The 61,287-nt window shown below is 35.1% G+C and overlaps 5 protein-coding genes and 1 long non-coding RNA gene across 12 annotated transcripts; 3 read left to right on the forward strand and 3 right to left on the reverse strand.

Annotated features, from left to right (window-relative positions):
- The first annotated feature begins 4,346 nt into the window (after positions 1-4,346).
- On the forward strand, positions 4,347-13,967 carry LOC140972694 (histone-lysine N-methyltransferase ATX3-like). Its single transcript, XM_073435058.1, has 23 exons — positions 4,347-5,889; positions 6,213-6,268; positions 6,345-6,543; positions 6,940-7,068; positions 7,161-7,229; positions 7,326-7,394; positions 7,502-7,593; positions 7,700-7,792; positions 9,028-9,163; positions 9,840-9,912; positions 10,042-10,141; positions 10,463-10,587; positions 10,692-10,837; positions 11,058-11,162; positions 11,369-11,433; positions 11,620-11,839; positions 11,977-12,063; positions 12,181-12,237; positions 12,621-12,710; positions 12,781-12,867; positions 13,207-13,281; positions 13,489-13,589; positions 13,701-13,967. Exons 1-23 carry the CDS (start codon positions 5,089-5,091, stop codon positions 13,789-13,791), a joined length of 3,066 nt encoding a protein of 1,021 aa, XP_073291159.1. The 5' UTR covers positions 4,347-5,088; the 3' UTR covers positions 13,792-13,967.
- A 1,116-nt stretch (positions 13,968-15,083) lies between these two features.
- LOC140972697 (uncharacterized) lies at positions 15,084-17,462 on the reverse strand. The gene is made up of 2 exons (XR_012174525.1): positions 17,324-17,462; positions 15,084-17,037 (listed from the first exon to the last, which is right to left on the reverse strand). It is a non-coding gene; the product is annotated as an uncharacterized lncRNA (long non-coding RNA).
- Positions 16,373-17,625, forward strand: LOC140972695 (putative RING-H2 finger protein ATL21A). The gene is made up of 2 exons (XM_073435059.1): positions 16,373-17,063; positions 17,186-17,625. Exons 1-2 carry the CDS (start codon positions 16,373-16,375, stop codon positions 17,623-17,625), a joined length of 1,131 nt encoding a protein of 376 aa, XP_073291160.1.
- Positions 17,626-24,331: 6,706 nt separating this feature from the next.
- LOC140972698 (long chain acyl-CoA synthetase 4-like) lies at positions 24,332-29,793 on the forward strand. The gene is made up of 19 exons (XM_073435060.1): positions 24,332-24,668; positions 25,078-25,141; positions 25,260-25,349; positions 25,702-25,758; positions 25,989-26,037; positions 26,179-26,255; positions 26,373-26,412; positions 26,489-26,583; positions 26,765-26,932; positions 27,054-27,164; positions 27,246-27,333; positions 27,602-27,668; positions 28,024-28,099; positions 28,205-28,322; positions 28,411-28,656; positions 28,740-28,879; positions 28,961-29,143; positions 29,286-29,405; positions 29,495-29,793. The coding sequence occupies exons 1-19, from the start codon at positions 24,514-24,516 to the stop codon at positions 29,522-29,524; spliced, it is 1,974 nt and encodes a 657-aa protein (XP_073291161.1). The 5' UTR covers positions 24,332-24,513; the 3' UTR covers positions 29,525-29,793.
- Positions 29,794-30,418: 625 nt separating this feature from the next.
- On the reverse strand, positions 30,419-41,066 carry LOC140972699 (ATP-dependent DNA helicase At3g02060, chloroplastic). 3 transcript variants are annotated; one of them, XM_073435061.1, is made up of 16 exons: positions 40,797-41,066; positions 40,245-40,641; positions 39,723-39,948; positions 39,169-39,414; positions 38,786-38,920; positions 36,958-37,082; positions 36,467-36,606; positions 36,305-36,375; positions 35,172-35,333; positions 34,619-34,705; positions 34,312-34,485; positions 34,141-34,185; positions 32,432-32,788; positions 31,690-32,056; positions 31,251-31,455; positions 30,419-30,781 (listed from the first exon to the last, which is right to left on the reverse strand). In XM_073435061.1, exons 1-14 carry the CDS (start codon positions 41,014-41,016, stop codon positions 31,955-31,957), a joined length of 2,487 nt encoding a protein of 828 aa, XP_073291162.1. In that variant the 5' UTR covers positions 41,017-41,066; the 3' UTR covers positions 30,419-30,781; positions 31,251-31,455; positions 31,690-31,954. The 3 variants fall into 3 exon arrangements, with proteins under 3 accessions (XP_073291162.1, XP_073291164.1, XP_073291165.1); XM_073435063.1 differs by having other exon boundaries at positions 31,224-31,455; XM_073435064.1 differs by having other exon boundaries at positions 31,251-31,479.
- A 1,466-nt stretch (positions 41,067-42,532) lies between these two features.
- LOC140972700 (uncharacterized) lies at positions 42,533-47,788 on the reverse strand. Of its 5 annotated transcripts, none has more exons than XM_073435065.1 (9): positions 47,156-47,788; positions 45,698-45,809; positions 44,884-45,045; positions 44,685-44,790; positions 44,360-44,542; positions 43,914-44,079; positions 43,189-43,514; positions 42,924-43,013; positions 42,533-42,833 (listed from the first exon to the last, which is right to left on the reverse strand). In XM_073435065.1, the coding sequence occupies exons 2-9, from the start codon at positions 45,710-45,712 to the stop codon at positions 42,763-42,765; spliced, it is 1,119 nt and encodes a 372-aa protein (XP_073291166.1). In that variant the 5' UTR covers positions 45,713-45,809; positions 47,156-47,788; the 3' UTR covers positions 42,533-42,762. The 5 variants fall into 5 exon arrangements, with proteins under 5 accessions (XP_073291166.1, XP_073291167.1, XP_073291170.1 ...); XM_073435066.1 differs by lacking the exon at positions 47,156-47,788 and adding an exon at positions 46,948-47,063; XM_073435069.1 differs by lacking the exon at positions 47,156-47,788 and adding an exon at positions 45,174-45,262.
- Positions 47,789-61,287: the final 13,499 nt, after the last annotated feature.

Raw genomic sequence — 61,287 nt, forward strand, 5'->3', positions numbered from 1 at the left:
CTTATGCATTCCAAGCTAGATACACTTGGTATGATTTGGATTTTTCTTGCCATGATTGACACTCAGTTTTCTACCAAAGTTAAAATAATTAGAACAGACAATGCAACAGATTTCTTCAATTCTGGTTGCAATAATCTTTTTCAATCTCTTGGCATAATCCATCAAAGTTCCTGCCCATATACTCCCCAACAAAACGGGCTAGTTGAAAGAAAACATAGACACATCCTTAATTTAGCTAGATCGTTGAGATTTCAGTCCTCTGTCCCGGTGAGATACTGGGGGGATTGTGTGTTAACAGCATTGTATCTTATTAATAGAACTCCTTCGCCCGTTTTGACAAATAAGACTCCTTTTGAGGATTTTTTCCATAAAACTCTTTTTTTTTATCATCTTCGAACATTTGGTTGCTTTTGTTATACCTCTATTCTACCAGTTGGGCACAAATTTTCTCCTAGAGCTACTCGTTGTGCTTTCTTGGGATATTCTACTGTCCAAAAAGGGTATAAGGTCTTAGATTTGCATTCGAAACGGGTATTTTTTTCTAGAGACGTAACCTTCCATGAGAACATATTTCCCTTTATGTCTGAACCTTGTCAAGTTTCTGATAATATTCCATGCACTACTCATTTCATAAAAAACTCTTCTCAATTCATTGACATTGAAGCTGTTGGGTCAAACCCCAACACTCATTCTAAGGCTTCAGTTAATCCACCACTGCGAAGGTCTTCTAGAACCATTGTTCCTCCCATTTGGTTAAAGGATTTCTCTTGTTCTAATCCATCCAAAACCAATTCGGCCATTTGTTCTTACCCTATATCTAAGTACCTCACATATTCGAATTTTTCTTCATCATACCAAGACTACCTTGCTGCTATGTCTTCTGTTACAGAGCCAAGTTCTTACCATGACGCTATCACAGATTCTAGATGGAAAAATGCTATGAACTTGTAATTGGCAGCATTGGAGAGTAATCATACTTGGGACGTGGTTGACTTACCACCAACTGTCAAGCCTATTGGATGTCGATGGGTTTACAAGATTAAGCTTAAGTCTGATGGGACAGTGGATCGATTTAAGGCAAGACTTGTGGCTAAGGGTTATACACAACAGCCAGGGATCGACTTTCATGATACATTTTCACCAACGGCAAAGATTGTGACTATTAGATGTCTATTGAAAGTTGCAGCGGTCAATCGCTGGCCCCTGTTGCAAATGGATGTCACTAATGCCTTCTTGCAAGGGGATTTAGATGAGGATATATATATGAGCCTTCCAGAAGGCTATAAGATAAAAGGGGAGCGTAAAGTCTGCAAGTTAAGGAAGTCCTTGTACGGTTTACGTCAAGCCTCACGACAGTGGAACAATAAGTTTGCTGCTGTTATGTTTGAGGCAGGCTTTCGTCAATCACAACATGATTACTCATTATTTGTTAAGCATGAACCAGATTGTGTTACTCTCCTTGTTGTTTACGTGGATGATATTGTTATCACGGAGAGTAGTGCGAAATGCATTCAGACACTTCAGAGTTTTTTACACTCTAAGTTGCAGATTAAAGACCTTGGAAGTCTAAGATATTTTTTATGGATTGAAGTTGCGAGATCTAAAGAGGGAATTTACTTGAATCAGCGCAAATATGCGCTGGAACTCATTGCAGAGACTGGAGTAGCAGGAGCTCGGCCATTTGACACGCCAATGGAACAAAATAAGAAACTCACAACCCATGAACTAGATGTTATCATGCATAAGTCTGATCATTGTGGCTCTAAAGATGATCTGTTGGAAGATGCGAGTGTTTATAAATGATTAGTGGGTCGTTTGTTGTATTTAACAATTACGCGACCCGACATCTGTTATGCAGTACAACACTTGACTCAGTTTATGCATTCACCAAAGCAGTCGCACATGGATGCAGCCATTCGTGTAGTTCGATACCTCAAGGGATCACCTGGTTTGGGTATCATGTTGTCTGTGAACAAGTTTTCTTCTCTCTCTGCCTATTGTGACTCGGATTGGGCCTCATGCCCAATGACTCGTCGTTCTCTCACAGGATATTGTGTTAAATTAGGAGACTCCCTATTGTCTTGGAAAACCAAGAAACAAAACACTGTCTCCAGGTCTTCTGCAGAGGCCGAGTATCGTGCGATGGCTTCTACGACCTGTGAAGTAGTATGGATTTCTGGCCTCTTGGCAGATATGGGTCTCAAGTTGACAGCTCCTACGACTCTGTTTTGTGATAACACNCCAGGATATTGTGTTAAATTAGGAGACTCTCTATTGTCTTGGAAAACCAAGAAACAAAACACTGTCTGCTGGTCCTCTGCAGAGGCCGAGTATCGTGCGATGGCTTCTACGACCTGTGAAGTAGTATGGATTTCTGGCCTCTTGGCAGATATGGGTCTCAAGTTGACAGCTCCTACGACTCTGTTTTGTGATAACACTGCTGCTATACAAATTGCAGCTAATCCCATGTATCATGAACGCACGAAACACATTGAAATTGATTGCCATTTGGTGCGTGAGCGGGTTAAAGATGGAACTATAACTACTGCACATATTCCAACCACTGAACAGTTGGGTGATATTTTTACTAAAGCTTTAGGGAGTTCTCAACATACATATCTGATCTCCAAATTGGTGTTCGTAATTTACATCAACCCTGTAGCAACTATTAAAATGCTTTCTGTATGTTTTACTCTCAAGGTTGCTGAGTTATTTTGGGTTGCAACTTTGAGGGGGAAGTGTTGAGTATAATAAAACATATTAGTAATCGTGTTTGTAGACTTAGCGTTTCTTCCATTTATAGTAAATCTATAAATAGTGTTTGTACAGTAGTCCAATGTGATTTGATCCTTTCTGATTCAATAAAGAGAAATTCACATTTTGGCTCCAACGCACAGCTTCAACAATAGGGGATAAAAACACTCATTTCTTTCATACATCGTAACGGCGAGGAAACAAGTCAATAATCTCACCCGTCTTAAAGTTGCCAATGGGAACTAACACGAAGAAAATGATAAATTTGTGAAGTCGTTTTTAAATATATCTAGAATCTATTCTATGCCGAAAATAACACAATCAGTGCTTAGCGAGTTCTGACCATGTCTGACCAATCAACAGAACGAGGAACCATTTACATCACAAGAATTTAAATAAACTATATTTGATATGAAACCAAAGAAATCTCCAAGACCAGACGTTTTTACCCAACGTTCTATCAACGGTTTTGGAGCTTAATTGGTAGAGACATAGTTGCATGTTGTATATAATGGATAAATGGCTTGGCTTTCCCTTATAATCTTAATGCCACCAATGTAGTGCTCAACCCGAAATGCAAGATCCCACAATCTATGATGGATCTACGTCTCATATCTCTTTGCAACATGCCATACAAAATTGCCTCCAAAGCCCAAGCAAATCGACTCAAAAAGGTATTGCCCCATATTATTTCTCTTTACTTTGTACCTGGGAGATCAATAATGAATAATGTTCAAATTTCTTTTGAAATCATTCATCACATGAAAAGGCATACTAAATGAAGACTAAGAAATGTTCCCTTAAAATTGATATCTCAAAAGCTTATGATCGCATCGATTGCGATTATCTCGTGAATATTCTTGAGAAACTCATTTTTACTCAGAAATGGATTCAATACATGAAGATGTGTGTAACCTCAGTCAAGTACTCATTCCTTGTTAATGGACAAAGTGTTGGACCTATAACACCACAAAGATCGGCGTTGATCCGAAAAGCTAAGAGCTCAATGCACCTGCATGGGATCAAAATGTGTCATTGATAAAGGTATATCTTTGCACGTATATTACCCAGATAATAAGCATGAATTGTGTTAGTTTCGAATGGAATTAAGCGTTTTTGGGTTGTTTTAAAGAGAAAAAGGTGTACATGAAGCCTTTGATGCAAGGAAAAACAGAAGAGCGTGTGCGACCGCACCATATCACGCGTAGCCGCGCGCACAGAAAAGCACCACGCAGATATAGCTGCGCGCGCACCCGCGCAGACAGAGTTGCATCAGAAAGGCAGAAGGGCGCACGCGGTTGTACCAGATCACGCACAGCCGCGCGCACAAGGCAGATGCACAACTCCAAAAGCATGCGCGCTGTAGCTAATCATTCTCGTTTTTACGCGAATCTTTTTGTTGCGTTGGAAACACCAATATATATTGATGATTTTTTGAGTTTATACTCATTTACTAATTATTATGAATGGATGAATATTTTATGTTTAAAAAAAAAGAAGTAAAAAAATCCAATACCTTTAGAAAATTTTATAAATCATAACCCATTTATTCTCTTGCCTGATTTTCTCAAGCCCAAAATCAGACTGGTTTCTTAAACATTCCTAGTTTCGGGCCAATCAACATAGGACACACACTTATTGTCCCACCTGTAACAGATCTTCTCTGTGGCTCCAAGAATTTCGGCCCGCCGGGTTCCCTGCAAAATATTGGAGCCAAGGTTACCAAAAATTGAAATCTCTATTAAATTGTGAATTATTTACTTTGAATTTGAAACTTATAAAATATTCTCTTGCCATCTGCACGTCCATTGTTTTTCATTAATTCACACCCAATCTACGTTGCGGCATCACTTTGTTCTGAATTCAGACTGGAAAATTAAAGCGAATTTTTCATCTCTTCTCAGAAGTTAATCGAATCGCTTTCTCCGCCTTACGCTTCTTTAAATCCGTGTTTGTTTTTTCTTCGAGATTTTCATACTATTTCAAAAAGAATTTGATTTTCTTGCAAAATTTCGTTGAGATTTCCTGTGTCCAATTTCAGATTAGAGTGAGAATTATTTTAAAACTTGGTATCTGGATTCGTGGGTTCGAGTGGAAAACATAGGGTCCTTTCAGATGTTTCCGTGGCTAAATGTTGTTTTGATAAACGAGATTTGATTGGAGGGTATTTGGATAATTGTTCTACCTTTTTGTTAAAAGAATTAGGGTTTTTTTGGCTCGTCGACTTTTTCCCCCGATGGGCGAAGTTGGTTGATTACAAAGAAAATAATTGTGACGCTGCCGACCAAAATCGGGAGGCCGAAACTCAAACAGTGCACGCCGGAGAAGGGAGCAATGGGCGATGGAAGCCATGCCGGAGAATCATGCACCGCTGACGTGGGTTCTGAAAAGATGAAGAAAACCTCCGGTCTATTGTTTACGGTTCCTGTAAATCAAATTGAAGGTTACAACTTCGAGTTTTCAAATTATTGGTCCACAAGTGGAGGTTCGTTCTACAGTCAAGAAGCAAATTCAGTTTCTCAGAAAGTTGTTAAGAATAAGCCTCCATTGTTGAAGTCTTCAAGAGGGCGTCCGCTGGCGCTCCCAATGAAATTGAATGACTCGGTTTTGATTTCCAGGAAGAAAGAAAAATCAGATTGTCGTGATGATCTGGATAACGGTTTGGCTGACAGAAGCGAGCATAATGACGACAATAATTGCAATAAAAAATTAAAGCGTGGAGAGTTTTATGATGACGTTTATTTAGTAAAAAAAAGACGAATTGAAAATCGTTCAATTCTCAAATTGCAGAACGTGATTCTAGAACCTAATTCTATTTCACGAAGTTCAGTTACATCTGTAACTGAAGGGACTCTTTGCGTTTCTCCGGCAGTGGAAAATGGTGGAGCGCTGAATGAATATTTGAGTGCTAGGAAATCAGTGAAGGAGAAAAAGGTTAAAAAGGAGGCTGATTTTTATGAACCTGGTGATTTTGTCATAGGAGATATAGTTTGGGCTAAATGTGGGAAGAAATTTCCTGCTTGGCCGGCAACTGTAATTGATCCCCTCTGGCAAGCTCCTGAAGGTGTGCTGAGGGCTTGTGTTCCTGACACTCTTTGTGTTATGTTCTATGGATACTCGAGGACTGGACTAAGGGTAAATCTCTGTTTAATATTATTTCGTTTCATACATTTTCTTATATTTTTTTGGGAATCTGATTAGGCCTGCATAGTTTTAGATTTAAGTATTTAATAGGAGAAATGTTATGAGCAATTATCCTCTTTGGCTTTTCACGGGAAATATTGCAGTTCTTGGTCAATGAAGGGTTAACAATCATGCCACTCGTATTAGTGCATTTCTAGACAAAATATGTGTGTCATGAAGATTGTGAGTGTTGTAATTCTTTGATACGGACTAGCATGAGGAAACTGTTTCTCTTTCTTTGGGTAATATACGGTATCTTTACCTTTATTTTGCAGGATTATGCATGGATAAAAGCTGGAATGGTCTTTCCATTTCATGAGTATTTGGACAGGTAAATATTAGCTCACTTGCGTTGTCATGAATGCTAATCAAGGGAAGTCGGCCTTTTAATCTACTTGTTTGTTTAGATTTCAAGGACAGACTAAGTTGTATGGTAGCAAGCCTCATGATTTTCAATCGGCTATAGAGGAGGCAATTCTAGCAGAAAATGGCTATGCACAATCGGATGTTGGGTCTGGGCAGGAAGCTTTACCCGTGGCAGATGAAGCCGAAGCTGAAGAGGCCACTGGTTCCAATCAGGAGTCAGAAGGCTGTACTATTCAGCAGGCATGTTTCTACTTTGTCTTGGGGTCTTGTCATATGGAAGTATCATATATAATCTTTCTTGAAGATGGTCTGGATCTTAGACTTTGTGGTATAAATCTGTTTTCAAGATTTTCAATTTCATACCATTGTCATAGTCATGGCAGATACCCCTTTTAAGGGTTACTCATGTTAAGTTGCTCCATCAATTCATATACAAATTCTTTTGGGCTTCTCAGAGGTTAAGTTGGTCATTATTGAACTTACTATATCTCAAGCAGACATATATGTATTTTATTTAACTCTTATTAACTTGTCTTGTCCTGTGATATTCCCTGCTGCCTTGCAGCTCTCTTGATGTCTCAATCTCATAATATGTCTTTCCAAATGGTGGTCAATTTCACTGTGTTTCATTAGCAGGATACATTTGATAAAAGGAAAGACACCCAAACTTGTGACAGCTGCGGGCTGACCTTTCCATGCAGAATGGTTAAGAAAATAAAGAACACGACAACAAAAGCTCATTTCTTGTGTGAACACTGCATTAAGGTGAACCGATATTCTTCTTTTTACGATTGATGTAACCATATATCTTCTGTTATTTTATGCATGTTAGTTTATTCTGACAAATTGTCGTGTAGTTGAGAAAATCAAAGCAATTCTGTGGTATTTGCAAGAAAATTTGGCATCATTCTGATGGTGGCGGTTGGGTGAGATTTTTTGCATTTTTTATGGATTGCGTGTTTCTTCCTGCTAATCAATTAATTGAGTGACTTAATCCCTTTTTCCTCACATTGTTGAATTAGGTGTGTTGTGACAGCTGTGATGTTTGGGTCCATGCCGAGTGTGCATGCATCTCTAATAAACTATTGAAGGTTTTACCATGATCTATTATATTAAGATGTACTTAGGCTTGTATTGTAGCATTTTCCTGTACCAGGTTTTGATTTATGACAGTTGACAAACATATCGTGGCCTGTAGGATCTGGAAACTACTGATTACTTTTGCCCTGAATGCAAAGCTAAGCCCTCCTCTAAAAAGTTAGGTTTGGATAAGTGGCAATTATGTGTCAGGTAACCATCTCAGGGGCCGTCATTTTTTAGTTTGTTGCTTCAAAGGTTATCTTTTTTCTCCTGATAAAATTATTTTTTCACACCTGTGCTGATATTTTGCGACCAGGTCTGCTGACAAGGTTGCACGTAAGATGCCACCTGACAAGCTAGCAGTTGTCTGCAATGGTGTCGGAGGGATTTATTATCCAAAACTTCATTTGTAGGTTTTAAATTTGATGAAAGAAATTTTGGTTATTGTTTCAATTTTTGTTCTGTCTGTAAGGTGTTTACTCCTTTTCTGACCATCCCTTTTGCATTTTAAATAAAGTACTACTGCTTCTTTATACTTCTCACGATCTTAATGCACAAATATTCATGTTAAGCCTTCACATTAAAACTGACCTTTATAAATTTATACTGCTTATAATGCATGAAAAAGTTAAACATGTTCGTTCCGTCATATTCTTTATCATAATTAAGAAAGACTCGTGTGATCTCAGTTACATTCATGTATATTATCCTTGTGATAGGTAAACTACGTGTCCTGGTAATTTCTTGGAGCTAATTATCAGCACAGCTACTAAAAATTAGTTTTTTTTTTCCCCAACCTGAAAGAAATTGTTATGTGATTTGGTTGCTTGTTATATCAAGGTTTCAGTGGCTTAAAACCCACCACAAAAGAAAATGTAAAAATATTAATTCCGGGTCATGAGTGCAAGTTGTTATAGACTCCTTTGTACTACCCATATCTGCTTTCACAAGATGTTTCGCTTTGAGTAATTCAATTATATAAACTGCAGTTGTACCCAAATAAACATTTTTTGACATCTCATTTGGATTGTTAGACTTGGTCTTGTTTGTCTAGAGAGGATAAAAATTTCAAGGTATCATCTGATGATTTATTTGTCTTGTCAAAATACTTAAGCACAAATTTATATGTCATGATAGTATTTGGTGTAAAAGGTTTTGACCAAATTTCAATGAAAATGAAAAAGGTTTATGCTTAAGTGTGATGAGTGATATTGCTCTGCCAAGATAGCATCTGTACAAAATAATTTGTTACTTGAGCTGGATTGCTTCATTTCTTGAATATGAGATTTGTGCAAAATAATTTTTCTATTCTAATTTTGTGATGATAATCATATATGTAGTTTGTGTCAAACATGTATTATTGCTGCCAAAATATCATAATATTTCTCTTATATCTCAATACTGATGGAATATATATTGTGGTGGTACCAGTTGTTTTGTTGCTTTTAAACTGTTGTTTAATGAAAAAAAATAGATTACAACGCGACGTGGATGAGAGAGAGTTTCACTTCACTTCACTTCACTTCACTTGTTTTAGTTGGGATGATGATAAGTTTACTGGTTTTCTGCCTGCACTGGTTTAATTATTTTATGATTCAGATTTAAAGGGAATTTTTTATTTATTTTAATCTGTTATCTCCTCAGGGTTCAATGCATTTGTGGCTCATGTGGTACAAAAAAATGTGGGCTCAGTGAGTGGGAACGACATACAGGTTGTAGAGCAAAAAAATGGAAACACAGTGTTAAAGTGAAGGGTTCTAATCTTACACTAGAAAAATGGGTTTGTTCCTGATCACTCCTATGATCACATGTTTATAATGTGATTGTTCATTTTGTCTCCACTTTTGCTCTAAATGGATGAACTTCATTGACCACTATATATACGTTAGACACAGAAACATGCAGCAGTCTGATTTTGAATCCCGAGGAGATCATTTTCTTTTACGTTGTGTTTGAATGGATGAATTTGAGATGATGGATCCATTTGGTGTCATTTGAAATTTATTCCATCCTCCAAATCAAATCCATCAATCAATATAAGCGCAACATTAACAAATTATGCTTATGATTTTTCTCGTTGTCAATGAACTGAAAAGCAGATGATGGTAATATCTATCTTCTTTATGGCGAATATAGCATTTTTTGAACATATCATGAAATGGAACATCTCTTGAAAACATTAACATATTTGATGCAACATCCTTTCTAACATTTTCTAATTTTTAAATATGCTCCCACCTATCCTTGGGCCAGGTTACGACAGGAATGTCAAGATAGTAAGCACAATTAGTCATTAGTGAATGCTTAAAAGAATAATTAAATTTGGCTCAACCAAAAAATAAAATATGTATCTAACCTTCTATACTGCTTTAGTCGTTTACTTCGGTTACCTTGCCTAGACCACTTTCTATTATTTAAAATGTATTTTCTTCAGTTTATCTACTATCATGCTGCAGATGGTTGAGCACAATGCACACGGCTTGAACTCTATGCGGTTAGAAAAGCAGCAGCTGTTTGCATTTTTGAAAGGTAATTATCATTTTCTCTCTGCTATATTTGCTTTCACATTTTTCTTCATCCTTCATCATGCATTTGGATTTTAAATATAAATATAAACTTGTTAAAAAATACAAGTTCTTACTAGTTTTCCTTCGACAGAAATCTACAACCCTGTTCATGCGAAGTGGACTACAGAGCGATGTGCAATTTGTAGATGGGTTGAAGATTGGGACTACAACAAAATGATTATATGCAACAGGTCTTGATATACACAATCTTAATTTGTTGGTTTCAAAGACACCCAATTAGATGTGTCAAAACGGGCTAGCGGGTCGGCCCAACTTTTTTGTGGATGGGAAATTATCAATCCAACCCACCATTTTAGGTGGTAGGGCGGACTGAGCCAATTTTATGTGTAATTTGACGAGTTGGGTTGGGTTGGGTTGGTTGGGAAATTGTCAACCCAACCCACCTATTTTATATAGTGGCTCGCCTGTTTTGACATCCCTATGCTCAATGGAAATGAAATTTGGTTTAGATGTCACCTCATGTTAATCTTAGAAATCTTTTCATGGTTTAGATGTCAAATAGCTGTACATCAGGAATGCTATGGAGCGAGAAATACTCAGGATTTTGCTTCGTGGGTTTGCCGAGCATGTGAAACTGCAGAAATTGGAAGAGAATGTTGCTTGTGTCCTGTAAAAGGCATGTCATTTCGTTGCATTTAATATTTTTCTTTATTAAACTTATGTGTAATCAAAAGGTTTTTTCCTTCTCAAAATCTTTATGATTGAATGTTGCAACTGCAGGGGGTGCTTTGAAACCAACTGATATCGATCCTTTATGGGTTCATGTTATATGTGCATGGTTCCGTCCTGAAATTGCATTCTCGAATGCTGAGAAAATGGAGCCTGCGGTTGGACTTCTTAGAATCCCACCAAATTCATTCACAAAGGTGATGGATTTTTTTAGAGAACTGACAAATCTGTGGTTAACCATGGTTTTACTGTTCGTATGATTAACTTTTGAGATAATGCATTCATAGAGTTTTCTAATGCCTTGAGGTTGAAATAAATTTTGTTCTGCATCTGGATAAGGTGTCATTCTCATTTTGTCTTCATCTGAAAATTTTTCATCTAAAATGATCTGTGTTTTTTCTAAATTTAAATTTGCAGGCATGCATTATTTGCAAGCAGATTCATGGTTCTTGCACGCAGTGTTGCAAATGTTCCACCTATTTTCATGCTGCATGTGCTTCTCGTGCAGGATATTGCATGGAAGTGAGTCGACTCCCTGTTTCTTTTCTCTGTTTATTTACCCAAATAAAAAAATCCTTTTCACCAGGAAATGGATTGGATTAAAATTGCCTTTTAGTTTCTTAGTAATAAGTTTGGGTTCTGCTCACTTCCATTGGGACATATGCTTTTGTTTTCAGTATTTTCCATTTTTCCTTACTAATTAACTCACAAATGATTCTAAATTTCAGTTACATTGTTTTGAGAAGAATGGGAGGCAGATAACCAAATGGATATCATATTGTGCTGTACATAGGTATAGACTATGTGCAACTTTGTTATAATTCCTGTTTATACACACTGGGAATGTGTAAGAGAGAAGACGAGTATAGAATGCATTGATCTGTCCAAATACATGTTTTGATGTATATCTGTTGGTGATTATGTGAGATTTTGGACTTTCTATGTTCCTGGTGTGTTAATTGTTTAGTTGTGGTCTCAGGGCACCTAGTACCGAGAATGTTCTGGTAATTCAGACTCCAAATGTGGTTTTCTCTAACAAAAGCTTGCTTCAAAGCCAGTATCAAGAGCAATGTTTGAGAGGTTCAAGGCTTATCTCGTTGAGGCCTCCTGAGTGTTCTGATTCATCTCTGGCTGATACCAATGAATTTGAAGCGATGTCAGCAGCAAGGTGCCGGGTGTATGCAAGATCTAACATAAAGGTAATGCGATTACGTGTCTTCTCTATCACAATTATTTGATGTGTAGATTCAGCATAAAAAATTGTGTATTAACACCTTTGCTTATGGTTATTTATTTTTATTTTTCTTATTTCACCATTTTTATTCTCTCTGAGTAGAGGACTGGACAAGAGTCGGTATTCCACCGATTGAAGGGGCCAAGTCATCATTCTCTAGATGATATAGAAGATTTAAACTCACACAAAGTAATTAATTCCCTCTATGGATATTCTGTTCTGATGACATACAATTTTCCTGTGTCTTATGACCATGTCTTATCAAGAATGTGCAAACCAATTGGGTCATTTTTTCCCTTTCTTTAGGATCCTGTGGATGCAAAGGTTTTTTCAACATTTAGAGAACGGCTGAAGCACTTGAAGGTAAATTCATTTCTGCATGGTTCATATATAAGGCTTTTGGGGTTTCAATTTTCTTTTTTGTAAGGGGAGAGGGAGACTTGGTTTATACTTTTTTTTCTTTTCATTTCATTTTATTCCTTGGATGAACAAACAAAACATTGAGAAAAATGTTTAAGTCAGCCTCTTCTCTAACTCCAAAGTTAGAGAGGTTGGATTGATCTGGCCCTTGTCCTTCTCCAAATCCTCCCAAGACAGCCTCCTTCCTCTTAATGTCTGTCTCCCTTCCTCCCAAACCAGCAGACTTCCAAATTCCATCTCCGGCCCTTATCCCCAAACGTGTACACACACACACACTCTCTCTCTCTCATATATATTGTAATAAATTACCTGAATGATGTTTTCAGAAAACAGAAAACCATCGGGTTTGTTTTGGTAAATCTAGAATACATGGATGGGGCCTTTTTGCAAGGCAGAACATTCAAGAAGGAGAAATGGTACTATTTTAAAGGCTCGCCTGTTATTATTCTTTAAATGGCACAATCTTCAATCACAGTTCCTTTCCAGGTTATTGAATACCGTGGTGAGCAGGTGAGGCGTAGCATTACTGACCTAAGAGAGGCACGTTATCGATTGGAGGACAAAGATTGCTATGTAAGTGTATATTTTTTCAGATGTGCTAATGATCTTGCTCATGTTCGGTTGGAGTCCGCATGAATACTTGATAACTATTTTGGACCACTTCTGATGTAACTTCATTTTTGCCTTTTATGTGCTCGTGAATGATAAATTTTGAGGTTCTTGAATTCTTTTTCAGTACTCTGACCAGTTCTTTAGATTTTTTAACTAGTTTCTCTTTGGTAACTAAATTGTCCTTCCTCTCCTCTGCTGGTTTTGCTAGTTTTTCATCTGATATCTCGACTGTAAATAAATTTGATTCAATTAGTCTCAGTCTTTTAGTGTCTTAATCACCTGATTCCATTCGTTATGCAGCTTTTTAAAATCAGTGACGAAGTTGTAATTGACGCAACTAACAAGGGAAACATAGCCCGCTTGATTAATCATTCGGTATGCTCTTCTTTTTTGTTCTATTTGGCACTGTAGATATTGTGCTAATGTTCTCTTGGCTAGTAAAGTATCGATCATCTTGCTTTGTTGCAGTGACGCAAATGAAAATTGATACTATATTTTTTTCGCCGTCTTGATTCCTCCTTTCTTGTGTAACACATTATTCCCATACACACCGTTCCTTATACTCATGCATATGTTGTACAGTGCAAGCCCAACTGTTACGCTAGAATTATGAGTATGGGTGAGGAAGAAAGCCGGATAGTTCTTATAGCAAAGAGCAATGTATCAGTCGGCAACGAGTTAACGTATGACTACTATCTTTGTTGTTTAACCATGCCGATTACTTCCCAAGTTCAAAAATGTTGTTTTTTTGTCAATCATTAACGACTTATCACTGCACCTTATTGTCTAAACAGGTACGATTACTTGTTTGATCCAGATGAGCGCGATGAGGTTAAAGTCCCTTGCCTGTGCAATGCATCTAACTGCAGGAAATTTTTGAATTGATTTTATACATAGCTAATGGAAAAGCCAACGAATGGCGGCCATGCCTATACAAGATTTATGACAACCATACATAAACCATGGTTTCTATAATTTTACCTTGAAATTTTTTTATAACTTTGTGTCGAGCTGGTACAGAAAATTTTTCTTATATTTATTGATTTTTTTTCGTTCTTTCAGTTGATTCCTGCATTTTCTGGGTAACTAATTTGGTTTTGCTAGATTTCATTCGGATGTTTGGCTCCAGTTAGGTCTTATGCGAATCGGGTTTTTAACCGAATTTAAGCCCAAAATAGAGTTGGTGTGTGACAGTGAGGCTGTACGCTATAGTTCACTTTTTCATTCTTAAAAAAATGGAGATTAAATATTCAAAAAGAAAGAAAGAGTGGAGATTAATATTTTGGATGTCCTTTTTCATCTATAATAAAGTATCATCATCTGTTAAATATTTTAAATATCCAAAATACAATTACCACAATAATTATTTTACCTAATAATAATTATTAAAATAATTAAAGATTAGGATCACCGAGCTGTCAAAATTTTTAAATAACCAATATACTCTTACTACAACAATTATTATTCTAATTCGTAGTTATTTATAAAATATTTATGCATTACAATGACCAAAATAACCCAATATGTAATATTATTTTAACTAACATAAATAAATGATTTTAACTCCATAAAATATTATATATTGAAAAAAAAGGTGATTACATACAATTTGTACGTATTATTCTTGTTGACATCTCACAAATATTGATTGAAAAAATTATAGCCAAAGTAAGTAATCCGTCATTATCAACTAACTTTGTAGAAATCGGATAAATCTACCAATCTTTCTCACTTTCATGGTTGCCCTGCCTTAGCAACGAAATTATAATGCCATTACCACCTAAAATTTCAATTATTTATTAAGTCCCAAATGAAAATTCTCCAAGTTCCCTTCTTCTTCTTCGTGTTCTTTTCATCTGCCCACACCAAGAAACAGTGTCCAACGTCTTACTGTGGCAGCAACAGCACTCTCCCGATTCGGTACCCGTTTAAATTACGTGATAAGTTTGATAACCAACCTCAAAATTGTAGCTACACTTATCTAACATGTAATGATCATATTCTGGAGATTTTTACGTACGTAGCATAGACTATGATTCCTTGATCATCAAACTCTATGATCCCGAAAACTGTCTCCCAAGGCGGTTTATGAATTTCAGTCTCTCTTTTTCTCACCCTTTAGAGGTCTTATATTATCAAAATTACACGTTCTATAGCTGTCCTAAGGAGCTGGTGGAAATAGCTAATTTGACTGTCATTGATTGTCTGAGCAATACCTCCACCTCTACAGTAGCTACTAGTGTTATTCCAAGCCAATTAATGAAAGAGTTGTACAGGTGCAATGAGATTACGACATCTTTCATACCAGTTTCAGGGTTTGATTCCTATGGTTTTGTTGGAAACCAGACAGACTTGATCCTGAGATGGCTTCCATTTTCTTGTCCAAATCCGACAGGTGTGTGTGCACGTTCTTTTAGTTTCTCCGTTCTTCAAGCAGATTTTTTTTCCAATTAAAATCTAGCTCCAATGTAGATTATGATTTTTGCAGGTCTGGTGTCCGGAGGTATCGTTGAAACAGCCATCATAATGCTGTGGTCTCTTCCAATCATACTTGGGCCATTAATCTGCTTTTCTTGCTGTGTGCATTTCACCAAAGAGGTTCGATTGGGAGCTGGTGAGAACTAATTCTCAAACATAACATAAGCTTGCGAATACAACTCAGCTTTTGTAGACAAACTCGGATTCGTAGATAGCAGATTGATTCACAACATAAGCTACCAGCTCAGGCGACTGCAGTCACTGCATCAGTAACTAGGATTAAACAAAGTCAAAGCAAGCAATTTCCAATGTGAATTTACATGGTTAACGGACGTAACTTGTTTTTTGAAGTGCATGTCATGGCAAATTGTTGTATGGAATAAAGGGAACGGTAACTATGTAAAATCTCATGATAATTACAATTATTGTAAAAATTGAAAAGTTCTATTCACATTTTAAGTATAGCCCTACCTCAAGATTGTTGATTTCGTTCATATACTAACTCAAATTCACTATTTTTTTAGCAATCATAAATTATAAATAAACTACAGTTTATAAGCATTACAAGTGAAAGAGACTTGCTAACAGCGAAATAAATCTTATGATCATTCTTATTTACGAGAATGATAAAAAAAAAAAAAAAAAAAAAAAAAACCACTTCTCGTGTATCTCTAGATTTATGTAGCAAAAGTTGCATCAATCCAACACTAACTGCATTTTTTATTCATTCTTGCATCGAGAAGCATTTTTTGCTGTATTATTCTTGCATTAAGATTGCCAGCATAAAGCTAATATCAATGAAATTGCGCTACTACCCATCTCAGACTTCAAGAAACAGTTTAGTTCTTGTACATATCGTGGAATTGTCTCAATCACTTGTCTTTATGCTGTTGAGACTCTTATCCAGACAAATTTCCTATGTATTTTCTTGTTTCTGATGATTTGAACGAGGAGTAAGTAAATATACCCAATTTTCTTACGGGCTTTTATGTACTTAATCTTCACAGGACCACAATTCCTCTACCTGTTTCCAATCCGTAAATCTTACATGGGAATTCTTGACACACTGTTCTATTTTTTCTCGATCTTATCTGTTGTCCATGGTCAAAAACAAAATGTTTGTCCAACAACATTCTGTGGAGGTTTCTCTCTAGATTACCCTTTCAAACTACCAGATAAACTGCCCCAAAATAATTGTACTTATACCAATCTTTTTTGCAATGCCAATCTAAATTATGGAACACCCGTTGTAACTCTTCCTTATGGTGGAGATTTCTACGTACGGTATATTGACTATTTGGATTCATACATAGAGCTCTATGATCCTGAAGGTTGCCTTATGAAACGTCTGATGAATAAATTGAACCTATCATCTTCACCTTTCAAGGTCATTGCCTATGAAAACTACACCTTTTATACTTGTCCTTCAAGTCCAAATAATGTCACACCATTGGATACGGTCCTCATCAGTTGTCTTAGCAACTCCACTAGTATCACTGTGGCTACTTCTTTCCCCTCATCTGATCTACTTTCAGGATATAAATGCGAGGTCTTTGGCAGTTGGCAACTCCCTGTTTTAGGGTTGGGACAGTTTGATCTTCATGGAGGTGGTGATGATCTTTATTTGACTTGGAATCAAGCTGTTTGCAAATCCTGTGAAGATACACAACAGAATACAGGTAAAACTCAATTTCTAGTTTTTCTTGAAATCTCGGTCATCACTATTTTCAACAGCATCCTGATCAAAATTAAGGTAATACTAATTGAAAGTTTTCTTATACTAAACTTGGTTAATTTACAGACGATTCCAACAATTTTTTGGGAGCATATGTTGGATCACCAATTTTCATGCCATCGGCAGTGCTTATGGGCTTAGTATTCACAATCTGTTTACTGTTCATGTTCAAACGTAGAGGCAGCAGAGATGAGATAAATGTACCCGATATCCAGCCAGAGACTGCCACAGCCACTACAGCACCACCACATCAAGAAGGGTTGGATGACTCCAAAATCAATACTTGTACATCATTGGTAATTATTAATGAAAGCAAAACAAATTCGGAGCCAGATTCTTCTTCTTATATCTGCCCAATATGCCTGGAAGGATACAAGTCCCAAGATATCGTGAGAAGCATAGCCAAATGTGAGCATCGGTTCCATGCCGACTGCATTGAATTGTGGTTAAGAAAAAATATCACATGTCCTGTTTGTAGAACAACTCTTTCTGATGTTGAAGGATAACAGTCTGATATTTTTTAAATTTTGAAATCATTTCTTCTTCTATCCTACTTCATACTCTGAGCTCTCATAATTTATTTGATAAAAAAAATTGCAGACAACTTATAAATTGTCAAAATAAATTGTTTAACAGTTTCTAAACTGATTTCAAAAAAATTGGATATCCAATCTTTTTATAAAAAGATTATATCATGAAAAACAAAATTGTTAAAGTTTTATTGAGTAAATTAATAACTATTTTCACACACACACACACACATATATATAATTACTTAAATTAACTCTTAATATTATATATTTTTTGATAATTTTGACAATAAAAAATTCTTATAACATCAAACACATTAACATATCTAAGTTGTTTACAATAAGGTCATCAAAATACTTTAACAACTTATTTTTAAAAGTAAGTCTTTTGTGAGACGTTCTCATATATTTTTATATGTGAGACGCATTAATCATGTTCATATTTAAAATAAAAAGTAATAGTTTTTTATGAGTGATCAAAATAAGAGATTCGTCTCACGAAATTGACTCGTAAGACATCTTACAAAAGTATTTGTGTATTTTAAAATAAGATCTTACAACTTATAAGTTCCTAAAACAATTTATAATATGTAAGAACTTATAAGTTGTTTTAAAAAAGCTTAGCCAAACAACTTTGTAATTTTTATTTTACTAGGAATGATCACGTGCGATGCACGTGGGTGATTAATAATGAAATATATACTAACAAGATTTAAATAATTTTTAAAATCGTTTAAATAACATCTTGTTTATGAGTATTTATTGAACTAAATATATCAAAACACAATAAATAAAAATACATCATAATGATAAATCAAATATATTCACTTATTTATATAACAATTTTCAATTTGCATGATTATAACATAATGACAGCTCTCTCAAATTAACAAAGATAATTTTCATCCAAATATCATTCACAATGGAAAACAATAAAAATAAAATTAAGAGAATAGTAAATTTTTCTAAAATCAAAATCACAATGTATTTAAATGGAGTGCATATAGTGACTGTCAAATAAAATTATCTTAATTAACTAAATTATCATAATGATGTTAAAATAAAACCCCTAAACTTGTTATTAAGTTAAATATCAATTGTGTTTTTGCTAACTTTTAACTCCTTGCGAATTTTGTTTAACTTTTTCCTTTTTTAGAATAGATATTACACATCAACTCAAATATTTTAAACTGTATAGTAGCTCAATCATCATGATTCGATCGATGTATCCAACAAGGACAATTATTGCACTCCAACAATATCAATAATTACACTAATTGCAATATATGAGAATTGATCTCATGACTTTGACTCTTATATATACCAATTGTAGGATCATGCATTTGCCGCTTTACCAAAGGTTATAACCAGGGTAACGATGCAACATTAACTAAAATCTTTTAAAATCGTAAAACAATTCAAACGTCACATTTCGATTGTTATACCTTACATAAACAATTATTGCACCTAACAAATATGATATAGTTGTTATTTTACATTCTAGAAATCATTTTTCTAAATCAAATTTATTCTCACTAATCAAATAATTTCATCGAACACAAAGTAGTTTTAATTACTAATAATAATTTAAACACAAATATTAATTGTTAGGGTGACCACTATATGTCCTCACCTATGCTTCATTAAATTGCAATCATAATAATAATGCACAATGAATTGGTAAACATAACTTAGTTAATTTATTAAGTGAGTAATATTAAATAACAATTTTGTTATTTTGAAATGTGAAAAATAGCTTATATATATATAAACTCATCATATATAATGCTAAATTAATTAATATGTAGAAAAGAGAAAAAATTGTTTTTTATGTATGTAATTTCATCATATACAATTAGAAATTAATTAATAGGTTGAAAAGAACAAACAGTATAACAAATAATATATTATATATGATGATTTCGTAATAGAATAATGTTAATATAATCATATTTTGTATTATGTTTAGAACGCAATTGAAAATTGATAACAAAATATATAATAATAGAAACTTTAATTTTAAAAACATTTTTTTATCTAAAATATTATCATAATACATAATGAATCATAAGTGAAATCACTAAATTGTTGAGTAACTATTTATTTAATTATTACTTAAATCAATTTATTGAAATTTGTCAAAAATTTAGCATTTCTTATCATCTACATAAAAATATCAAGAGCTTCATAAATTCATTGATATTAATTAAAAAATTTAATTTAAATACATAAAAAAATTCTTAAGTTCCTAAAAAAATTATTTTATAGTTATATCTGAAATATTAAACATTTTATTAGAAGTTTTTTTCTTATCAGCTATATAAAAATATCAAGAGTTTCACAAATTTATAGACATTAATTAGTAAAAATAACTTAAATTAAATATATAAAATTTATAAAAAATAATATAACGTGTTTATAATATTATGAAAAAATTGAAAAATATAGTTGAAGAACTCACAAATTTTATTAGTTATATTTTAAAAATTAAAGCGAGTTACACCCATATATGGTACAAGGTTTTCTACCCCGCAATGAGATGTACAAGTAGTAAAACCACAATTAAAAAATAATTCATTAAAAAAGTAATTTGAGAAAAGTATTGCAAAATTGCAATCACAGAATAATTTTACGTTAAAAAAATATTCTTACAAATAATCTTTAACATATTTCAATATCTACAAAATATACGATGCTTCTTAGTTCATATTTTAAAATCAATTTNTTCGTCAATTCAACTAAAATAATGAAATAAAGTTATTCTCATTTTCCATATCAATCTTTAAATCAGAAAATTAAATATTCACCTAAATAAATAAATGAAACATTAATTAAGTAATGGGGTCTAAAAGTGTAACTAAGAAAATTCACAAATCAAACTCATATATTTATAGATATATAGATTTGCTAACTTTTAACCCCTTGCGGATTTTGTTTAACTTTCTCTGTTTTTTAGAATACATATTATAGATAGTTAATTTTATATCAGAATGAATCATTTGTAAATTAATATTGATGATTAATATTTCATGGTAAATAAATTTTTTAAATAATATCAATCAAATAAATATATGTAGTAAAACAAATATATAAAAAACTAATAAGTAATTCAAAGTTAAAAAATTAATTTATAATGAATGAAAATAAATTATCACTATAATTTATATTATTAAAACAATTATATTAAAAAATTATAAGGATTATCTAATAAATTTAAAACAAAAGTAGAAATTAATTTTTGTTCTTTTTAATTTATCATTAATTTCTCTGTCTAGTTGAAATAAATCAAACTAATCAAATTATACGGCAAATAAAATATAAGAAAAATTTACAAAAGAGTATATAGAATCTACATGGTCTCAATGTCCATTTTTATTGGAAAAGTACTATAAAAATGACATAATTAATCATTAATTTCTCTGTCTAGTTGAAATAAATCAAACTAATCAAATTATACGACAAATAAAATATAAAAAAATTTGCAAAAGAACATATAGAATCTACATGGTCTCAATGTCCATTTTCATTGGAAAAGTACTATAAAGAATGACATAATTTATCATTAATTTCTATGTCTAATTGAAATAAATCAAACTAATCAAATTATACGACAAATAAAATATAAAAAAAATTGCAAAAGAACATATAGAATCTACATGGTCTCAATGTCCATTTTCATTGGAAAAGTACTATAAAGAATGACATAATTTATGATTAATTTCTATGTCTAATTGAAATAAATCAAACTAATCAAATTATACGACTAATAAAATATAAGAAAAATTTGCAAAAGAGCATATAAAATCTACATGGTCTCAATTCCTATTTTCATTGGAAAAGTACCATAAAAATGACATTTTCTGACATGTTTTCAATGACACTTGTAGAAAAGTGTAAGTTTGATATGTGTATTAAGACATTAATTACATATCACAATTTATGAAATTAAAAATAAAATAAAATATCATATTAATGTGTTTGTAATATTTGTCGTTGATTCAACTAAAATAATGAAATAAAGTTATTTTTATTTTCAATATCAATCTTTATATCAGAAAATTGAAAAGTCNTCTATTAATTTGTTTGCTAATTTAAATTAATTAAATTAAATAAATGAACAAGGACAAATTAGGAAATTCACAAATGAAAGTGGTATANGCTCATATATTTATAGATAGTATAGATTTATGGACCGAAACTATATACAGCTCATGGCGACTCTTTATACTAGGAAATAGGGTGGAAATGGAATTTGCTTTTCCAAGTTATACGATTCTTTTTGCATTCAGAATGAATGGATTACTTGTAAAAAAAAATAATAATAATAAATCCGATCTTTTCAAGTTCCAAATAAAATGAATCATTTAGAGGACGTTTGTCTCATTGAACTTTTCTACATATAATATTTGGCCAGCCTTTCGAGCCTTTCGAGCTATCCTGCAAAATGGATAGAAAATCCATCCAATTCTCCTCTCTCTTTTCTTCTTCACTTTCCCTGCAAGGCTGCAACAATACATTCCAAGGACTTGTGTCCAACTTCAAATTGCGGAAAGTACTTTTTTCCCATTACCTATCCTTTCAAGCTCGAATATGATGCAAGCCAATTGTTAGCTCATTCATCTCCACTGATTATGATTATTTTGAAATTTTTGATGAATTCCAGTTGACCTGGAATGTCCCTCTTTGCAAATCTTGTAAGCAGTATGGTATTCCAGCTTCAGATAAAATTTTAAAATCCCGTTTTTGTTTTATCAAGAAACATGACTTTCACCCTCTTTTCTTCAAATTTCAAGATTCGAAGATTTTCTAATTAGTGAATCGTAACTAAATAACAGATTATTCTAGAGGTAGATCATGGCAGGCACGATATGCTGCGTCACCTTTGTTCATTCCATCCATGATAGCTTTTGCCATTATCTTTATAATATTTTTACCGTGCCTGGGAAAAAGGGTAGACAGAAACGAGGTAAATTCCAATTTCTTGACGTTGGAGCAGCCACCACTTCAGCACCACGATAAGGAGGAATGGACGACTCTGAAATTAATATCTGCACAGAAATGGTAGTTTTATGCGAAAGCAGAACACATCCGGTGCCTGATTCTCATGCCTGTCCAATATGCCTAGAGTTATCTCTTCCTGAAGATATTGTAAGGAAGATAGCAAAATCTGAGCATTGTTTCCATGCTAACTGCATTGAATTGTGGTTAAGAAAACATTACCTGCCCTGTTTGCAGAACAGCCCTTCCAGATGTTGAATCGTGATATTTTTTTAGTTTCAGATGATTTATTATGTCATTTTGCTTCTCATTTGAATGAATAATTTTGGAAATGACTTTTACACGAGAGATGAAATAATTTTATTTCTATCTTAGAATTAGTGGGGTGTATTTGTTAGTTGTAACTTTAACATCAAAAGGAAATGAAAATTTGTAGGGAAATCCATCTAATCAGTTGAGCTTTATCTAGAAATTATAGTTGCTCATTGGTTCTACTTGAAACCTCAGTTGGACTTTTCCTTCTGTTTTATCTATTATCCTTTCTCCAAAACAATAACACGGAAAAAAATTGTTTTGCAGTTAATCACGGGTCAAGGTGGGTTTTTATCTCGTGTCAATAGTCTACTGCCAATTTTATATATAAAAAAATGGAGTTGGGAGACGGGTATTTTTTGTTACAATTGGTTATCAAATCAGAGACCTCATCTCAAATCCGATCTTAATCTCAGGTGAGCTACAAGTCGATAAATAACTGTTAACTACTCGAACACTCAATTGTTACAAGTTTCTTTTCTCATCGCCATGATGTCATCATGGATTTGATTTAAGATATTACACAACGGGACCACTCAACATATTTCAGGGACAGTATGTTTTGAGAAAGAACGACTTTCTAAGTTTAAGTTTAGGACGGCCAAGGCTGACGCAGATACCATTAATAATAATTATTTTGCAAAAAATTCAACATCAATCAGTCCCCTCGTGGTCCGAAACTATGAAGAGTTAGAATTTGCCAGAAGCGCATATATTAATGTCTAAAAAAACATTTGATTCAAGAAAGAAGAGTATTCCAGGTCGCTTAAAAATCGAATTTTCCATCATATATATTGTTTTGAACTACTAATTTTCTTGAATCTTTAACAAGAAACCAACATATATATGTAATGTACCTTCCCACAGCAGTTCCAGCACAAAATATTTATTAATACCTGAGGCTGAGGCCTCCGATCCCTTTTCTTTGCACCTCTTCCAGAAAGACATACACTCCATGGGAGTGCTTTTCTTCGAGTTTTCCTTTGAACTTTGATGGTGATCCATCCTTTCAAACTTGGGCCCTTCGGAAAGTAAAAAAATAAATTATTTATTTATCATCATTCTGTCATTTTTTTAAAGCATTATTCTATCAATCTTCGGGCATACCAAGTTCGACCTCGGGACTCACAAGTAGGTATTTAATCCGTGGAAAATAGTTAACTACTTTAGTTAAATATTTTTTTTAAACCAACCTATTATTAAATTTGAGTATATATTACCATATTTCAAAAAATACCAGTTACCAACTATTAATTATATTATATAATATAAGTAAATAAAAAAAAATTTCATGCAGAAACCAAACGTCATGCCTTTTTCCTATAGTTCTATAGAAATAAAATATGTAGTCTGCGTTAGGTAATCGGTTAAGGAAGAGACTGGTAGATTTGGTCACCAAGAATCTTGAAAGTTCTGAACAAGAGATTTTGATTCCGGAGTTTCTATAAGAATATGAGATGGCAATTGCAATTCTTAATTACTACCATATGTTCTTTTCCTCAATTCCGATAGTATTTACGATATTTCTTGTAGGAAAATTGACACAGGGTATTGATGGTGGAAACAGAGAAGTTCATTGTAGAGATTGAGAAGGCAAAGGAAGGCAAAGATGGGAAGCCATCAATTGGGCCAGTTTACAGAAATGTGCTTGCTAAAGATGGATTCATTCCTATCCCTCAAGAACTTGATAGTTGTTGGGATATTTTCTGGTAAGGAAATTTTTATCTTTTTCTTGAATTTGGCGACTGATACTTTCTTGAAAATAGGAAGGAAAAAAAAGTCCAAATATGAAACATGAGAAGAAGATTTCTTATGTGCTTTCTCTCTGTTCTTGCTTGATATCCAAACATGCCGTGTTTGAGGACTCTGCTACTTCGCTTGCATTGCAATCCATTTCAATGGACTAGTCTATTCATTGGCCACCTGTGAATGTAAATTGTTTGCAAGCAGATGTTTCGAATGTGGGTATACATTTTTGTCTATATCTCAGTTTTGAAGGAGAATATACGTGATTGGCAAGGGATCTTTCTGCTTGGGAATTGGACTAATTTTCCCTTCGTGCACTGATCAAGCACATAAATTAAATATATTCATAAATTTTTGTGACCTCATTTGCAGTCGGTCTGTGAAAAAATTTCCCAATAATCCAATGCTTGGCGAGCGGGAAATGGTGAGAGGGAAGGTATGAAGATATTTTAATGCTTCTATATCTTCTATTTTATATTTTTGTTCAGGGGCATTGGTGTGGTCAACACTGTCTAATGTACATTTTTTCATATTTGAATTTTGAGTGCTTGCAGGCAGGTTCATATGTGTGGTTCACTTATCGAGAAGTTTATGACTTAGTTCTTAAAATTGGAGCCTCCATTTGTTCTTGTGGTGCAATGCAAGTAAGATTTTATCCCTTCAACTTCAATAGGTAGATGCTCGTTTAAGACATAAAATAAGTTATGAGTAAATGTTGTAGATTGAGCTAATAATAATACTCCAAGTTCAGCATGTTTTATTGATATGTAGACTGGTTTGTGCCATGTCGATACCGACAATGCACCAACCAAGCTTTTTGATGGAGTCTTTTCTTTAGAACTAACTCATTTTCGTTCCACAATGTCCGATTCAACTCCTTTTATATGTGTTGGTGTTCATTTCTGCACAATTAAGTTAAAAACTTTAACTCAAACCTATCAATCATAAATTCATAACACGCGTATATTTGTTTATTGATTATTCTGTTATGTACAGGGTGATAGATGTGGGATCTACGGAGCAAACTGCTCAAACTGGGTCATAGCTATGCAGGTTATTGAAGCTTATTTGTAGGAATACACTTTGAATTTTATGCTAATTGGACAGTTATGATTTTTGACCATCCAAGGCCTATATTTTTATGTGTTTCATTTCCACCATTTAAGTAATATATTCTCCTTCTTTTTTATGTATGCAACATTGAATATCTGACCTGTTTGATGCTTGCATATGAGTAATTCCTTTATGGGGGAATGATTTAACAGTAGGTATATCTTTCGCAGGCTTGCAATGCTTATGGTCTGTACTGTGTTCCCTTGTACGATACTCTTGGTAAGTTCCTGGATGTGTGCGGTGGCTGTTCACCTTACGGAATAAGAATTTGTTAGGCATGGTGAAATGTATATAATATGCATCATTTCCGCAACCATAATGGGAATTTAGCTTTTTAACACCGTATATTCATGGTTTTAGGTGCTGGAGCAGTGGAATATATTATTAGCCATGCTGAGATCTCTATTGTTTTTGTCGAGGAAAACAAAATTTCCGAGGTAATGAGTTTATTGCAATATTAATTATCAGGAAACTGTTTTTTTTTACCTCTTTTTCTCACAAACTTGATGCACCAACTGCTTCAGTTGTCTGACCGCTTTTAACAAAAAATGCAGGTACTGAAAACATTTCCTAGCAGTGAAAAATACTTGAAGAGTAAGTTCCATTTTCGGGATTTCGTTATAGGTAAATCAAACAATAATCCTTTGAAGTCACTAATTCATTGCTACAGCAATTGTAAGCTTCGGAAAGATCAGCCTACAACAGAAGAAGGAAGCTGGAAACTTTGGCATCAAAATGTACTCTTGGAATGATTTTTTACTTCTGGTAGGCCGATTCTATCAACTAAAATGAAACTATTACTAAAATTTGTGTCTGTCCTAATAAAACTACCATCTTCCCTCCTTGTGGGATTTGCGCACTTATCTTTTGTGTTGAATTGCATCATTATCATGCATAACTGGGTAGCAAGTTTTATTGCATTAACCTCAATTATATTATATTCCAGGGTATTGACAACCGATTTGACCTTCCCATCAAGAATAAAACAGATATTTGTACAATAATGTACACTAGTGGGACAACAGGTGACCCCAAGGGAGTCATGATTTCCAATGAGAGCATTCTTTCAATTATATTTGGAGTCAATAACCATTTGGAGAGCATGAATCAAGAGGTGAATTCATATTGTCTTCGTATACTCTTCATGCCTAACCGAGCTACTAGAACCAGCCTTTTCCTCACCCCTTTAGTTTGAAAAATAAGAATGTATTAAATGTGGTCTCTCTCAATCACAGTTTTGCGAGACAGATGTGTATTTTTCTTTTCTCCCTTTGGCACATATATTTGATCGGGTAATTGAAGAATTGTTCATCTCGAAAGGTGCTGCAATTGGATTTTGGCACAAAGTATGTGTAGAAGAATAGATTTCAGCTTCTTTAAATTTAAATTTTGTAAACAGTGACTCAATTGTTATGAATGGTTTTCAGGATATTAAGCGTTTGCTTGACGATATCAAAGAGCTAAAACCAACTGTATTCTGTGCTGTTCCTCGAGTGTTGGACAGAATATATTCAGGTTTTTATGAACTATGCTTCACAAATAATGGGTGAAAAGGTCCCTTCATGTGTTCATGTTCATCTTACAAATTCGCCAACTTCCATCCACTCCACCTCCAACCTCAAATTTACACTTAGAATTCAGAATAAGTGTATTCTGAACTTTTCCCAACGCATGACGCTCTGCAAGTACCTGTTAAATTGCTTAGTAAAAAATCTAGTTTCTGCAGATGATGTGTGAATCAGGTTGTCTTATTCTTATTTTGGCAACTTTTACTGCTTTTCAGGTTTGATTGAGAAGATCTCTTCAGCCGGGTTCCTCAAACATGCACTCTTTAATATTGCTTATTCCTAGTAAGAATCAAAATTTAGAAATGATGCCTCGGAGTGTGAATCAGATTGTCTTGTGCTGTATTCTTTTCATGATGCCTCTTAAACTTCAAATATTATCTAGGATGTTGGTCATGTAAGAATCCAAATGCTGAAAACATATGATACGAATATGTGTGTTATAGTATTATATGGTCATTTACTTCATCCATCTGAAAAACATATGACAGTCAAATATCGGATTATCTCCTAGTTGCATAAAGTATGCAAAACATATTTAAAATTTGTTTGTAGGGACAACCATAGATGTAGTTAAAGGTTTCGATTCCTTAAAAATATTTCTTTTATACATTGATGACGGAGTACTTTGATGTTGCAGCAAGCTGCGTAACATGCATAAAGGCTATAAACATGTAGAAGCAGCTCCAATTTTTGACAAAATTATTTTCAACAAGGTGATGAATTAACAGCTGTTGCCAGCTTTTGGTTCTCAAGTTTTTTTCCAGATTAACTTGAATGTGATCCCAAGTGTCGACAACCCTTTGAGTTGTAAATTTTAGGTGAACGAAGGTTTAGGTGGGAATTTACGGCTCATCTTATCTGGAGCAGCGCCTCTTTCTCATAGCGTGGAAACCTTCCTCCGTGTGGCGACATGTGCTCATGTTCTTCAGGGATATGGTTGATAGTATACTAAAACTAACGCTTTGTGTCCTAAATCTTATGTCTTTGATAGTGAAGATCGATGTATGTGTGTGCTGTGCTGTAGGTTTAACTGAAACCTGTGCGGGGTCTTTTGCAGCGCAACCGGATAAAATGGCAATGGTTGGGACCGTGGGCCCTCCACTGCCTATGGTGGATATATGCCTGGAATCTGTTCCTGATATGGGATACGACGCCCTTTCAAGTACTCCTCGTGGAGAAATATGTATCAGGGGGAAGTGCTTGTTCTCGGGATACTACAAACGTGAAGATCTCACCAAAGAGGTGATGATCGGTGATTGGTTTCATACTGGTATGTTATTCAAGGACTACATTTATGCTAAGTTTCTTGATGTGTTATGTTTAGTAATATTGTTTGCCATGAGCTTGATACAGGTGACGTAGGCGAATGGCAACCAGACGGTAGCATGAAGATTATTGATCGCAAGAAAAACATTTTCAAGCTTTCTCAAGGGGAATATGTATCTGTTGAAAAACTGGAGAGCATTTACTCTCTGTCCCCAAGTGTTGATGCGGTTCGTTTTTCTTTCAGGACCCTATCTTACAATTTTCTTGTGCTAAGCTTTTCTCCCAACAATGTCCAAATCATGTTTCAGATATGGGTCTACGGGAATAGTTACAAGTCCTTTCTTGTTGCTGTTGTGAACCCGAATTTGGAATCTTTGAAACAATGGGCTCAAGTGAATGATGTTACCGCAGATGTGAACACCATGTGTGATGATCCAAGAGCAAGAAATTATGTTCTTGGAGAGTTAACTAGTATTGGTGAAAAGGAAAAGGTTGACACTGATTTAATGCTTTATTCCTTTCTGGCGATGAAATTTTTTGGCCATGTGTTTATTCTTAGTCCACTTGTCTGGTTGTACACTCGAAATCAGTGGTGAAACTAGAGTGAAGTTTTTAATTGCTTGTGCTTGACAGTTAAAGGGATTTGAATTCATTAAAGCTGTTCACCTTGACCCGATGCCATTTGACATAGAACGTGATCTTCTAGGGCCAACTTACAAGAAGAAGAGGGCCCAATTTTTAAAATATTATCAGGTAGTCAGATGTGCACTATATACCCTGAAAATAAACGTGGTTTTAGAAAATTATTCTTACACGAACCCCTGGCTTGTGTTGAATTGCAGAAAGTCATTGAAGATATGTATATGAGCTGATGACCTTCAACATCCTCTCTATGAACAAAGAAGGAAGAAAGAGAAATGGCTTATGCGGAGGGGGGAAATCCAGTTTTTTGTTGTCCGCATGGCGTTCATCTGTGTCTTGTTTTATGATTGTACAATTGTAAATTCGGAATATTGCTCTTTTGGTTGATAAAAACCTGTGATTAAGTGATTATTACACTTGTAAAATGAGTGAATTGGAGTAGCTTAACACCACAATGTACTCTTGAATCTTCGAAGCATGAGTCGTAAATCGCTTGTTATTGTTCAGTTTCTCAATTTTTTATTTTATTTTTTTCCACTGGTCCGAATTTTCTGTCCGTTACTAATTTTTAATAATATTTTAAATTAAAAAAATTATAAAAGATATATAAAAGTTGTACAAAAAACTTGATAGAGTATATTTGAAATTTACATGAGAACGCATTGTAAAATTCGTCCATTTTTAATAATTTATAATTTGTAATTATGTTTGTTTTTGTTTTTTAATTATGTGTAATTTAATTATTTGTAATTTTTTATTTTGTTTTTTAAATACAAAATCATACTCACCATTGCAGTAACATGAAATGACATCAGCATGACCAATTTCATCTCTACAAATCTCACCCTTCAAGATGCTCTTTGTAGAGAGGAAATAAGAGTGAGTCTCATGTGAGACCGTCTCACGGATCTTAATCTGNAGTAGAGAGGAAATAAGAGTGAGTCTCATGTGAGACCGTCTTACGGATCTTAATCTGTGAGACGGGTCAAACCTACCCATATTCACAATAAAAGTAATACTCTTAGCATAAAAAGTAATACTTTTTCATGGATGACCCAAATAAGAGATCCGTCTCACAAATACGACCCGTGAGACCGTCTCACACAAGTTTTTGTCGGAAATAATAGGAGCAAAAGGGGTAATCAAGCCAAGCAGGTCTACATATTTACTGAGAATCGAGTAAATTTGGGTAGTTCGCGTACGGAGATATCTCGAGACCAGATCATGAAAAATAGGAGGCATAGGATCCAGATGCCCAAGTTAATTGAGTTCTGATCGGTACAAAACCTCAAGAACATAGAAACAACTATTGGCATCATTACAGTCTCCAGTAATACTTGCGGATTGCCCTTCCTGTTTTGTCAATGCATATTGCAGTCTATCTTCTGCCTCTTTTAGAGACATCTCCATCATTTTTCCTGTGCTGCTGATGACATGCTGCTTGTGTAAAGCAGGTACCACACGTCCGCCATTGTTCTGGGTCGACCCTATGCATGAACATTGGTAATGACTTATATAGCAATGCGCTAGTTAATGCAGACAGAGTAATGACACATATCTTCATCCTTTATTTAACTGATTAACCAAAAATTCAATGACAAAAGCTAACTTTCTCTGAAACTTTCTTAGCTTATGAATGCTCCAATCAACAATTTCTTTGTTTAAAGGGCAGTAACAATGATAAACCATCACACTTGCATAAAAAAACATGTACTAGCCAAATTGGCTCTGTTTCATTCAGTAAGTTCAAATACTTTACACCTGCATTTTTTCAAATGTATAGTTAACTTACTTTGTATTTTAAATTTAATGGTAAAACAAAAGCTCTTTCACAAAACAAGGCCAAACAAGTTAACTTATATCCTTTTACTTCCAAAAAAAATGAAAAAATCATTAGTGCACGCGTAATAACACCTGTTCATTGCGAACCTCTTCTAGAGATGGACATGAATGAACCTCTTCTAGAGATGGACATGAATCTATGGTGCTTGGTCAGCAAACAATCTATGAAGCCAACTGGACAGCCTAATATAACTTGTCGAGGCCCGAGTCAAGATGGTTAGTTCCAAAGTTGATGACCATGCTTCCAATATCGTCTAAGGCTCCAATTACCCACTTTCCCACAGACAAGAGATCCCACAGTAAAGATGTTTGGATATCACTATTAATTCATGAAAAACATATTCTGATCACATAAAAATGTGTCTAAAAAAACGCTCAGGACAAATTATATTAAAACTTTATGCAAAATATACAATATAAAACATGAGTTTGGATAGCAAAAATAGGAAGAAAATAAAAGGAAATCTGGAGATGTTGAAGGGGAATAGGGGAGAAGTTCAACTATCATATGATTATAGTAGATTCATAATGAGCAAACATGGCTCAATCATACCTGAAACCTGCAAGAGTCCCGATTTTGATATTTTGATCTTTCGTGCGTGATTCTGAGATAACATAAAAAACTAGAAGAATTGTCAGTGCTAAAATCATAGCTTGTTTGGCAGTTGAGACCACAAAAAGCATCTTGTCACACCGAACTTTAGCTTTGGTAAGGGCGATAGGTCCTTTATTTCATTTCTGGGATCCACCATATTGAAGTATCTCACAGAATATATCGCGACTCTTGTCCTAAGATGAGATCATGCGAAATTATAATGCTAATATTTGATCAGGGCCGGTAGTGAAGCATAGAGTTCAGCGAAGCACTGGAAGATCCAGTTTAGCAATTGTTCTTTTGGTAGTTCCAAAAGTAGTTCAGCCTACACCACATGAAATGAAAGATGTGAAAAGGCATAAGACTTGTGGATGGTGCCATAGCAGGTCATTACTGACGTTCTCACCAAGTTACTCATGCAAGGAACATGTGCAAATTTGTGAAACGGAAAACAAATTAATGCACAAGACAACTTCAAAATGGAACGTAGACAGACGATATTCATTTGTGACTGGCAACAGGCAACAATATTACACCATACATTTCTCCTATAAAAAAATGATGGTGTAATGATTCATAAAGATGACCAAACAAACTTTTTCACACAAACACAAACAACAAACCTGGAGATCCTAAGGATTCAACTTCTTTCAGTAATCCTTCATTAGTGGATAACTTATTCCTAAAAAAATGTACATACCTTGATTAATCCATCCTCATAAATAAGAGAATTTCGATGTATTTCAGACACCATAGAATCTCTTATCAACCCGAAAACCTTTTCACTCATGTTTGTTTTCATGCAGACCATCTTCCCTGAAGCATATACATTAGTGATTCCCAAATCTGCGGACATTCTCCTGACATATAGTTTCTTTAATAGAATTTCCATGGAATAAGGCTCTTTTCCATATTGGCGGCGCAGATTTTCAGTAAACTGAACGAGCTCCCACATGTCTTTCTCTGCAGCTTTCTCAGCTTCCTTGATTGTTTCCAGGGGATTCTCTAAATAATTGATGTATTCTGAAGGGAGATGATGACTTAAATTCATATCGAACTGCAATGTGTCAAGGATGATGGAATCATGGAGAATATCAGAGTCAAGTCATATATTCTGCTAGTCGTGAAAGAGATACAAAGAAACAAATACCAGAAAAAGAATACAAATATTCCAAATCATTTGAAATTGCTTTCAAGGCAACACTTCTTTTTGTCCATGTGGTGACCAGATCACAAGCAAGAAAAAGAATAAAGTAGATCACGTGTAGAACATAAGCAGAATCGAATAAACTAAATCAATAGGCCCCTAAAAAATCAGCTTTATATTTGCTCCGAAACGTGATCATGTGTGGGCTCAATCACATGGGTATTTTACACATTTCTAGGTTTTCCTTCCCGATGCCCCTAATAATCTCAGCCACTGTGAGATTTAACAATACAATGCAAGTCACTTGGAATTGTAACAAGTTAAAACATAGTTGATAAAATATCAAACATTGCAGATCGCTTTTTTTCATTTATGATTTAATTATTTATAAAATAATGTTAGACTTCATGCAGACATTTTAGCGCTATAACCAAATTTTTTTACATGAATCCGACAATAACCCAAATTAACTCGTTGCAACTTACTGATTAGAATCTCACTTCAAGGATACAAACACAGTTCACTACATTGTTCTGAAACATTTCGGACAAAGAAACACGTTGGACAACCGACAAAGCATAATTCTAGAACCTAAAACTGATGTGGTCACGCCCTTACAGAAACTGAACACTCACACATGAGAACGAAAGTAAAGCATCACTTTGAACTATATATATTAAAAAAAATGCATTAGAAATTAAATTTCTTGTCCCGGAATTCATTTACTTTAAATTCTTCAAGGTATCAAGGTAAGCAGGAGAAAAAGTATGAAGCCAATTCTAATGAAGCATATAAAAATGAATTATAACAGAACGGTCTACAGTGAAAGAAAGGACATTGTTGATTATCCTAAGTAATACTAAACTTCAATGCATTATCGACTATTTTAAAGGATACTACATTATTTCTTGATGCGCACAAATGAAAGAGTGATTTAATTAGTTATAAAAATAAACAATTAAATTAAATTGAATTAAATACAACAACAAAGATTCTGGTTAAAAATTTTTAGTTATTAAAATTATTTTAAATTCAATATAATAAATTGAGTCAAATGATTAAACAATTTGACTTCCCAAGGCAAATGGAATGTCCACCGATGACAAGAGAGAAGTGATTGAAAAAAATTATCCCTTTATATAAACAACAATTAAATATGCCTCCAAAGAGATAAAAGTGTTTTGTTTGCTTAGCACTAATACAACTTGCTAAAAGGTACAACAAAAATAATATTTTGATGTGTAGTCAAAAGAGAGTACTACCTGCACAGATTGGAAAGATACAGGGACCACACGATGTTCATCAACCTGCAGGGAAAAAATAGTCTGTGATTGGAGAAAAATAGCAAGTCAACAGTGATGGTTTAAGCTGCAATATTTGAGAAAGCGTAATACATAATTTTTTCAATTGACACGTAGCATGCCTTAACAAACCTTGGATAGGCTTTCAAAAAGCATTTCAAAGAAAAGATCAATCCCCACATTCACGACATCCCCAGTTTGTTGCTCACCAAAGATGTTGCCAAAACCTCTAATTGCCATATCTCTTTCTGCAAGGTGAAAACCTTGGCCAAGATCCCGGTAATCTTCAAGTGCAGAAAGCCTTTCCTGAAGCATCAAAAATCAATTTTTAAAGCATAGAAGAACATGTTCTATCAGATTATATATGGATGAAGCACCGATATGATGGGAAAACTGCATTGTTGCATTGGTATTAACTGAAGCATGAAGATGGACATACAAGTGCCTGATCAGAAAGCAATGACTTATCCGGGTAAAATAAGAACGCATGAGCCTCCTTATCTGCTCGGCCCACCCGTCCACGCAACTGGAAGATCAAAGGAATTTTCAAGGTATGTATGCAAAACACTACAAATGATACAATATCATGAACAAGTGCAGAACTATTTTTCTCAGTATATACAGAGAAAACACACTATGAAACTGAATTTTAAAGTATATGTCAGATTAACAAGAAACTAAACATTGTATCCTCCTTTTACATAGTTTTCATTAGCAGTTATCACGCTGGGTGAATTTTAACGTGAGAGCATCTAAGTTCTGGAACCAAAGAAAGGCTAAACACACAACACATAAAGCACAAAACAAATTAACATAAAAAGTGAACAAAAATGAAGAAATAAAAGGGTGCATCGATCGCAGCTTTTGTTGGGGTGGAAAACATAATGCTCTCTAACATAATAAAATTTCAACCATTCATCCACATCCTAAATTCTATCTGCTTGAAATTTCAAGAGAGTGTAGAGAAAAAATGAAGAGAGTTTAAGCAACACCTGATACAATTGTGCAAGGCCAAATTGCTGAACTTCCTGGATTATAATGGTGTTTGCATTTTGAATGTCAAGTCCACTTTCAACTATATTTGTGCATATCAAAATCTTGATGCATCCAAGGCAAAACTTTTCCATGGTGTCCTCAAGCTGTCTTGAATTTTGCTGAAAAGGGAAAAAAAAATTACATGAAGAAAATTTAAACAAGTCACAACACTTTTAACCCAGCACATTTCATCAACAAAATTGCAGAACTATGCATTACAGCCGATTCACCCATGTAGTTTTTTTAAAAAAAAAATCTTGAAGGTTTGCCTCCATAATTTCACTCATCAAAGAAGACTATGTCACAACTCACAACAAATACCAGAGCTTATAGTGAAGTACACCCCTTAGTATTTCATCTAATACTAATGGGAAAAAAGGGTGAAGTAAGACATGCCTAATATTGATAGGAAAATCCTTTTTGTATTACCACCCACAAGTTGACTATTGTAATTACTACTACATCAGACATAACTTTAATCACCTCACATTCATGAAATAAACCGCTCCTTCCTATAACACCTATCATAATATCATTTTTGATACTACATCAGATTCCATGTAAATAAATAAATATAACTTTTAAATCATTATTTGTTCCGTTACATCTTCCCATCATCACTCATCAATATAACTTGGCTGCTCAGGAAATCTTCCTAGCATAAAAGGAAACTGATTTACTGAAAGTGATGTATCAGCCATAATTCTTTGCTCAACTTTTCTGTCCCAAGTCTGCATTGTGTGATTGACAAGGTCAGTTTGGCTATAATTGCAACTTTAACCATGATCCTTCAGCAACAATCATCAGATCCACTAAGCATCACTTTTTTCAACAAAGTAGAAGTATCATCATTACCACATCTCTACAGTGAATGCGGCTCACCAAAAATGTGAAATCTAGGATAAACTTTCAAGGAATTTTTTGGCCTGATGGTTAGTTCCGACTTTAACCATGCATGGCATCAACCAAATATTTTATGAACTCTTGCATAACACTTCATTTGGTCCCAGATATGAGTCATACATTCAAAGACAAAATTTGGATGGTATTTGGAGCCCAATATAATAAAACATAAAAGGAGAATGAATACCTTTCCATGAGCTATTGCTATTTCAATATGTGGGAAATGTTCTTCCAGAAATTCCATAACCATTTCAAGCCCTGTAAATGGTGCACAAACTTATGATTGTCCATGGTGCTATGTGAAAACATGCGTTTATGCAATACAGGGAAAGGTCTATATTGAGGTTACCTTTAATACGAGGCAAAACATAAAAAACCTGGCCACCACGGTCCAGCTCATACTTGATAGCGGCTATCACTTTTTCTTTCGTGAATGCAAAAAGATGGGTTCGTATTGGGACCCTCTCTGGAGGTGGTGTTAATATTAAACTGCTAGTGAGAAAAGAGAAAATGAGAGGGAAAAGGCTTGATGCATAAGATGAAATTCTAAAAAGGCATATACGAGCAATCAAGAGTTATAGGGATGTCAAACAAGCTAGTAATCGCTTAAATTTTCTCTATTGGCAACTATGGATACCCAAGATCTCTATGTTGCATAATTTAATTGGTTAATAATACAATAAGGTGAAGCAAATTATCCATCTTCGTAGAAATGCTTGTTTCTTACTCTTTCCTTGATTACCACAAATTTATGTGCCATAATCTTATCCTAGCACTGCATTCATCCCATAGAAAAGAAAGTGCTAGGAGACGTCACATGCTATCATTTTGAGCAAGCACCTGGCATCACGAAACCCAGTTAATGCTAAATAAAGTGTTCTCGGAATGGGTGTTGCCGAAAGCGTGAGCACATCAACTGAACTTTTGAATGAGGCAATTCTTTCTTTCTGTTTTACTCCAAATCTCTGGACACAAAAATGGCATACAAGCAGGTTGGTAATGCTTTGAAAAAATTAATAGAAAAAATCCAACAGTTGTGAGAATTATAACCAAACAATGGTTAGTTGAAGAAAGATATTTCACGTTGGTAATGCTTTAAAAAAAATTAACAGAAAAAATACAACTGTTGAGAATTACAACCGAACAATGGTTACTTGAAGAAAAAGATTTCACGTTTTCTCTTCTTCTGGTTACACCGAGTACTTTAATGATGTGTACATTTCTCTTGCTAATCTCATATGTGATATACTCATATACCAATAGATAGCTAATGTCTTTTTGGTGTATGATATACACACATACCAACAAACAGCTAATGTCTTTTGATGTATATGGGATACAACTCGTAGATACACAAATGAAATTTATATTTAAAAAAAAACCATCACCAAAATAGACTTTCAAATGTAGAGAAAGATGATGGTGAATATGCATGACTTACATGAAAATCCATATAATGGCGCAATAGTAGATAGAAATAACAGCAAAGAATTGGACATGTTGATTTTACCCTTCACAGGACAGACATGAAGTTGGATGCATCTTCCGAGTTTGACTTTTATTTTTTGGAATTTGATTGAGGGATGTTACAGTACGTCTAAGTTTGGGCATACGGTGCACGCAACAATGCCTCTTCATTAAGGTACATAAGGAAATGTGTAATATTAAAGATTATGAGAGGATGTGTATCTATGTTTGTGTGCATAGCGTACAAGAGGTATTAAAATCCTTAACTATCGAGAATGTTTAAGAGTCTGCAGAGGGCGAGTGGTATCGGACCTTGATGTGTTTGCTCCGCACTTCAAATTTGGGTTTTGTTAGCATATAAGTCTAAATATAAACCTGGCACTGAAGGAGAGAATGGTGAGTTTCAGACTCTCAGTCATGACACAGAAATCTAAATTTCAAGCTTCTATGGCTGGTGACAGAAGTTCTTTTACTGGGAACATGCCGTTTAAAATTTAGGCAATACTCAGTCATATAGTCACTCATGGTTGTGGCTTTTACATGAATCCAATAAACACTTATAAACATCTTTTTTTATGACACACGATCTCACACATTATGTAAGACCAATTTAAATATAGCAAAATCAAGCATCATTAAACTTTCTACTAGAAGGGTTTTGATTCAGTAAGTCAAGCGACAAGCATATAAAGCATGAGCCTTTTATGTGTGTCAAACCTTTCGATTCAACTAGGTCCATGTTCTGTTCACAAATATTCAAATCTAAGCTTTTGAAACCTGGTTCGGTCACTAAGGAATTTGGTCTACCGGAAATTCGAAGTAATAAAGTTGGCAATCTAAAGTAATCATATATGTAAGCTGAATGCTCACTTTTTTTTTCCATGAACAGTTCAGATACAGTCAGTAGTGCAGGTGTAGGGTAGCTTGCTACTGAAACATATATTTATTTTAGGGATTTAAAAAGGATATGAATATGAAAAAAATAGAAATCCTTCAGAATGCAAGCTTAAGTAAGCCGACCATCCAATCATAAAAATAAAAACTAAACCTCATACAACTCTAGCATAATGGATTTCCACTCATTTGGCAACTCAAAAAACATTAAAGGGATTTATTTCATTGAAGAATTAAAGCACACACAATGACAAGTGCGAGGAATCCGGTGGATGAATATCTGTAAAAGAAATAGAAGTAGACAAACCTGCTCCTCATCAACAACAAGCAACCCAAGGTTACTATAAACAACACGATTTCCCAGTAGCGAGTGAGTACCAACAATAATGTCTAGATCACCACATTTGATCATATTTAAATGAGCCTCTTTTTCCAACTTGGTCTGCATGTTCAACATGACAGAATTGAAGATGTTAAAATATTGCTATTAACCCATCAAAAAATCATTTGATCACACAAAAACGAATTATTAATGCAGAAGATTTATGATAAAACATGAACACGGATGGAAAATTAGGAAGAAACATATGAAGAAATCTGCATATATTAAAGGGGAACAGGGCATAAAGTCAGATATCATATCCCGGGGGTAGATTGAAAACCGGCAGGAAGGAAACTTTTCGATCATACCTGAAACCTACTTAAGAGTCCAATTTTGATATCAGGATAATTGGAAAACCTCTCTGAGATAACATCAAAATGTTGTTTGGCAAGAACTATGGTTGGCGCTAAAATCATAGCTTGCTTGCCAGCCGAGACCACACAAAATATGGCACGCAGTGCAACTTCAGTTTTACCAAAACCAACATCCCCGCAAATCAATCTATCCATGGGGGTTTCTTTCTCTGTCAAATCTCTCTCCACATCCATGAAAGCCTAAAAAAAGAATCTGAATTATGAGATAAATGAACATTAAACAACAACAGCCACAAGTGCAAATGTGAATATTAAATTAATTGCGTTGAAAAATGAACTGATGCAAAGTAATGAGGGATTTCATATAAATATTATCCAAGAATATAACAAAGCATTGACTTGGTTAGATAAGAAACGACTGGAAAAGTGCATAGACATTTGAGAATGAATTATCTCGAGTAAAAATGCTAAAACCTCTACTAAATGGATTCCTTTCAAGTTAAAAATTAGTGAATTTGGAAATAAATAAAGAAAAAGAGAGTAATTACCTGTTTTTGGTCTGGAGTTGGCTCAAATTGAAACTGAGATGCAAACTCAGACATGGTAGAACTTTTAGGGTAGGGAGGCCGCTTCTGTTTCAATCTATGCAAGTACAACTCCATCAGGTCAACAACCATTTTCTGAACCGCAACTTTGCCCTTTATCCTTCTCCTTTCCCATGCGCTGGTATCGCTCAATTTGCTTAAAGTCCTTGGTTTTTTGGTTTCGCTTGGTCTGTTAGCAGAGAAAAAAAGTTAAAGGGCATAACAACTGGTAGGTCAAATTTGAACTCCATCGAGTACTGTTTTGAAAGTAAATATTAGAGAAGATTATGGCATCATTTAGCTATGATAAAACACAGAATGAGTCTGAGTCAACCGAGAATCACCAAATGTGATTTTGAATTTAATTCAAACGTAATCATCAGAAACAACTAACGCACAACTAGTGCTTGCCAATCAATTTTTTAGCGGGGAGATTAAATTGAGGATTTACAAACAGAGAGGGGGGAAGGGATCTGAACCACCTACAAATTGTAGCGGTAGAGCACACGAGATGCCTGCCGAACAGGAAGCTTGGCCATTCCGTCTGAGAACTCTATGTAAACATACTCAATTGGGTCCAAGGAGCCATTTGGAACATCAAATTTAACCCCCACAAATCGTCCAATGCCAACTCTCTTGTGCACGACATAATCGCCATAATGGAGGGAATGTGGATTGACCTTGTAACTGAAGGCATCTCCAGTCCCGTTTGCATTGCCCCCCTTGAGCTTCTGCAAACCCCTCTGCTGCTGCTCTTTCACCAGCTGAATGTACTTGTCGGCCTCCTCGGACTCCACGGATGGCCTAGAAGATGGGAAATCTCTCTTGCTGTGCTCCCGCCGAATCCTCTCGTTAAGCATAGAGATGGCGTCACCACCACCCTCTGATGGAACAGAAATGCATAACAAACATAATCGGATGACAAACGAGCAAAGTACAAAGATGCCAGAGAAAACGAAACAACTGTGGAGTTGAAAGACCAAATGTTGGATTGAACCCCTCGTGGGGCATTCGAAGGACTGAGTGCATTTACGTTACCTGAAAAACATGTGATGGAACTCAACTTTCTTTTACCAGAAGAGGTATAGCAGAGATATCCCAAAGAGACAGCTGAAGTGGAGAAGCGCGAACAGCCGCAGATGCTGATAGCTCTACAATTAGAATGGCGATGTAACATTGATGTCACCAGCGGTTGTGAGCAATTCCTCGACCGGAAGGCGGATGCCCCCACTGTTTGACAATAAGCGGCCGTCGCCATTGCAGTGGCTAGCCAAGTTCGTTATTATCTGATGCTAAAAAAAAAATCAGCCACGTGATGATGATATCAATTGGGGATAAGTCCATTCCAATCACGTCAAAAAGCCCATTAAACTGGGCTCAAGACCAAGTAGCACACTCGAATACTTGACAGGGGTTTGTAACTCAAGGCCCAACCCATTAAAATTTCTAAACATTTCATTCATATATAAATTTAAAAACACTTAAAATAAGCTCTCACAAACACTATCTAAAAATCAGATGATTCAAATAGAAACTCCCGACCAGCCCATTATTACTACACCAAATATGCACAATCAAAATTATTCACTCACTAAATGCAACCTTGATATATCTCATATTTGTTCAAGATGTGTTTTCTTTGCTTTTCTTATAGAAATAGTTTTCTTTTGAATCAAGATGTGTTTTCTTTTTAGAGAACCACACTATGGGGATAAGAAACTTAAAAGGAATTATGTCTTGCTCAGAATTTTACATAAACTCTAATATTCGAGTATAAAAACCAATTATTCATCATTATTATATTATCATAATTATAACGTTTAACAATATCAGCGGCCATAAGAATAAAGTGAAAAAAAATGAAAGATACCAAATTTAGCTAATTAATTTGAGAGTAGGTCTTTTGTGAGACGGTCTCACGAATCTTTATCTGTGAGACGGGTCAACCCTACCGATATTCACAATAAAAAATAATACTCTTAGCATAAAAAAGTAATATTTTTTAATAGATGACTCAAATAAGAGATCCGTCTCACAAAATACGAACCATGAGACCGTCTCACACAAGTTTTTGCCTTAATTTGATTGCACCAGCAATAGTACAAGCTCTGAAAAGAGTTTTTTTTTTTTATTAGACAAATCATGATAAACCACACCCATCAATAAAAATGGGTAAATATTCATTCCAAGTAAACGGTGTCAGACTATAGCTTTTTTTAATTTAATGATAATAAAGAGCATATTGTTAGGATAGCATGAAAGAAAATATTACTAAGTCTTTAATTTGTCATAAAATTAAGTTAACTAAAAAGCAGAGTAAAAGTTTATAAGCTAATCATTTCATTATATTTGTATACACATAACATATATTACGATTAATTGCAATATGTGTGTATCGTTTTATACGTACGAGATTAAATCACATACCCAAACTGCGGTCTAAATAATTTTTAATAGTAAGTAATTGTAATATATTATTTGTATTGGGATTATTGTAACTTTTGTATGTAAAATAGAAAATGAAAATTGCCCTCTTTTGGTTTTAAAAATTCGCACATACCATATGCTAGTAATAATAAATGTTGTCACGAGCTACTGCATCAACAATTTCTTGAGTTCGATTTAGTTCCGACTGGAACAAGATAAAGATGTTAATTATGTAATTAAAAAAAAAACATCGAATAATCTCCTAGATACAACAATGTTAATTAATCACGAATCACTCGCATCTAAATATTATCGCTTTAAATAAACAATATGACAGAGATAAGGAATGGAATTATTAATACAACATGATAAGATCTTTTATTTTAAAGATGTTCATATAAATAAAAGATTACAGGATTGCACTAAAGCGAGGGATGCGCCTGTATTAGCTAAATGCCTGATATAGATAATACACATTTTTTTATTTAGTTATTATCATTGTACATGGCCTCAATTTAAAACTAAACTTAGAACAAAGCTTCATGGAGATAGATGTATGTTTTCTTCTCACATTAGGCTACAGTTTATCTTCATCCGATCGTTGGCATTGCTCGGGGATAGAATCCGAATCAACGAAGAACTCCTCGACTGAAAGAATCCCAGACCACGTGAGAAAAGAAATTCAAAAACACAAGCATTGCATTTATTAGTCAGCACAAGACATAAGTGAAACATTACCTATATCCTCTTGTTCCGGAGAATCAAGTAGAATATCTGAATCAGAAGGCAAAAATGGCGATCCAGGATAATTTCCGAGAGCTCCCAAGTCTGCAATTTAATATATGGTAGGAATTTTCAAAAAAATATGCAGCTGACATGTATAGCAGGTATATAAACCCTAGCTTGCATGCTTTTTAGTTGATGTGACATATGAGCATCAAATCTTGTTCCAAACAATACGAATAAATTCACATGTAAAAAGGTTTGGTTAGATTATAATTACCTCCCAAGTTTGACAAATCTGCAGTTAGGTCCGAAAGGCTAAAATTCCATGGAATCTGAGCCAAGGATCTGAGTGAATCTCTGGAATTCCCAGCTCCACTATCTTGGGAAAGCTGCAGTCCCACCGAACCAGCCATGTCTGTCGTGAAAGCCGTATCAAGGGTTGAAGTATCCACCGCCATGCCTGATATTTCCGATGCAGTAAAGGGAAAATGGCTACTTGATGCCACTGAAGTGGGGCTAGCAGGCAAATCTGACATAGATGAGATCCCATTGTTTGGTGGCATAACAGGCGACACATTAGCTGCGGTATTGTCGATCGCCATTCTGCAATGAAAATTCATTCATAAGCACAAAGATTAGATTAGATAATTAGTAAAAGGTATAATCCAAAATAACAATATTATTAAAATTTTGTCTGATGCTAACTTTTATCTCTCCCTTGAAGTTTAAAAGTTACTTTCATCTCAAATAAGTTTCCCCCGTTCATGGCAGCTATCATTTGAACACTTATGCAGATAAAAACATATTTCTACCAATGAAACCCAAAAAAGAACTAGCAATTAAATAAATATATATATGACCAAACGTGAAAAAACAAGTATATCATTAAAAGTGAGTCGAGAAAATAGGTAGACTCACTCATGGCTGTAAAATTTCTCTTGCTGATAAAAAATTAAACAGAAAAATAGAGTCCAGGATAACTAAGTAAAAGAGAATCCTCACCCATTTCCAGAATTCATCCGCATCGGAAGATAATTTCCTGGAGCTGGAATTCCGTTGACAATGTGACAGTTGGGTGTGGGAAAGCCCATGGGATCAATATGAGGATGCCCTGTAGCACGAACTGGAGGCTGCTGCATGACTGGGTATCCCATAGGTAAGTTGTTGACTGCACTGCAAAGAAGTACCGTTGAATATTGATGCTAATATAAAAATAAACTACACCATTAAATAAGATTATGTAAACATTTGGACAAGTATTATCACGGCCGTTTTCTTTACTCTGTGCTTCTTTCTTCAATTCAGAGAGACAGAGAAGTCAACTACAGATACTTTAAAATTCTTACCACCAATACTTGGAAGGATTACTGAGAAGCTTGATTCTAGAGACATGAACTAGAGAACAGAAAAAATAACAATTGAATAAAGAACTAAAAGGTGAGTCTAACCGGGCATTGGATGGATTCCATTCTGTGCAGGAACCAAGGGAACCTTAGGAGGCACTTGATACCTCATCAGATGATACTGATGCTCAAGCAAGTGGTTAAATGAGATGATTTGCTTCTTCAATTTCAGCCTTATATAGTAGGCCCGGAAAAATTCAGCATTTTCTTCTTCTAGTTTCTGCCATACTATTTGTGGAATGGACGGAACAATGCACATAAAAACAGATTAATGATACTGAAAACATCCTTGCATGATGAAGGAAATACATGTCAAAATCATCATGATTGGTTGACAGAAGGGTTTCTATCACAACTGAAAGACAACTACCTAAAGAGGTGAATCCAGGATCTATCCGGGCACGATTAAGTAGGGTCTTTACCACCTCATCTCTATTCATATATAACTGGAGACATCTTTCTATCAAATTCTGAACCTGTAGTACATAGATTAAATCAATTAAAACAGATCGTCACAGCATGAAATTTGTCACATAGAAAATGGGTTGAAAAAATTATAATTGGCTTACAAGTTCTATGTCCTCACGGGACACTTTTCTCTTGTCATTGCTTGATACTGAAACCGAGGCTGAGTCTGTTACAGGAGTCTCGGTGGCATTGTTTGGATGTTCACTTTGGCTATCATTTAAAACAAGATTAGTAGGCTTTATGTCCTGAGTGTTTGGTGGATCCTGTATAAGGTTCTTTGAGTCGGTCAAAAGAAAAAGGCAGACTAAACAGTCATGATTTCAAGGATCTTAAAAAATTGACATTCAGAAAGCTTAACATGTTTCCATATTATACACAGTTAACTCCATACCTAACCTTTCTCGATGCAAAATCTCCATTTATAGGCAATTTATAGCTTCAAACAACCATTTTGCATTCAATGTTTGCCTGGTTATTAGACTTCAAGAAGAAAACTGAATCACATGGTAAAAACGATATTCATTTGCTACGATCAACAAAACTGGAAATGAATGTGCCATCACAAAGAAGAAAAAAACAAACAAACAATGAAATTCCCGGTATTATCCAGTTCTAACTAAATATGTACAATTAACCTTTGCATCTCAACTTTCTTTTCTTTTTCTCCTTTCCACGTTGATATCAAGAATAAATGGAAAGTTTCCCGATGCAAAATCTATGCGGCAATTTCCAGGAAGAATATACAAAAAAAGGCAATGCATATCGACAGTTTCGAACCAGAAATCAAAAACAAAAATTCAACTGTCGCAACCTGAGGTTATTCTCCTTCAAAAAAGAATCAACTTCAATTACGTTTAGGAAAAGATAATGTTATCCATTAGAAAACTTAAAGGAGGTTTCAAATGTAAGAGTAACCTGAGTGCTCTTCATTTTATCTAAAAGCCAGTAGATAATGGCTCTCCATGAAGCTTTTGTATCTCTCAAGGTTATTTAATTTTACCGGCTGTAAACTGAAGCACTACTTCACCTGAAAGAAATAATGTGTTACTAAGACTGTATTAAGATGGGATTACAAGTACATATCTAAGGATTGAGAACTGAATATTCATCTTTCGGTATGGAATTTATTTGACATATAATTGTTTTTAGTTTCGCAGGATTAGGGACACATAGTTCATTAGCCTAATAAACCAACCATACGACAAATCAATGGTGTTGAGCACAAATTTAGCATAAAAATTCTCTCTTTTAAGATCATTTCAAAACATAATGCATATTACAACCAAAAATCAATATCCAACAAGCAAGTATCATCACCTAGAAAATCAAGCGGTCAGTTATTGTAAAAGTGATATCAAGTTGTACGTAGCTGTGAAACACGTGTTACAGGTCATCTAAGTGCTATGCTGCGTTAAGCCTATGCAATCCATTGTGAGCAAAAAAGTTGAAGGAACTTGATTCAGTATTTTCCCTTCACAAGGACATTATATATCGTGTCAGCAAAAATCCATCTGATCCCCGCATTTCATTTGACTTTCAAACCCAAAATACTCGGGAACTTAATTCATCACATAAAATAATGTTTGATAAACCCATTCAGAAAGAGATTGCAGACATACGCAATCACCATCAGCACTGTATGCACAAGCTCCAAACAGCCATCGTTTTTCACAATGTAGAGAGTCAAAATTCTAAGAAAAATAACTTAGTCTCCGATCCGTGCATCTTATTAGCCACGAGCAGTAGTGGAGGGAGACAGGGTCTAGTCGTGTGGTGGCCGGCTCCCTACTGTGGGGTAAAATGTATTTTACCTCCTAAATTAGTTTTATTTCCGCCACCAACTAAAATTACTCCGCTAGAAACCAAGAGAGCTTAATTCAGTCCCAATAACCAGAACAGGCACGCACCAAACTTCGGGCCTTTCACTACCTTCAAACAGTTCATCATGAAGGACCATACATTTAGCAGATACAATTTACTGATAAATCAACAATAGAGACAATGTTTAGCACCAAGATTTATACTTTATAACAAGAAGAGACCATTAATATTCTAACTCTTCGCTTTAATCAAATCAAGGCAGCAGCACACCACAAGTTTGAAGCAAGAATGATAATACCAAAAATTATTCTCTCTTACATAACAGAAACCACCAAAATTTCAACCTTTTGCAGATGTCCATCACCAGGTGCAAAATTACCCCATATATTTTAATTTTAACCCATCAATATACATCCATCCAAATCTAAGAATTCCCACATCCACTATGACTTAAATAGTAGAAAAGATCTACAGTATTTAAAAGCACAATTATCATTATTATGAAACCAAAACGATAGACCCACGTGGATTTAAAAAAAATCAAGAAAGTACCTTTTTAAGCAGCTTGAACTTCAACTGCTCGAAAAGATCCCATCTTTAGGATTATATCGACAAATTATCCAACACCAGTAAAATAAAGTAGCAGCTTCGGACTAAAATTTAAACATGAGAAGTAAGAGTTCAAGAACTCTTTACTGTGTTTGCTTCAGCTTGCATTGCGAAAACCAAGAAAACTTATGCTTATATTCCTGAAGAGAAAGAAAATTGGCAACATAGGGTCAAATAGCAGGGGAGCAACTGAGAATTTCTCCCCATAGTGAAGTTGGTTAGAATCATGGAGGATTTGCTTTCGGTAAAAATGGTGGCTGTGGTGAATCTTGTGAGAGGTTTTATTATGGTTTTGTTGTTGCTGTCACTGGCGAGGGTGGCGCGTGTTCGTATAGTGATAAGTTTGACATGGAGACTGGAGAGAGAGAATTTTATAAAAACTCACACAGAGAGAGAAAGTAACCAAAAATCTGCACTGTGCCACATAATCTGTGCCCAAATAATGTGAGTTATTAAAATGTTGGCAAGTGTGTCCAACGAAAATCTAATTTAGTGAAGCAGAAATCAATCATCTATGTGTGCTCCTTGAGTTTAACCCTTCCCAAGTCAATCCCCTGTTCATAAAACAAAAAAAATTCTCCAAACAGCCATTCCTATTCAGCTATTCTATTGGCTTTTTCTGGCCGACTTGCTTTTAGACAGTGATCTCTTTTGGATGAAATCAATTCGGCGTGTTGCAGGTCCTAATATGAATTTTCCATACACTAAGGTACCACCTGTGGCTTCGCTTCGGTCTGGATCCTTCAGTGAAGCTTGTCTACCCTATTATCCTACAAAGACCACCTCATATATCATCAACAAAATAAATAAAATCTCAACTTTTGCACAAAATGTTCATCAGGTGATACAATCTTTCATGTATAAATCGATTTGATCCATCAATTAATGATTAAAAGTATTTGATATTTGGTAATATTTTAGACATTTAAAATTCAATGGGTGAAATACATTTTAAATTAGCAGCCGACAGTAAAATAGTTTTATGTTATTAATGTCTGAATGCAAATAACACGTAAAGATAGTTGTCCTGAGTTCTGACATCAAAAGGCCGGTAGGGAGAAATTCGGGAATTCGCAATCTAAATGTCTGTTAGATAAATTATCTAAAAATATTTACAATATTATATATTAAACGGGTCTAAAAGAAAATGACGCAAGCAAAGTGTTGCATACAACTGCGATCCCAAGTTGTTTGGTTTTAACAAAATAAAATAAGACCTTACCATTTAAATGGGGCCCACAACGTGACTGGTCCCACAGCCTAGATCTGTTTGCCCATCACTTGGAGCGCTCCTTTTGGTGAAAGTGATCCAATGGATGAGCTGATTCCCGGACCAATTGCACTTGATTCAAGAGTGTGGGGAATGCATCCAGTCGACGTTTAAAAATTTGTGCACCGTGTTAGTTTCGTTCACTTTTTTGTATAGCCGATGAGAAAATTGTATAGGTGTTTTAAAGCCAATGAAAAGTAACGTCAAACATATAATTTATTTCTTAAATTTTTTTTTATAAGATTTTATTTGTTTTAGCTTGTGGACAATTATCTATGTGTTATTTTTTTATTAAAGTTATTTATTTGTGTATTATATTATTCTATTGCATGTTGTCACAAGATGTTACAACATTCGATAACAACTCTTATATCTGATACACATCATCATTATCTGTTGGGATGCAACCAAAGTCCCACATTGGAAGATCTAGAGAAAGATCAGGGGTTAATAAAGATGGAATGATATCTCCATTGGTATGAGGCCTATTGGGTGGTTCCAAAAGCAAAACCATGAGGATTAAAACCCAAAGTGGACAATATCATACCAGTGTGGAGATATCCGGATTCCATTAGTCCTAACAAGTGGTATCAAAGCCAGGTTCTAGATCTAGCCGTGTGGGTAGAATCCTCGATACCTAAACGAAGGAGGTGAGGGCTCCCTGTAAAAATCCTTGATTAAACGCTCGAGGTGGTTTATGCTCCCAGTATTCATGTAAGGCGTGCGCTCCAACGCAGTGAAGTGGAGTAACCTCGATTGGAGGACGAATAAGGCTTGAGGGGAGGCTCGGACCATGAGAATAATAGTGGAACTTCGTTTGAGGGGAGGATTGTTGGGATGCAACCAAAGTCCCACATTGGAAGATCTAGAGAAAGATCATGAGTTAATAAATATGGAATGATATCTCCATTGGTATGAGGCCTTTTGGGTGGTTCCAAAAGCAAAACCATGAGGAGTAAAACCCAAAGTGGACAATATCATAACAGTGTGGAGATATCCGGATTCCATTAGTCCTAAGATTATCATTGTGTTAAACAAATTACTTTCAAACATCATTACTGGTAGTAGCCTAAATTAAACATTTGGCCCCACTAAACTTTAGTTTGGTATCTAGTTAATTAATAAAGTTCATCATTAAACCCGTTGAGTAAATCAGGTACAATAAGATTCGTGACAAATGAGAATAAAGCTCACAAGATTGTTTTTCAACTCACAAATGTCATTTTCTCGCATTTGGAAGGTACATTTTTATTTTATATTTTTAAAGATTTTTACTCTTTTGAGTACATATCTTGAGGCATTCTTAGATTTGGGAGTCGACGGGACGTCTCCAACAACGTTTGTGATGCAGATGACAAACCATAAAATTTATTTTTTGGAGCACTGAAGTATCATATGGCTACTTAGAGTGATTCTCCATAGGATTGGTCTATCACTTGTTGATCCCACTTGCGATAATTTTAGATAATAAAACCCGAAAATAAAGAATAAACTTGACACCGAGATTTACGTGGAAAACCCTTAAAAATTATTAGGGTAAAAACCACGGGCAAGATGAAAAGAATTTCCACTATAATATTTTGTGGTGTACAACTCACTCACTATGTTTCCAAAGAGAACACACTCTCTTAATACAGGAGAACAAACACCTCACAAATATTATAGAATGTTATAAGATGAGAGAAAACTCGAAGAAGGGATGATTTCAGAATGAAGGGGGGAGCTCTATTTGTAGAGCCTCCTGTCAGTGTGAATACGCGTTAAAAACGCGTATTCATATTTCCACGAAATTTCCTGCAGCACGTTTTTTTTTCTTTCTCAAAGTATGCAATTCATATTTGCCAACTTTGCCCCCACCTATTAACTTCTTTTGTCGACATTTCTCCCACTTGGAGATTTGATTGAGAATCAAACACATCTTCACACATCCTTTCAATCTTGTCATTTCCTACTGCTTACGTTTCCGCTAGACCACTTGAGGATCTACACCACTCAAACTTATCAGTGTTCACTGGCTTGGTCAGAAAATCAGTTACGTTGTCCTTCGCATGGATCTTCTGCATATCCACGCTTCCTTCTTCTACTACTTCCCGTACAAAGTGAAATTGTACTCCAATGTGTTTCGTCCTGGAATGAAAGGCGGGATTCCTTGCGATGTGCAATGCACTCTGACTGACACAAAACAAAGGAACATTCTCTTGTTTGTGTCCGATCTCCTCCAATAATCTTTTAATCCATATTGTCTCCTTGCAACCTTGAGTAGCTACCATGTATTCTGCCTCTGTTGTAAATAACGCCACAACTGTCTGCAGTTTTGAAACCCAGCTTACTGCTCCTCCTGCAAGTGTAAACACATAACCAGTAGTAGATTTCCTCTTATCAGGATCACCTGCATAATCTGAATCGACATAGCCCCTGAGTGTAAAATTCGATCCTCCATAACATAATGCAGCATTAGAGGTACCCTTAATGTATCTAAGGATCCTCTTGACAGTGCTCCAATGCTCTCGTCCAGGATTCGCCATATACCGACTAACTGCTCCCACTGCTTGAGCAATGTCCGGTCTTGTACAGATCATGGCGAACATCAAACTTCCCACTCCTGATGCATATGGTACTCGAGACATCTCCATCCTCTCTGCTTCACTGCTAGGACAAATCTCAGATGATAACTTGAAGTTAACAGGAAGATGGGTCAATATTGGCTTACTATCTTGCATGTTGAAGCGTTGCAAGATTTTCTTCAAATAATTTTTCTGGGAAAGCCAAATCTTTCTGTTACTTCTGTCTCGGTGAACTTGCAACCCTAGAATCTTGTTTGCTGGTCCCAAGTCTTTCATATCAAATTCCCTAGCCAATTGTGCCTTCAATCCTTGGACCTGATCTTTGTTGGGGCCTATTACCAACATGTCGTCCACATACAACACCAAAATAATATAATCATCACCAGACCTCTTGAAATACGTACAAGGGTCTGCACTCAGTCTGTTGTATCCAAGGCTCATGATATAGGAATCAAATCTCTTGTACCAACACATCGGCGCCTGTTTGAGACCGTACAGAGATTTGTTCAACCTGCAAATCAAGTTCTCTTTGCCTTTTTTCGCAAAACCTTCTGGCTGGAGCATTTAAATTTCTTCTTCAAGATCTCCATGAAGAAATGTTGTTTTCACATCTAGCTGTTCTAGATGGAGGTCAAACACCGCACACAATGCCAACACTACTCTGACTGTTGTAAGCCGAACCACAGGAGAAAATATCTCATTGAAATCAATGCCTTCTTTCTGAGCATACCCTTTTACGACCAATCTAGCAAGATACCGCTCCACTTGGTTATTGCCATCACGCTTGATCTTATAGACTCATCTGTTTCCATTGGCTTTCCTTCCTCGTGGTAGTATAACAAGATCCGAAGTTTGATTCATGTCTAATGCTTCCAATTCTTCTTGCATTGCTATTATCCACAAGGATACATCCGAGCTTTGAGTAGCTTCGTGGAAACTCGATGGCTCACCATCCTCTGATAATAGACAATATGCAATATTGCTTTCAGTGACATAATCTAAAAACCAACATGGTGGTCTTCTGTCTCGAGTTGACTGCCTCACATTGGAAACTTCAGACTCAACATGTTCTTGTTCTTCGTGATATGGTACTGCTTCACAAGAATTTTGACTTTCATGCATCCTATTTTCCACCTGAAATATAGTAGTTTCTAAATTCAGTATGCCTTTGTCTCCCTTTATTTTATCTTCCTCGAAGATAACATCCCTGCTGATGACAAGCTTGTGAACAGTAGGATCCCACAAGCGAAACCCCTTTACTCCATCAGCATAACCCAAGAAGATACATTTTCTGGATTTCGAATCCAACTTCTATCTTTCTTGCTCATTGTACAGAACGTACACATGACTTCCAAATGTACGCAAATGAGAATAATCTATCGGCTTGCCAGTCCACATCTCCATCGGAGTCTTCAGATCAATCGTCACTGAAGGATAACGATTGATAATATAACAAGCGGTTTTGACTGTTTCTGCCCAAAATGACTTTTCTAGACCCGCAGTCCTCAACATAGATCTTGTTCTGTCCAACAAGGTTATGTTCATCCGCTCCGCCACTCCATTCTGTTGAGGTATATAAGCCGTTGTGAACTGTCTTTTGATGTCTTCATGTTGACAAAATGCATCAAACTCGTCACTGGTATATTCACATCCATTGTCAGTCCTCAAACACTTGATTTTCTTTTCAGAATCAAGTTCAACCCGCGCTTTGAAATCTTTGAAGATCTGGAAAACATCTGATTTCTTCTTGATTGGATACACCCAACATCTCCGAGAGAAATCATCAATGAACGAGACAAAGTATCTCGCTTCTCCTAGGGATACAACCGGTGCTTGCCAAACATCCGAATGAATCAACTCCAATATGCTTTTGCTCCTGGCAGTAGAAGTGCCAAACTTTAATCTGTGTTGTTTACTGGTAACACAATGCTCACAAAAGGGTAGTGACACTTTTGTAAGTCCTGGCAGCAGCTTCCGTTCTGAGAGAATTTTCAACCCCCGTTCTGACATATGCCCGAGCTTTCTATGCCACAACACTGTTAATTCTTCTCCTGAACCATTTGATGCAACAGCTAGTTCTGCCTCCTTGTGTGTTTCTCCCAAAAGTACATACAGATTTGCAGCAATCTTTTCCGCCTTCATAACCACAAGCGCACCCTTCACAATTTTCATGATCTCGTTCTCGATCCGAGTTTTGCACCCGATGTCATCCAATTGTCCCAAGGACAAAAGATTTTTTGCCAGTCCTTTCATATGTCGTACCTCCTGTATGGTGCGAATGGTGCCCTCAAATATTTTAATTTTGATAGTACCGACCCCAGCGATTTTCAAGGCATGATCATTTCTCATGAATATAGATCCTCCTGAGACTGGTTCATAATGATCAAACCATTCTCTCCGAGACGCCATGTGCCACGTCGCTCCTGAATCCATAATCCATAATCCATGTGTCACAAAATTTGTGTCTGCCTTCTGCAACAGTTGCTACTTCGCTTCTTAAAATTTCACCATTGTCTGAAGTAATGGCCACATTTCCTTGAGAACTCTTCTCGATACTCGTACACTCTTTCTTGAAGTGCCCTTTACCGCCACATTTAAAGCAGTAAATATTTTTCTTCTTACTTCTTGACTTTGATCTACCTCGTCTTTGGCTCCCACTGGAGTCACGGTCCATGAATCTTCCTCTTATCATCGGTAAAGCCTCTGCCTGCTTCGAGGTTACCAACCTATCTTCTTTATTCTTGCGCCAGCTTTCTTCTCCGAGAACCGCAGTTAAGACATCGTCGAGTCTTAGAAAGCCCATAAGAATATTGTTGGTAATGTTGATGATAAGTTGATCATATGAATCTGGTAGACTTTGAAGTAGAAGTTCCGCACGTTCATTTTCCCCTATTTTATGCCCCATGGAAGTGAGTTGGGCAAATAGAGTATTTAGTTTATTGATATGGTCGGTCATCGATGAGGATTCCGCCATTCGAAGAGTATAAAGCCTTCTCTTTAGGAAAATCATGTTGTGTAGCGACTTGACCTCGTACATCTTTGTCAGAGTATCCCAGATAACTTTGGCTGTTTTTATCTCAGAGATACTTGAGAATACTTCGTCTGCTATAGCCAAGTGTAAATTGGCAACAGCATTGTCATTCATCTCATTCCATTTTCCATCATCCGTAAACTCCACCGGTCTATCTCCAATAGCCGCCAAGCAATTCTCCTTTCTTAAAATTGCTTCTATCTTTATTTTCCACAGCATAAAATTGTTTCCATTGAACTTTGCTATCTCGTACCTGCCCGCCATTATGTCTACTACAATTTTAGTAGACTGGACAAAATAATCCCGCCTTAAATAAAAAATCTCAAAAAAATCTTTTCTGATGTGGAAGATCAGTCTAGGCTGCAACCACAGAGCATACTCAGAATTTAAAAATTTTAAACCAAGGCTCTGATACCACTTGTTGGTCCCACTTGCGATAATTTGAGATAATAAAACCCGAAAATAAAGAATAAACTGGGCACCGAGATTTACGTGGAAAACCCCTAAAAATTATTAGGGTAAAAACCAGGGGCAAGATGAAAAGAATTTCCATTATAATATTTTGTGGTGTACAACTCACTCATTGTGTTTCCAAAGAGAACACACTCTCTTAATACAGGAGAACAAACACCTCACAAATATTATAGAATGTTATAAGATGAGAGAAAACTCGAAGAAGGGATGATTTCAGAATGAAGGGAGGAGCTCTATTTATAGAGCCTCTTGTCAGTGTGAATACGCGTTAAAAACGCGTATTCATATTTCCACGAAATTTCCTGCAGCACGTTTTTTTTTTCTTTCTCAAAGTATGCAATTCATATTTGCCAACTTTGGCCCCACCTATTAACTTCTTTTGTCGACATCACTCGCATTAATAAAGTTAGGGGTGGGAAATCGAATTCGGTTTTCGGGTATCCAACCTTAAAAACCCTATCGGTTTGGTTTTTTTAAAAAATAAAAAATTAGAGCTTTAAATGTTTAGGATCATATCTTCAGAAAGAAGGCTGATGAAACATACATTAACGAATAAATAAAGCTCGTGGGAGTTCGCATAAATAGCGTGATAGAGCGTCATGTTCTTTTCATCGCAATTTGAAAGATAAACCAACAAATTGGTACTGCATACACACAATATATACAAACACACGCATACAAACATTAATATTGTTCACCTTTTAGGGTTTATCTTTCTTTCGTAGAAGTGTTGTTGGTATTGTGAGAAAATCATGGGCGAAACAGAGGGGCAACCACACTCGAAGAAATCTCGTCTTTGTCTCCTCATTTTTTAGCTAACGGGTCTTTTGAGGTGGTGACTAGTTCTGAGTGAACCCTTAAAAACCCAAACCCGACCTGAAAAGTCAAAACTCGATCAAGTGCTCGACTAGTCTGATAGCCTAAAAAATCGGGTCGAGGTCGGGTATGAAAAATGCTACCCGATATAATCGGATACCCGGCACGAACTACCTCAAACCCGAAAAATCCGACATGTGCCCACCCCTAAATGCAACGTCGTCTATCTATTTGGACGGAGTAGAGTTTTGCATATTGATTTTGAAATTTTTATTTTTAAAAAATGATTAATAAAAAAAGACCATTGGAGGTAATCTATACTTCTATATTAAGTGTGAGGACATTATAATAACTACATAGAGAGGACACCAACTTTTTTTCCAATTTTATCCTTATATGATATTAATATTATATTTTTGTTTTTTGTTTTTTTGTTTTATTTTAATTTCAACACACACTTTTATTTTTATTTATTTTTATTTCAATAATTTAAATATAAATTTAGTCCTTCCATAATTTTTCAAATTTCACTTTAGTCCATCGATAATAATAAAAAAAGATTGTACACACACGCATCGCATGTGCATAGTAACTAGTATAAATAATGAGCCTTTATGTCATATATGCAATTGCTAATCTAATATAAACATAAAAATATGTTAAAGTAAAAAATATATGAACAAATTAAGATACATTATAACTATTAAAGCAAAAATTAATTAACCATTTAAAGCCAAGTATCATTGGCCAAATAGGTCACTGAACAATGATAAAGATAACCCATATATAAAATCTTTTATTCTAATCTCATTTGCGTCGATAGTTTTGATAGAAAATTATGGGCTCCCGTGGAACAATGAGCAGATGACACGTGTGATTTGTCTGCATCCTAGTACAGCAACGAATGACATGAATCGCGTATCTATCCCCAACGATCACTGTCCGACAGCGCAGCGGCTCATGCTCACGTGTAATCCATCCAATGGTTGATCGTGGCTTGTGGTAGTCCATTGTTTATTTCGGGTCGTTGAATTTTCTCTCGTATAATAAAATTTAAATTCGGGAACATATAATAAAATTATAAACTATAGATATAGATCAAACAGTGTCATATTTTTTCAAAAAAAAAAAAATATATGTAACACCTCGTAATTATTTAGTAATGTTCGATTATAATATGCCTACTTCATTGTGCACATATTGAACAATAAAAAGAAAATTTGCAAAATAAACTGATGCAATTCCAGATTAATCGTGATAAATATCAATGAAAGGAGGATACTTGGACATGCATTATATAATTATTATAAATTATAATAATACACACAAATGCCCACAATAATAATATATTTACCTGATTCGGGATAATTTATAAGAATATATGTCTACGTATATTTGGGATTAAAAATTTTTTTATTTGTCGGTATTCCGAAATTTTTTTTATAGTTCAATCATCAAAATCAATATGTATGTTTATTTATGGAAGTACTCGTGACAATATGATGTTAATCTCCACGGATATTTATCCGTAAGACATATCAATTTTGTCTATATTTACAATAAAAAGTAATATTTTTGTTATGAGTGATCCAAGTAAAATATTCATATCATAAAATTGATTCGTGAGACCGTTTCCCAAGAATTTTGTATCGACGTTAATTAACAAGGCCAAGCGAGATTAATTGTTGGCGGGGAATTTGATTTCTAATTTTTTCTTTTTTTTTTCTCGGGAGAAAAACAGTTCGAAAATTTACGTATTTAGATTTTGATATCGGTTTTATTAATTTGGTCCTTGGTCCTACTCTCAGAGCTTCAAACTGTGTGTGTGTGGAATGCTAATTCTTAAACCACTAATTGTAAGTCTATATCAATTAACCCATAAAAAATTATTATTCTTTTATAAAAATAGAGATATTATTAATTAATTCAAATCGATAGCAATTAAATGGAGATGGATAACAACATCCTGCTAGATCATACATAGAAGTAGTGCTAATTGCTAAAATATGGACAACCTGATGAGTTGTTCTTATTCACAAAAACCAACTCACAACTCGATATCTCTGAAGCTGTAATTTTGCAGTAGTCTATAATCAATTAAAGTTTAGATAAATCTAATGGACATCTGATTCAACAAACACATTTAAAACTTGTAAGTATCAGCATACTCTCCTCACACAAACAACACACACATATATATATACACACATTAGTACACCGACATACGCGTTGCGTGCTTGTATACTATTTTTTATAATTCATTTATTATATTTATGGTTGGATCAATGTACACATGTTTGAGGTTTTAATTCCACAAACCGTGAGCAACTTTGGGACAAATTTCAAACTTGGTGACCCCTAATTATTCAAAACCCTTTTTATGGCCATTTTGTTCTGACGAGGGGGAAAATATCAGCCTGGACCCCATTCCTTTTAATTTCTCTCCGTGCTAACCTCGTTTTCTACAGTATACTATGCTTCCCTCCAAAGGATAAGAATTTCATGTAAGGATTTGTTTTGTGAATTTTTTATTTTATGGACTTCCTACTGTGTCGTATATACAATCAATTTTTTGTACATTGCATTGTGTATGTGTACGATTGATTTTGTGGAAATCAAGGGCTCCATTTGCAATTCAAGTCATATAAATGTGACTTGTGATTAAGTCAAGATCAAACTAATGACATTGACAGTAGTATTTATATCGATTTCAAATATATGTTTTAAAATAATTGTTTACACTTCAAAGATTTTTCTAGACCATTATGTAAATGATGTGATTAATACATGGAAGAGAGAGTAGATATGGCAAAGGACGGGTTTGACCAAATCCGATATCTAACTTGTCTCACTTTAGACCCACCCCGACGCGCAAACGCGACGGATCTAATCCGAGTTTGACCGGTTGGACGAGCTAAAAATTCTATATTTTTTAAATTTTACTCATTATGCAATAAATTTTTTAAAAAAAGTAATAAATCATTAAATTTACTTTCAAAATTTATACTATTAATATTTAGTAACAAAATAAAATATTATCACAAGTTAAAATCTATTAATTTATATTCAACTCATAACAAAATAAAAATTATATTTATATATTTTCATTTTAAACACATCATTATAAAATAAAAATATTTCGATTCTAAAATATTATGAGCTAAAACTAAATATTAAGGTTTACGTTTTCAATAATAATATATAAATATATATATGTGTGTGTGTAGAAGTTTATGTACACTTATATATTAATATTTATATTTTTTAAAACGGAAAGTATACACTAAACAGAGTCAACCAAGTTACATCACAAATAAACAAAGGCAAAGGAGAAACATGGTCTTCCAACCAGTCATGAAATCTACTGCCCTAGCCATAACATGAGAAGCTAGATTGCTGATCGATAAACAAAAATAAATAAACAAGTTTGAAATCATTCGGCTTCAACAAGCATACCCAAACTAGAATCATCCAAAGCCAAAACATTGAGAGCATCAACTCCAAGTTTAACATCTGAATTTATAATAATATTTGGATAGTGCAGTTCTTTGAGACAGCTTAGAGCCTCCCGGATCCCCAAAGCTTCCTCACTTTTTTGGTCTTGAATGCCCAGAATGCTACCTTGAACCGCCGCGATTACTGTACCTTTAGAATTTTCCCACTGCAATAAAGGCCTTTGTCGTAGATAGGTGTGTGTGGTTCGGTCCTAGGATGTGTTGCAATCCAATGATAATGAATATCCATAGCAGATGAAGAGATGAATACAACCGGTTTACACTTTCCTTGCCACACCACTTCATTACAATCCGGCCAAATACTCCACCAAATCATAGTTTCCATCTCACCATCTCCTGGATTTTTAGTACTGACAAGATTGTGTCACCATTCAAACAGATTAACCGCTGACCCATTGTTGCTTCCAATCGAAGTTAGACTTCATACCCTTCGCACAAGAAGACATCATGAAGCCATGACGGCACAAGGGACACCACTCAAAGACCGCAGCTCTATGATTATGCATCGCCTTCATGGTTATCAAAACGTTGGATAAGCTAGCTCCTCCAAAAAATTTCCAACTTCTGTTGGGACTTTTAATTTCCAAATCAACTTCTAATTAACACCCACATTGGGAGGGACATTAAACTGATGCTATATTAAAACCTTGTATCCGCTTTAACAGAATAAAAGCCTTTCCAATCCTCCTACAAATCCAGCAGTCATCGTGAGACAGACAGCACAACGGAGTTGATAGTCGATCGCAGCTCTGGTGCTCTTTCGATAAATATTTGATTTGTATTCGAATTTATTCAACTCGAGCTCAACTCAAATATGTTCGAATTTTTTTTAGATCCGAACTCGAGACTAAATTATTGTATTCGATAATTCATGAGTCGCTCGCGAGCCTTAATATTTTATTAATAGAATATAATCATATATTAAAATATATATAAGTTTTGAGTCTTTCGGAAGTTTCGAGCTTTTGAACATTCATTCTAGAACTTTACTATCCGAACAATAGTTCGAATAACTCGTGAATTAGTTTAATTAGTTCGGGCCAAACTCGAACATCTTTTCGAACAGAACTCGATCCAAGACACTAAAAAATTCAAGCTTCGAATCGAGCTCGCATATACTAAATTCGAGAATTTTTACTAATATTCGTTTACACCCCTAATCATTCCTCTACTGCGTTCCCAGGTAAACCATTGCCATTTCATCTCCAAATCAAATAAGCCACAATCAGTTAGTGTATCCCAGAAACCATTTACGAGTGAGGTGGGATACATGAAGTAATCTACCATTTTTTCAGAATGAGTTAAAATATCATTAAAATCTCCGATGCAACACCACAAAAGAGACGAACGATGAGATATGGCACGTAATAAATCCCAGAAAACGCATCGTCGACTCCTCTTAGGAAAACCATAGAAGCATGTCAACCGACAATCAGACCTTCCATGAACAAAGACTACCACATCTATAAAACACCAAAACTTTTATAAGATAATATCAGCAATTGTTAATTTTGTGAGACAAATATTTTATTTGGGTTAATATTACTTTTTATGACAAAAATATAACTTTTGTCTCACAAGAGATCTACTGTCTATAAAATTTTAGAAAATGGTTGGAGTTTTTCCATGTGTTGTTCTTGCCAAAATAAGGCAATTCCCTCGCCATTGTTGACGTCAGCCACTCAAAAAAAAAGCCTTTGTAGCCTATTTTTATTCTGATAATATCAAAAAAAATTCTTTGTATATTTACTTTCATTAGGAAAACAAAATTTGGCCTAAACTTGGACATGAAGTCCAAAATCTCTTGAACTGTTCATGGGTTGCTTAGTCACGAAAGTTCCAACTAAGTCTACTCATGTTTCTTTTTGCTGGCCTTAGGACCAGAGTGCGCCTCAATAAGTTTTGTATGATTTTGTTGGGCCATATTCACATATGACTTATCTGTCCCATTATGCAGATAGTCATTTTTAGTACCGTCCTCGACAATCCTTCTTTTCGGGTCCACAACTAAGATAAAGTCCTGCTCGAGAGCTTGAGAAATTCGACGTTCGACTTTACCTTAACTTTTCCTCACCTCTCACCTTTCCAAGTTGTCTGCCCATTTGTCCCATCGCAATTGATCGGGGTCACAATTTGTATCGATTAAACAAATTGTTGCAATTCCCAAAGTTATACACTCTCGATTAAAATAATTAGATGGGTTTGGATGCGAGTGAATCCTGCTTCCAGTCAAGCGGTGATCCTAAGCAAGATGACGATCATCAGATTGAGAACCGGAGTGAATCAATGTTCACCGATCGTTGCCACAAGACGACGAGAATTTGCATAGAGCCATGAACCAAATAAGTTCTCAATTGACTTATCTAGATAATAGAAAAACTTCTCACATATTTGGTCCAAGTGAC

The sequence above is a fragment of the Primulina huaijiensis genome, chromosome 3 (assembly GCF_012295235.1).
Source record: "Primulina huaijiensis isolate GDHJ02 chromosome 3, ASM1229523v2, whole genome shotgun sequence".
Classification (NCBI taxonomy): domain Eukaryota; kingdom Viridiplantae; phylum Streptophyta; class Magnoliopsida; order Lamiales; family Gesneriaceae; genus Primulina; species Primulina huaijiensis.

What these genes read in the sequence shown, in the direction of transcription:
- LOC140972694 (XM_073435058.1), top strand. Translation starts at nt 5,089, where the DNA reads ATGGGCGATGGAAGCCATGCCGGAGAATCATGCACCGCTGACGTGGGT. An exon ending in ATCTTACACTAGAAAAATGG is followed by an intron (nt 9,164 to 9,839) that starts GTTTGTTCCTGA and finishes ATCATGCTGCAG; the next exon opens with ATGGTTGAGCACAATGCACA. An exon ending in TCATATTGTGCTGTACATAG is followed by an intron (nt 11,434 to 11,619) that starts GTATAGACTATG and finishes TTGTGGTCTCAG; the next exon opens with GGCACCTAGTACCGAGAATG.
- LOC140972695 (XM_073435059.1), top strand. Translation starts at nt 16,373, where the DNA reads ATGTACTTAATCTTCACAGGACCACAATTCCTCTACCTGTTTCCAATC. An exon ending in AGATACACAACAGAATACAG is followed by an intron (nt 17,064 to 17,185) that starts GTAAAACTCAAT and finishes GTTAATTTACAG; the next exon opens with ACGATTCCAACAATTTTTTG.
- LOC140972698 (XM_073435060.1), top strand. Translation starts at nt 24,514, where the DNA reads ATGGTGGAAACAGAGAAGTTCATTGTAGAGATTGAGAAGGCAAAGGAA. An exon ending in AGGAAAACAAAATTTCCGAG is followed by an intron (nt 26,256 to 26,372) that starts GTAATGAGTTTA and finishes CAAAAAATGCAG; the next exon opens with GTACTGAAAACATTTCCTAG. An exon ending in TGTCCCCAAGTGTTGATGCG is followed by an intron (nt 28,880 to 28,960) that starts GTTCGTTTTTCT and finishes ATCATGTTTCAG; the next exon opens with ATATGGGTCTACGGGAATAG.
- LOC140972699 (XM_073435061.1), bottom strand. Translation starts at nt 41,016, where the DNA reads ATGGCGACGGCCGCTTATTGTCAAACAGTGGGGGCATCCGCCTTCCGG. An exon ending in TTCCATCACATGTTTTTCAG is followed by an intron (nt 40,642 to 40,796) that starts GTAACGTAAATG and finishes CTGTTCCATCAG; the next exon opens with AGGGTGGTGGTGACGCCATC. An exon ending in TATCTTTCCAATCTGTGCAG is followed by an intron (nt 32,789 to 34,140) that starts GTAGTACTCTCT and finishes GACACATTGCAG; the next exon opens with TTCGATATGAATTTAAGTCA.
- LOC140972700 (XM_073435065.1), bottom strand. An exon ending in TCCTGGATTCACCTCTTTAG is followed by an intron (nt 44,543 to 44,684) that starts GTAGTTGTCTTT and finishes TTCCACAAATAG; the next exon opens with TATGGCAGAAACTAGAAGAA. An exon ending in TCCGGAACAAGAGGATATAG is followed by an intron (nt 42,834 to 42,923) that starts GTAATGTTTCAC and finishes GGATTCTTTCAG; the next exon opens with TCGAGGAGTTCTTCGTTGAT.